General features: G+C 40.7%; 2 protein-coding genes, 1 long non-coding RNA gene and 1 pseudogene across 12 annotated transcripts; 2 read left to right on the forward strand and 2 right to left on the reverse strand.

Moving 5' to 3' along the window:
- The first annotated feature begins 1,474 nt into the window (after nucleotides 1–1,474).
- HAVCR2 (hepatitis A virus cellular receptor 2) lies at nucleotides 1,475–16,251 on the forward strand. Of its 2 annotated transcripts, XM_079145608.1 has the most exons (7): nucleotides 1,475–2,029; nucleotides 3,186–3,524; nucleotides 4,620–4,703; nucleotides 7,873–7,916; nucleotides 9,320–9,446; nucleotides 11,434–11,470; nucleotides 13,394–16,251. In XM_079145608.1, exons 1-7 carry the CDS (start codon nucleotides 1,972–1,974, stop codon nucleotides 13,551–13,553), a joined length of 849 nt encoding a protein of 282 aa, XP_079001734.1. In that variant the 5' UTR covers nucleotides 1,475–1,971; the 3' UTR covers nucleotides 13,554–16,251. The 2 variants fall into 2 exon arrangements, with proteins under 2 accessions (XP_079001734.1, XP_079001735.1); XM_079145609.1 differs by lacking the exon at nucleotides 4,620–4,703.
- On the reverse strand, nucleotides 3,207–6,295 carry LOC306664627. The gene is made up of 3 exons (XR_013764760.1): nucleotides 6,141–6,295; nucleotides 4,684–5,044; nucleotides 3,207–3,335 (listed from the first exon to the last, which is right to left on the reverse strand). It is a non-coding gene; the product is annotated as an uncharacterized lncRNA (long non-coding RNA).
- Nucleotides 16,252–30,242: 13,991 nt separating the features above from the next.
- HAVCR1 (hepatitis A virus cellular receptor 1) lies at nucleotides 30,243–53,811 on the forward strand. 8 transcript variants are annotated; one of them, XM_079143853.1, is made up of 9 exons: nucleotides 30,243–30,356; nucleotides 32,034–32,091; nucleotides 34,153–34,494; nucleotides 36,376–36,459; nucleotides 39,652–39,750; nucleotides 43,142–43,197; nucleotides 46,088–46,199; nucleotides 48,010–48,046; nucleotides 50,516–53,758. In XM_079143853.1, the coding sequence occupies exons 2-9, from the start codon at nucleotides 32,046–32,048 to the stop codon at nucleotides 50,628–50,630; spliced, it is 891 nt and encodes a 296-aa protein (XP_078999979.1). In that variant the 5' UTR covers nucleotides 30,243–30,356; nucleotides 32,034–32,045; the 3' UTR covers nucleotides 50,631–53,758. The 8 variants fall into 8 exon arrangements, with proteins under 8 accessions (XP_078999979.1, XP_078999976.1, XP_078999978.1 ...); XM_079143850.1 differs by lacking the exon at nucleotides 30,243–30,356 and adding an exon at nucleotides 30,620–30,668 and having other exon boundaries at nucleotides 50,516–53,759; XM_079143852.1 differs by lacking the exon at nucleotides 30,243–30,356 and adding an exon at nucleotides 31,195–31,384 and having other exon boundaries at nucleotides 50,516–53,757.
- Nucleotides 53,812–69,705: 15,894 nt separating this feature from the next.
- On the reverse strand, nucleotides 69,706–71,491 carry LOC306664173 (magnesium transporter NIPA2-like; annotated as a pseudogene). The gene has a single exon. The product of its transcript is annotated as a magnesium transporter NIPA2-like (transcript).
- Between the last annotated feature and the right edge of the window lie 20 nt (nucleotides 71,492–71,511).

Here is a 71,511-nt window from a genome sequence, read left to right on the forward strand (position 1 = left end):
ATTTTCATTTTTGTTCTGTGGAAAGTGTAAAGCATTGCAACAAAGGGTTTAAGGATGATTTTTCTTCCTTGCACCCATGCTGTTGATTACTAAATGTAATAGTCTGATCATGATCTAGAATAATTGTATCTGTAAAAAAAATCCAGCTGGGGATGTAGTTGAATGCTTGCCTATAATGTATGAAGCCCTGGGTTCCATCCCAGCCCGGCAAAAATAAGTAAACAAGCCAATAAAACAAACCTCAGGGAAAAAAAAAAAAAAAAAAAAAAACACACCAAGAAATAAAAACTGAACGAGTGTGAAAATTTTCAGGAACAGTCCTCTACACACAGAAAAAAAGAGAAGGGATTAGAGTAGTGTCTAGACTCCTTCATGTCTGGACTTTAATAAAATAATAAACTGTTCATGTTTTTTAGAGGTGGTCTCAGTGGCAATTCTAGAGGTAGATAGTAAATAGGGTCATAAGGAACAAAACTTATTCCTTGTAAGAAGGAATCGGAACTGAGGGCTGACCCTTGGAAGAGCCTTGGCAAGGTCATGCTGCTAGTGCATGTGCTGCCAGGCCCCAGGCATGATGTCCACTCTGCCCTGCGATTAAACGTGGCTGTTTGCTGGCTGTTCTGAGCCATGTGGGCAGGCATATTAAGAACACTCATTAAATTCATGCAACGTGATTTACAGTGGAAAGGTCTGGAGCTTAGGGGTCTTGTGTTCCTTTTCTAAATTACAAATGACATGTCTTTGGGCAAATCATTCTTCTTGAGTCTCAGTTTCGTTGTGTGTGAAATGAGGCAATTAACTATGATCTCTTGAACAGCTACATGCTGTGATGCTATTTAAGTACATACACAAAACAAGTTGAATGTCTATATTAAATGCATTTAATGCTATACAGGTGACAAGGAAATTCAGGAAAGTAAGACATAGAGGAAGGCCACGGTGTTTTCAGAAACCACTCAGTCTGTAAGCTCACTTCCCTTTTGCAAAGAAGTTTTGGGTTTTAAGGCATCCAGATAGAAGTCACTCTCCCAGGGCTGAGGGTATTTGGGGCTGGTGTGTTGCTCAGGAATGAATGGTGTGGCTGGAACGCCAGACTTCCTGGCAGTTCATGCCAGAAGCCCCCTGGGGTGAGGGTACCTTGTATTCATGAGGTAGACTAGAGTACGGAGGTCTCCTCAATTCCATCCAAAGTGGGAGGTAAAAAAGCATTACAGAAAAGAATATGACTTTCCTCAAAGGTACTGTTTGCAAGTTTGAAGGTCAAAGTCAGATTATTAGAGCAGGGAGCTGTGCATATGTCACCTAACACAATTTCCTCATTTTATAAATTTCCTAAGTGAGGAAACTCAGATTCAGTGAGGTATAGGACATGACCTAATTTGTGTTAGAACAAGAACAAGAATTTTGTTCATCATCTTAGTGGCAATTACCTATGAATGTGAGAATAAGGAATATGTCATCCATTGCTCTGTTCCCCGAGTCATAGTCCCAGTGCCTGCATACAGGACATGCTTTATGAGCGTTGGCCCCAGGCCAGACCAATGGACTGACTTGACTGAATGAATGCATGAGCCTTATGATTGTATTTTATGTTCCCTGTTAACCAGTCGGACTTGCACACAGTCCAATTCAAACCTACTTCATCTGAGTTATTAGAGGATTCTCTCTGCTTGCTGTGACTAACTCTTTTCTTCCTCTGAAATATTGCTTCCTCTTTGTTGAGGCATTAGGACAAATATCATCATGTGTACAGGATATGCGGGTGTGGTAGCACAAAGAACTGCGGTATCTTTTGACGTGACTGAAGATTTAGTTGCATTAATATAGAAATTATTGGTGGTCAGACACCTTTGTGTGCGGTCTGGCCTTCAGCAGGAGTGGCTGCCATTCATGTGAAAGAGACAGTTGGAGGAAGCACCCAGTTCATTTGGAGAGTTCGAACTCTCCCTAGAGTCGTCCTCTGACGAGCCAATGTTTTCACATCTTTCCTTGGATGGTGTCCTGCTGCTGCTGCTGCTGCTACTTCCAAGTAAGTGTGGCATGGACATTTATGGTTGGGGAATGATGCTGTATGGATGGCAAGAGAGAGAGGCAAGGGTGGTCATCACAACATCGTTTGTTATGGCACCAGTTTGGAGGCAACCTAAATGTCCACTAGTGAAGAAGTAGGTAAATAAATGTGATATTTCATGACACACAACAGTAAGGCTGACCGAGTATACTGGTATAGAATGTCTCTCAATCACCATGCTTTTTCAAATACCAAAGGGCCACGTCAGCGTAATGTATATCAGGCTTCTATTTGTGTGTGTGCATTGGGAAGGAGCAGGAATATGTAGATTTCTTAATGTGGGCTCTAGAGAGGAGAGTTGGAAAATGGGGAAAAGAGAGGAGAGGAAGTCAGACTTTTCACGTACTTTTTATACTGTTTGGATATCTTAACATGTGAGTGTGGGGGGTGGACTGGGGTTGTGGCTCAGAGGGAGAGCACTTGCCTAGCATGTGTGAGAAACTGGGTTCCACCCTCAGCACCATATAAAAATAAGTAAATAAAATAAAGGTATGGCGTTCATCTACAACTAAAAAAGAAAGTTTAAAAAACCATGAGTGTGTGTGTGTGTGTGTGTGTGTGTGTGTGTGTTGTAAAAGGAATTAATTTTAAATTGCAAAACAACCTGTGAGTGACTTCAAATACACAACCTTCTTATTTGGCCAAGAGTATTTATTTACTGTGTTCCTGGTCCTTTTGAAAAAAAGAGAGAGAGGAAGAGAGATTTATGTTCAGATAGTCATCCTCGGTTGATGAATAAGTGGTTCCTGACTGACAAGGAGATTTTCTCATTCCAACAGCTGTGTCCTCTCATGTTCACAGAACTGGTCCACAATTCCCTCCTAGTTCTCAGTGTGGTGGTTCTGAAAGGGAGGGTCCAGCACCATGACACCTGGAAACTCTTAGAAATACACGTTCTCAGACTCCGCCCCAAACCAACTGTGTCAGGAATTGCAGTGGTGGAGTCCCCTGATTCAAGTTTTTACCAGGCTTCCTGGTGATTCTGAGGCTGCTCAGTCTTGGCACAGTGACTCATCCTTCAAAGGGGACACCAGCAGTGTTCTCCTCTGTGCTTGCTGTCTTCTTGAACTATATCAATCTCACTCAGTCTTGCTCTCCTTCCCTCTGTTTTCAGGGTCTTCAGAAGGGGAATACGTAGTCGAGGTGGGTCAGGATGCCTCTCTGCCCTGCAGATACGTTCCCTCCACTTCAGGGAATCTCGTTCCTGTGTGCTGGGGCAGGGGATCCTGTCCTGTGTTTGGATGTGATGCTTTGGTCCTCCGCACTGAGGAAACAAATGTGAAAGATCAGAAATCCAGCAGATACCAGCTAAAGGGGGATTTCTACAAAGGAGATGTGTCCCTGACCATAGCGAATGTGACTCTAGCTGACAGTGGGATCTATTGCTGTCGGATACAGTTTGCAGGACTCATGAATGATCACAAACTAAATGTGGAGTTGATCATCAAACCAGGTGAGTGGAATCTTTGCATGCCTTCTCTATGCATAGGATTCACATATGAATCATAATAAATATACTGATTTTTACTAACTCTACCTCCCCCAATTACAGTCCTGGGGGTGGACCCTGAAGATCTAAACTTTAATTGACCCCACCTGTGATTTCTAGCAATGTTTAACACCCTCCCCTATGTTTTGAACATCCTGGCTGGGATCTACAGAATGGGAAGACAACCTAGACTAGGGATTTGGTATCTTAACTGCTCATTAGAATCACTTGGAAAAGCCAGGGTGTGGTGGCACATGTCAGTGGTAATCCCACTGACATGGGAGGCTGAGGTGGGAGGATTGCAAATTTGAGGTTAGCCTCAGCCTCTTAATGAGGCCCTAAGCAGTTTAGTGAGACCCTGTGTCAAAATAAAAAATGAAAATGAACAGCTGGGGATGTGGCTTAGTGGTTAAATATTCCTGGTACAACAACAAGAGTATCACCTAGAGAAATCTATCTAACCACTATAATGCTTGGGCCCCAACCACAAATAGAGAAATCAGCATCTCTGGAGATGGAAGTCTGAATATCAGCTGTTCATGGAGTCTACCCCAGGTACAACCAGGATTGTGAAACACTAGACTTTGCATGTGTGTTGGTGGAGGGGTACATGTTCCTGTATGTTTTAAGATTTATAGGGCACATACTTTGTGGCCAGTTGGGGCCGGGTTCCAATTCAACTCTGCCTCTTACTAATTGCTTAATCTGAGAAAAATTATTTGATCTCTGTGACCCCCTCCTCTGTAAAATATATAATACCTCCATATAGGCAACTTGATGGATCATATTTTATGCAAAGCTTTGAGTATGGCCACGTGTGTGACTCTTAGTCCTATTAATAATTAGGCTGTCACAATAATGACTGTCTCTTATCTCTGTCAAACATTTGAAGTGTGTGGTACCCTCTCAGTGAAGGACTTCTGGATCGGTTTGGAAGCTGAGGATGTGTTTCTCTTCATTTATTGTCTTTCACATTTTTTCTGCTGCCCCTTTGATTCTCTGAAACAAGTTCTCTGCACTCAGAGAAGTCTCATCCTTAATGTTGTTTTCTGACATTAGCCAAGGTCACCCCAGCTCCAGCTGCACAGAGTGATGTTACTACAGTCCTTCCAAGGATGCTTACCACCGAGGGACATGATTCAGGTAATATATGGGTCATAGGAGGAAATCTTTAGCCAGTCTCTGAGCTCAGAGGATGTTGACTCTGAACAACAAGTTGAGAAAACAATTTTAGAGTAAAGGCATGAATGTTTTTCTGCACCTGAAATAGTATTTGAGGTGAAATAGTGTTTGAGGTGAAAAAGGTAATGAACACACCCTGTATTTGGAAATAGGCACCCCAGCTTAGGATTCTAGATTAGTTACAAACTAGCCACGTGACCTGGACCAAGGTCTTTCACTTCTCAGGATATCAGCTTCCTCTCTGTTCAAGGAGTGGCTTCAGTGACTTTTGGATTCCATGACCCAGTGAAATTCCCCACCTCCTCTAAGAAAGAATTTTGGTTATGTATGTATTTTGCCAAATAAGGAAAGAAAAGTATCTATTGTCAGTATTCCATTTAAAAAGATTGCTACTTCATAAGATACTGTAAAGAGTAAACAGGAGGGCTAGGGTGTGGCTCAGAGGTGGAGCACTTGCCTAAGTGGGTGTGAGGCACTGGGTTCGATCCTTAGCACCACATAAAAATGAATACATAACATAAGGTATTGTATCTGTCGACAACTAAAAATTTAAAAAAGAGTAAACAGGGCAATGTATGTATAAGTGCAGCATAGTATCTGGCCTGTATAAATTGCTTAAATATTAGTTGTTATTATAATGATTGACTTCACCTCTTTAACGGTTCAATCTTTGGTTGTGCCCTAGTGACTGGGAGTCAACATCTCTTTTGTGATTAGTGAGGAAATTAAATATGGCAGGAACAGGTGGTCACCCACATTGTGGGCTAATCAATCACACACATGTTACTTATGTGTCATTGTTTTATTTTAAAGAATCTACAAATATAGACCGAGATGGGACTTCAGAAGGGATCATTTAGTTCCATTTTCCCATCCTGTGCTTCAGTGCATCTTCCAATGTCACCACTGAGTAGGCACCTGCTGTATACCACACATGAAGGCATACAGTGGGTGGGAAGTTAACTTCCTTGCAAGTGTGGTCCCTTGTACTTGCCTACACCATGCACAGAAGTCCCATTCCCCTTAGTTTTTGCTTCTTAGTTACTCCCCTCCAGGACAACAATGGGGCCACCTCTTACATCAGAGAATATAGGCAGTTTATCTAGATAAAATTTCTGAGCTTTTCAAGAGCCTGAATTGAGAAAATTTTGAATAAACAAACCAAAAAAAGAAAAAAAGCAATTGCTCCAAAACAGGAAAATAAAACTAATAGAGACGTTAATGAATATTTAACAGCTTGTCTGTAATGCAACATTATGTCAACTAGTCAACATGAGTCAACTCATGGTCTATGACTTTGTTTAATGTGATGTGGTTGCATTTAATGTGTTCAATATAAAATGGAGTGAAACCTTAAAAAGTCAGTGTTCCAAGGGCTACGGAATTTGATAAACTCACCTGAACACAGAACAAGGGTCCTCTCCCTTCTTCCTGAAGTAGGTGGGACTGGTTCACAGGTGAGTCCTCAGCTCTGGGAATACTGGTTTGAACTTCACCTTTCTCAATTAATAACTTTGTGATCAGAGGTAAAGTATTTCTCTAAGAATCAGTCTCTTCATCTGAAAAATGGGGAAAATAATCTTACCTACTGTTGTGAGGAGCACTAAATGGGATTGTGGGTTTATGGTGCTAAGTACCATGTCTGTCTGGCATGTAAGCAGTACTGAGCAGTTAAAAGACACAGCATTTATTCGCTTGATGTCCACTCAGCTCAACCACACTGCTGCCTGCAGCTCACCCACCTCCTGGGTTCTCCAGGAAAATCACTGCAATTTCTTCCAACTGTCCCACCCAACTTGGCTGATGGCCAAATTCGTGAAATTAGGCTCTGATAACTCAATGTGCTCCATCCATCTTATGGATCATTTTCATAGCAAATGAAGTTAAAAAAGAAGAAGCAGTCAGTCTTACCATTTAGAACAAGAGTCAAAGTTAGAGGGAAGCAGAAACTGGATTTCCATGTGAAAATCTAGCATGTGGTTAAGATTCATGTTTACTTAGCTGTTCCACCATTGTGGTTTTTATACTTTAAATTCCTGAATTCCTTTCAGGTAATAAGCAGAATATAATCTTGTTCAGATCCTTTTTTTAAATAATTTTAGGCTGAGAGTATGCCTTTATAATATTTATATTATAGTCTGCTGAACTATTATTTAGTTGAAGCTGTTATGCATCTTAAAGGGTTTAGACCTCAAGGTTTCTGGAGGCAACCATGATGTTTAAGGAGTTTCAGAGTCTCTGATTTAGTCAGAAAAATGAGGAAGCAGCTTGGTTTTTCCAAAGTTGACAATTTGTTTTTAGAATACAGTGTTGGTTCCATCTTGTTTGCTGCTCTGTCCCCTGTAGTTGGCATAGGGTAATACATATTCCTTGACTAGATAAGCAGATAAAATAATAAATCAACAAAAATGAAATGGTGAGTTGCCAGCGTAACAGCATGATCTTCAAGATTGTCTAGGGTATATGGTGGAGAATGTATGCTTAAAACCATGTGGTCCTAGATAGGAAGGTCATTTCTATCATTCACTAAACTCTGTGATCTTGGGAAAGTCACTTACCTTCCCTAATCCTCAGTTTCTTCATCTGTCTAAGGGGACTAACAATCCTTTCTTTAGGATCCTTATTTTGAATGATACATGAGATACTTCATTAAGAGTTTGGCACAATGCCTGGCTCCTGGTAAATTGTAGCTAGAGCTATTATTTCCTTTTGAAGATAACCCAAAATCTTCCTTCTAATGAGTAAATGTTAAACTCTTTCAAAAAAATGATTTTTTTTTGTTTTCTTTCAAAGTCCAGAACATAATGACTGTCATCATTGCTATTGAATTTTCTTAGAACCCTTTAAAGCCCTGTGGATAAAACAAACTACATATTCAATATAAGTCTTCCTGACAGAAATCTCTATCTCAGGAAATATAAGTAGTAGGGTTAATTATCTGAATGAATGCCCATGGTCATCCTGAAGTTGATTTGTAAGCAGTCAGTAAATTCTTTTGTCTCCAAATTAGTTATTGTGAAGATGATGGGGAAGAATTAGTTTTAAGTAGGATTATAGATATCATTAAGCTTTTTATGATTAAAAATAAAATTCTTCACTATTGACTATCTTCCCTCGTTTGTGTGTGCAGCGGAGACACAGACGTTGGGGACCTTCAATGATAAAAATCAAACAGTAAGTAATTTTTTTGTGTTTATGCTAACAATCTCAACTGAGTAAAGAAAATCTGGCTTTAGACATCTTCATACCCACTGTTCCTTTGGGGGTGGGGGAGGGGGTTTACCCCCCTTAGCTTCAGATTCCTTATGTGTAAGGTGTTGACAATGACAAACCAAAAGGAAGAAACATTAGAATTTTGTCTCTCTTCTCAAATTTCACAATTGTTACCACTGTGGAAGCTTCAAAGACTCTCCAGCTTCTTCTACTACATTTCTTCTTGCTTCCCTTATGTCCCATGAGAAAGATCACTTACTGAAATTTGTTCATTTATATATGACACTACACCAATCCAGAATATTCAAAGCCAAGAGTTTACATCACTGAAGCATAAAGTAATACTTGATTTTACCACAGTTTTAATGTTCCCCACCTTCCCAGAGTGAAAGAAAGATCACTAGAAAGCAAGCATGCAATGGTGACTTAAGAATTCTTTGAGGACACATCCAGGAGTCTGCGTTGCTTTGACTGAATCTCCTGCTCATGTGTTCACATCTGGTGCTCAGCATCTTGTGTTTGTCCCTCCCTTCTTTGCAATCAAGGACTGCCTCCTAAGTATCTCTGTGTGATCACAGTGCTTATTGCACAGTACTTTACATGCTCCCTCTAGCAGCTACAGAAATATGCATGTTGAATAAATGTACACGTTCACTGAATAAATAAAAGATCTAACTTTTCTGAATTGTTTTAAAAGTGCTACCTACTATTGATTTTAAAGGAAGAACATGGACTAAAATTTTAGAAATAGGTTTTTTTTTTATGTCTCTCAATTATCAGAAAAACAAATTAATTAGAGAGATAGCAATACTAGCTGCCTTTGATTGAGTATTTATCATGTGCCAGCCCCTGTGCTAAGCATTTTATATTATGTGTCACTTAATTTTCCCGATAATTCTTCAAGTTCACTTAGCTCTTGGTGATAGAGCTGAGATTTGAACACAGCATGGTTTGGTTGCCAAGTCCTGGCTGTGATGTCATTCTTTCTGTGCAAATAGGGTTTTGGCTGCAAGGCATCAAATGAGAACCACTCTGAAACTCTCTGGGGAGCACAGGGTATGCTGAAAGAACAGGACTCCGCTGTAAAGCCCATTTTTTGGAGTGTGGGTAGGGATCCATTTATTAAGAGCTCTTTGTACAACCACAGTGCAGTAGAGGATATTCCATTTCTTCGTTAACTCCAATAATTAAGCTAATCCATTTCTTTGGTGGTTTGAGGCTTGTCTAGAAGGCATTGGTTTCAAAGTTCCTGCAATACTGTGATGCTGTTAAATGGATGGTCTGGCTCACAAGTCATGAGACTGACTGAGTATACGGCTAATTTCTGGACATTTGCATCTTAAAAACTGTTTGTGTTTCCATAGCAATTATCCACACTGGCTAATGAATTCCAAGGCTTTGGAACAACCACCAGAAGAGGTGTCTACATTGGAGTAGGAATCTCTGCTGGATTGGCTCTTATGCTTATCTTTGGTTCTTTAATTCTCACATGTAAGTTGTTGAACATGGTTTGTCTTTCTCTCTAATAGAAACTGGAAATGTTGGAACCAGTACAAACATTGATAGAAATATAATTTTGTGCTGGGCATGGTGGCTCATGCCTCCAGAGGCTGAGGCAGGAGGATTAGAGGCCAGCCTCAGGAACTTAGTGAGACCCTAAGCAACTTAGTGAGGATTCTGTCTCAAAATTAAAAATAAAAAGGGCTAGGAGCGTGGCTCAGTGGTAAAGTGCCCCTGCTTTCAATCCCCAGTACAAAAACTAATATATATAATATATATATATAAGATATATATTATATATATTACATATATAATATATTATTAATAATATAATAATATTATAATATATAATATATATATATAAAATTTGTACCTAAAGGTGATTAGACTAAATGCTCACTTATACTTCTAAACCCTCAAAATAATAATAGCTAATAATTATTCAGTGCTTACTATACATCAGGCAGGTCCTGTGCCAAATGTTTCACATACATTTTATCATTATCACCATCATACAAGATAGGCAGTATTACTAGCCCCATTTGCTGATGGAGAGAAATAAAGTTGAGAGAGAGCAAGCCATTTTCCCAAGGTTTCAGAATTAGCAAGTTGCAAAGCTGGGATTTAAATTTAGGCAGACTGATTCTAGTATCTGTTCTGCACATCATTGATTAAGAAAAAATTTTTTTTTTTTTTTAGTACTGGGGATTATTGTACCCAGGGGTGCTCTACCACTAAGAGACATCCCAGCCCTATTTATTTCTTGAAATAGGGTCTCCCTAAGTGACCCACACTGACCTTGAACTTGTGATCCTCCTTCCTCAGCCTCCTGAGTAGCTGGGATTACAGGTGTGAGCTACCACACCTGACTCTTGGCAGCTCTTAAGTTGGTATTCCTTGTCTGACTGTCCAGTGGATAGCTCCAATTTGATGTTTCACACATTCACATGCCCAAAATGGAGCTTCTTATTCTATATTCCACCTTCCCAGAACCTAACCTTTCCTTGTCTGGTCTTCTCCATCCTATTTTACTATTGTCCATCTGGTTGTTTAAGCCAGAAATGCAGAAGTCCTTCTGGAATACTCCCATTCTTACCTCTTAAGATGCAGTCCAACTGCAGTTCCTGAAGTCTTTCTCCAAAATATACGTACAATCCCTCATTCTGCACCTCTCCACCACCACCTTCCTCCAAGGCACCATTATCCCTACTTGTCTTCCGGTTTCTTTGTTCTTCCTTCTCTCACACTCTCCACATTGCAGACAGTGATATTAACAGCCAAATCAGATCATATCTCTGTCCTTCGATGATTTCCTCCAGGTCTTAAAATAAAACCCAACTCCTTATCACAATGGAAAAGTGACACCTAGCCCCAGCTTACCCCTCAGCCTTCACCTGGGGCCACTCTCTTATTCTAGCCATGTTTTTGGTATCAGAGACTCACCAAGATCTTTCCTAAGGCTTCTCTCTTCCTGGAAGGCTCGCTCCTCCTGGCTCCTTGACACAGCCGACTCATTCTTTTCTTTCAGAGTTTAATGATAATCTCTGCCCCATTATCTGTTTCAGTGTGTTGTGGATTTCTTTGATATATCACAATTCGGAATTATTTCCTTTATCTACTTACTTACTCTTTTCCTTTCCTTCCTATCCTATCCACTTTCTTCTCTTTTTTTCTTGTCTCTCCCATGCAAGCTTCATGAAGTTAGGGCTCATACTTTACCTTTGTCTCAACCATGCCTAGCAAATTGCCAGACGCTAAGAAGATGCCTCATAATATTTGTTAAATTAAAAAAATGCATCTTCTTTATTTTCTAGTATAGTCCATAGAGTAAACTAAGACACACATGGGGAGTTTGATTTAGTCCCTTCTAAGGAGAGACCAGATTTCCCTAAACAACTATTACCTGCAGTGAGCCCATTTTATGTCTTATTTATTTTATCAAAGTACATTTATTCACTTTACCTCCCCCTTTACCTAGGGTATTCTCATAGGAAAAAGAAGTTACAGAATTCAAGGTAAGAATAATGGAATGGGAGAGGGGGAATCTCGGCAGCCCCTACTCTAATATAGTTTGGATCTTTGATCTGAGAAGTTCCAGCCTGGGGTCTGGGGGTCTAAGCTTGTATTTTTTTTTTTTGCCTTAGGCCTAATTATAAAATGTAAATTCAACATGTTGCTCTGTTTGCTCCCTGATTCATCTAGCTTCCTTAGTTCTAATGTTAAGGTATAGAATTTATTTCCCTATTTTAAAGAAATGTCTACTTATCTCTGTATTAATGTTTTTCTAAAGTGAACCGAAACCTGAACTAATTGAGCACTTACTGTGCCCAGAGTCAGGGCTGGACACTGAGGTAACCAAAGTGAACAGTGTTTTTATAACCCCACCCAGGCTGTTCAGCTGATTGTGTTTAGGATCACCTGGGCACTTAAGCAAACTGATGAAGGAGGAGTCCACAGCAACTGAATCAGAATTTCAGTGATGAGGACTGATGAATGTGATGAATACTTTCAGGTATTGCTCTGAAAGCTCTCCAGGTGGTTCTGCTGTGCAGTCAGAGCCGAGCGTTCCTTCAGGTCCCTGTCTCCATCACATTCCTGACTATTCACACCCATCCATTCCTGGTTGGCATGGCTTATGCACTAATTACCAGATTTTACACTTTTAGTACATTTAGTTCATGAGGAAAATGCAATATATTTCAAGAAACAAATGATTGTCCACTGAATATTATCTAAATCACTGATCATTTTAGACTAAGTAAGATGTGGTATATTATAAAGACAAAATAATATGTAGTAAGAAGTCAAATAAAGTCAAATAAAAATTCAATTATCAGTGCCAATGTTCTTCATTAGAGCAGAAACTGGGAAATATGATTATTATTCAGAGGTAACATTGACAGGCATTAATTCATTATTTGTAAGATTATGTGATTAATGTTTATCCCTATCTACAAATTGTAAACTCCATAGGAAATTAGGAACTTGTCTTTTATATTAATGACTGTATCCCCAGAACAGTGCCTGATTCTATCAATAATCAGTATTAAAATGGAATAAATTAATATTCTTCATGGTTGACCTGTGAGGCAGGACTCACATTATTTTCATATTACTGAAACACAAAATTTACTAATATTCATCCTCAATGGGATTTTTGTGTTTTATTTAGTTCTGTCCAGCTTCGTAAAACAGTGTGTAACATACTAATTATTTGAATGTAAACAAAACATAGTGCATGTCTATCATCCCAGCACCTCAGGAGGCTGAGCAAGGCTTGCAAGTTTGAGGCCAGCCTCAGCAATTTAGTGAGGCCCTAAGCGACTTGGCAGGACCCTGTCACAAAATAAAAAATATAAAAAGGGGTGAAGGTGTGGCTCAGTGGTTGAGAGTCCCTGGGTTCAATCCCTAGTAACACACACACACACACACACAAAAACCCAAAATACAAAAAAAAATTTACCCAAGTTATAAAGATGGCAAGTATCAGGGATTTCCAACTCTGATCTGATTGGATCTATAACACATTCATTTCAGTTTCCTTTGAAATTGTTCAAGTTCACAGAAGAATTGGAATGACAGCGCAAGGGACAATAAATAGAACCTTCACCTGAATTGCGCATTTGGCATTCTGGCACTTTTGCTTTGTCCATTGCTCTGTATGCACAATGACTTTTCTGAACCATCTTGATACTTCACTGAAACACTTCAACCTTTAACACTAAGAATGAGGATATGCAGTTTTTATATCTAAGAGAAATGAGGTTAATTCAGATTTTCTCAGTTATTCTCCAGATTACTTTATGGAGTTCCTCCCCCGCCCCCCAGTCAACATCCAATCTAGGATCATATATGTCTCCTTAGCAAAGCCTAATCTTTTAACCTGTTCCTGTTGCCTGGGGAATACTTAAGTCAACCGCGACACTTTCTTTTCACAGTCTCATCACACTGGCCAACCCCCCTCCCTCAGGGTTAGCCAACATTGCAGCAGAGAGGATGCGCTCGGAGGAGAACATCTACATCATTGAGGAGAACATATATGAGATGGAGGATCCGAACGAGGACTACTGCTATGTCAGCAGCGTGCAGCAATCCTGACCACCTCTGAGTTGCCACCTTTTTATGCCTTCATTTTTGACCTTGGTATTATTGTCTTTCTCAAAAATATAAGAAACGTCAGCTGACCAGTTTTACAGGTAATGTCCACGGGCACGAAGAAGAGCGTTGCTATTGTCTGGAGATAAGTAACTCATGTGGGGGGTTCAGCCGTGACCTTCACTGAACTTAGTACATCATTGGTTTGTATTCCAGCAAACAGGACTACCCAATCCAGAGACTGCAATCATGCGCATTAGACTTCAAATGTTCTTTTATACATATTCGAAATTCTTGATATGAGATCTCTGGAGCTCCAGGAAATTCAGGCTCATGATGTGACCAGAAGTTCCTAAAAATGCAGAGAATACTGTGTGCAGAGACACATGCTTTTCTTCTTTGGTACAGAAAGTCAAAAGGGGCACTGATTTTCATGGAGATCTGTAATCCTTAAAAGGTTAAGATAAATTGGATGTGGTGACTCATGCCTATAATCCCAATAACTCGGAAGACCCAGGCAAGGGGACTTCAAGTAGGAGGCTAGCTTTAGGGGCCCTAAGCGACTTAACGAGACACTGTCTCAAATGAAAAATAAAAAGAGCTGGGGTTGTGGCTCAGTGGGTAAGCACCCCTGGGTTGAATTCCTGGGACCAAAATAAATAAGTAAATAAAGAAAGAAAATAAAGACAAAGAAAAAAGGGTTACGATAAGAAAGGAATGGTCTTGAGGGTTTGAAAAGGAGTGATCAAGAAGGTTTGGTGGTTCCCTCTGAATCTCAGTTTATGCTTCTTTGAAAGTTGCCTGTCCAGCGTAAGTGCTCACCTCTGCCTCAGTTAAGAAGACGACTCAGCAGGCCTGTGGTGTGGCAGGAACCTGGGGAAAAGGAAGCACCGTGTGTGTGTGTGTGTGTGTGTGTGTGGCCAAATTTTGCTTGTTGTGCACTCAGAGGGAAATATCTCTGACCAACTTCTCCATTCATGGGAGAGCTAGAGCTGTATTCTTCACAGAAGAAGAACCAATGACTGGGACACAAATTCTGTTTCGTGGTGGAAAGGAGGCAAAGGCTTCCAGCAGTCTGTATTGTCAGCATCAGAACCTTTGATGGAAAGACAGTGGTCCTTAAACTTAAATTCCACGATGGTGGAGACTACCCTTGTCTTATTTATTGTTGCCTCCTCAGGGCCTGGCCTGGCTCTGAAACTTACTGCATAACTTCAGAAAGCAGAAAGGGGAGCTTTCTGTGGAGACGTTCCATTGCAGAGCTCAGACAGAGCATGAGTCTGTAAGTTCATTTTTTGGAGGATTCACAAATACTCCAAAGCTCCCATATCCCCTCTTATCTTTGCCAAAGTGAACTTTGTTTCTCAGTTATCATCTTTCTGTCCAGGATCTCATTACTCTTCATCTGTTTTCCTCTTTCTGTGGACCCCTCCTTAGCATATCTAGAATGTGGCCCATGTCTGACATCCCTGACTCTGGAGGCTGAGGCAAGAGGATCACAAGTTCAAAGCCAGGCTGGGCAACTTAGTGAAATCCTGTGCTAAAAAGTAAAAAAGGGCTGGGGGTGTAGCTCAGTGATAGAGTACCCCTGGGTTCAATTTCCAGTACTGGGAGTGTGGATGAGGTGAGGCAACAATATGGACCTGTTACTGACAGAAAATCCCTCCCCCACAGCTAGCTGATGAGGAAAGTGCTACTGGACTGTATATAGAGGATGCTGGTCATGGGCACGCAGCAGGCTGTTTGTCTCTACAAATCTTTCTGGCAGTCTGATTGTGTGAATTATATGGTATTTGAACTATATAGCTTTCTAAAGCAGATAGGTAAGAGGGATCATTTTGTACAATTAATTATAGGCAGCAGTTCTCATACAGGCTGACAAATTAAACTCAAGTGTTAAGATCATGAACTTTTAGTGGGAAAGAATATCACAACACATTTGGACCAGATGGATGGTTTCTCCCCAATGATATTCTTATTCTACAAAAATCTTTAAACAAGGGCATATGTACAAATATGATTACTGCAAGGGTATTCATAAGAGCTTTTTTACATCAATAGAAAAAATACTTGATTGCACGGTGCAGTTAGAAAGAACTAGGAAGTTTCATTGAGTCTTCTGTTGATTCAACAAATACTTAGTAAGTGGTTACTATGTGCTAGGTGCTGTGTTTTGTGCTGGGACCATGGACAGGGACCAAATAGGCATATTCCTGGCCACATGGATGTCACTTACTCTGACAGGAAGGAGGATTCGTGTCCATTCATTCAGTGAATGTTTATTAGTGCCACTTTTGGGCAGGCACAGTTCTGACCTCTAGAACAGCAGTGACTGAAGGGGCCAAAACTCCTGCTCTCTTGGCGCTCATGCTTCTTGTCAGAGGGCAATGCTCTACGGTTAAGCAAAAGGAAAAGTAGTTCTAGAGTAAGTGTACATAATTGGTTGTTTTTTATTTGTTTGTTTGGGCCTTGAAATTATGATAGACGAGTGTAGTGGCACCCGCCTGTGATTCCAGGGACCTGAGTCAGGGGAATTATGAGTTCAAGATTGCCACTTTAGCAAGACCCTGTCTCAAAATTTTAAAAAGGGCCAAGAATGTAACCCAGTGGTAGAGCACTTGCCTAGCATGTGTAAGGGCCTGTGTTCCATCCCTAGAATGGCAAAAAAAAAAAAAAAAAGAATATACCAAGTATATCAAAATTAATATGGTTATATCATTGGGACAAATGGTTGGGAAAGACTGATTTTTTTCCTTTTTTTTTTCTGTTTTAGTTTATTTTCTCCATTTTCTTTGGTAATAAAAAGTTAAATTTAAAGATTGTAGCAGTGTTTTCCTATCTGCTCTCCTTTTCATAGGAAAAAATGAAGGGTTAAGATCAAGGTTGGCAGTAGAATGTGACAGTAAGCCAGGTCTGGAATCTTGGATTTTTAAAAAAATTTTTATTATTTTTTTTTATTTTTACAGACTTCATTTTGATTCATTGTACACAAATGGGTACATCTTTTTGTTTCTATGGTTGTGCATGATGCAGATTCACACCATTCATGTAATCGTGCATGTACATAGGGTCATGATGCCTGTCTCATTCCATGAGAAAAGGATTCACTCTACAACAAGTATGATAATGGAGAAGGTAGCACAGGGGAAACAAACACAAACACAACATCAATAACAAGACAGAGACACGGAAAGGGCCCAGGGAATGGCAAGGGATAATTTAAAGAATTAGAAACAATGTCACCACCATCCCAAGGCTTTGAGGAGGGTTTTGACAGAACAGTGCACATCTCACATTGTTGCTGCTGCTCAGCATGGCACCCAGGTGATGTGTGAGGTCTTGGTTGGGGAGTGTATCCTCCGGTGTCCTTTAAAAAACTATCCAAGCCTGGCACCATGGTGCGCACCTGTAATCCCAGAACTCTGGAGGCTGAGGCAGGAGGATTCCAAGTTTGAGGCCAGCCTCAGCAACTTATGAGACCCTATCTAAAAAAAAAAAAAAAAAGAAAGAAAGAAAGAAAAAAAAAGAAAGAGCTGGCAATGTAACTCAGTGGACATAGTTTTGGTTCCAGGGCTGAAAAGGCACCACAATCTCTTAAATCCTTAAGGAAACATTTTGCAGTACACGCAATAGTGCCTTGTAGTGGCCTGAAAAGAACTGGTCACTTCTAGCAGCCTTGTAGTACACAGCTTCAGAACCCTGGTTCTCTCAATTGACATTAGTGACATCTGAAGGGTGTATATAAATCACACTGGCACCTGGGGCGGTTCTACTTTTTAAAGATGTCAGCTTATTTTCCTAAACTTTGGAGGGGAGAGACAGTAGTTTTTTGTTTGCATGGAATGCTCCATTTTTACTTAGCCTGAGTCGCTCAATCGACCTTTATTAAAATCACATGTTGAATGGCAGAATGGTGCAGTAGAGGTAGTTAAACCCAGCTTTCACTTCTGCCTCTGCTTCAGTCACATGGGTGGGTCCTACAACTCTTCCTCTTTTTTTTGAATTGTTTATTCATCTGCACATTGAGGGGTTTGTTCCACACTGAGGTGTTTAAAGTAACTTCATGCACCAACCATCTCAAAATCTGCATGAGTTTTCAGTTTTGAATTCTGATTTAAAATTTTGATCTTTGCTGAATCTTTAAAAAAATAACCCAGCAGAGGTGATACACACCTAAAATTCCAGGTACTCCGGAGGCTGAGGGAGGAGGATCGCAAGTTCCAGGTTAGGCTTAGCAATGCAGTGAGACCCCTGTCTCAAAATAAAAAATAAAAAGGACTGGGGATGTATTTCAGTAGTACGGCACTCCTGGGTTCAATCTCCAGTAGCACAAAACAAGATCGAAGACAAACCTTTGCTGGGTGTTGTGCGAATAATTCTAAGGAGGAAGCAGGGAGATCATTAAATCAGGAAAAAAAAAAAAAAGTAGAACAAAACAAAAAGCCCAGTAGAGAACAGATACTATTCTAGTCCACTAATATTTCCTTAGAATGTGTTTAAATTAGCAAGTGGGTGAAAGATGGGCTGATGGGAGAGATTCAGTTTTCAAACACACTTCGCAGTGTTCTTATGTAAAGGTGTGGCCAAGGGGTAAGGAGTGGAATCTGGGAGAAATCTCTGGAGAGAGCGCAGCCAGCAGCCAGCCAGAAGCAAGGGAAGGCTATGTGAGGACCTCTCTCCTGATGGCCCCGGTAAGTGGAGCGCTCTGCAAACTCGTGCTGAAGAGAAAGTCAGAACATTGCTGCTTCGACTTTCTCAGTGTTACAGGGAACTAGGACCTTCGGTCAGTGACAACCGAGTTGGTAGAATAGGGGAAGTGAACATAAAATGGAGCTCTTTGGATCTTGTAGGAGATAGTCTTACTTATTATTTTTTTGGTACCGGGGATGGAACCAGGGATGCTTAATCACTAAGCCACATCCCCAACCCTTTTTAATTTTTATTTGGGGACAGGGTTTTGTTAAATTGCTTAGGGCCTCGCTAAATTGTTGAGGCTGTCTTTGAACTCGCAATCCTCCTGCCTCAGCCTCCCGAGCTGCTGGGATTACAGGTGTATCCCACTACGCCCATCTGAGATAGTCTCATGTAAACAGAATAAGGGACTTATATCACTGAATTACTGGAGCTTTTTTTGAGCAAGTTTAGCATGAGAAACAGGGAGGAAAAATACCTGCCGTGTGGAACCTTTGGATTAAGCCGTATTACTTAGGCCAGTATCTGTAGGTATTCTGTAATATTACAGGAGATGGAAACAGGAATCTGTGTATAGAGGGCATAGTTATATTCACAGTTTTCTGCATTGACTTTTGTGATTTGTAAAATATTTGTAAAAAATAACTCATTTTCTAGTGTAATGTTGGGTAAAAAGGAACCTGATATTGGCTCCTGACTTGCAGGTTTGTGTTAGAAATCATTGAACTTATAAAGGCGGTCCACTTTGTTTTGAATACAACCCTTGCTGCTCTGTCACTGCAATTTATTTTTTTAAATGGACATGTTTCTTTCTCTTCCACTCTCCCTGCTTTTTTTCTAACCTCAGGGGAAACAGGATTACCTTTTTTCCCTATTTTAGACAGAGTTATCTGTCCGTGAGCACACACCCGCCGCAGGAATGAAGTAACCCATACTTTGGGGATGGTACCAGAAGATCTCAGAAATGGCTATCTCCCAACTTAACAAGGGACTTAAAACTCCCAACAGAGCACTCATGGAATGTAGCCTTTGAATCACCTCCTTAGAAGCCTTCTAATGAGCAGAATCACAGCCTTTGGGACAGGAGTCCCCTGTGTTTCTCCTTTGCTAGTAATTTTGCAATAAATTTCTTTTTCCTTTTTCTCAAAACTGTGTCCTCCTTATTGGATTGGCATTGGGGACAAGGACTGAGCTTTTGAGGACAAACTGGTCAAGTTCAATTGAAAGGCCTAAGTTTGATGTGAGTAGGCACAAGTATTTTGGTTTGTTGGGGTGGGGTGGAGAGGGAGGGTGTGGCCAGCCCGGGAAGGTCAGTATCTCGGTTTGGACTTTGCCTCCAAGGCACTAGGAAACCATCGAATGATCTTAGGGTAGGGGAGATATTTAGAGAAGACTGAAAATAGTTATCTTCAAGGAGAATTCCCCACCATCCCTCATGACCTGCAGTTGCAGATAGCTGGAGATTTTGGTCCTCTTGGACTGGGCTCCGCTCATGACCCCTTAATTCCCAGTGTCACCCAGGTGCTCCATGAGGGTTGCTCACTAGTTCCTAGTGCATCCACTCTCGTAAAGCTTTCCTCAGGTCTTTTTCCTGTTCCCGTTGTGAGCTTTTGATCAATTTCTAACTTCGCCAAGGAAGCCATCAACCCAGAGCTTCCATAAACAGATCCACTGAGAGTGTGTGCATGTGAGACTGTCCTGTGAGACTATGCTTCTCTGAAGAAGGGCCGAGGAGTCCCCAGAGAGCTGCGGGAACTTGGCTCAGGACAAGCAGGGATTCCTGGCATGTGAGACGGAAAAGAATTTCAGCACAGTCCAGGCAAAGGCCTCGACAGAGATTTACTTAGAAAGGTAGACACAAAGTCAAGGGAGATTGAGGGCCACCTTGAGAGAGAGAGATGCTTCTGGGGTAAAGCAAGGAATAATTCAAGGGAGAGTGCCACCATCTCCAGAGGGAGGGACAGCACCCCGTTGGTGGGGTGTTGATGTTTACAGGGGGAGGGTCGCAAGGACGTGGACTAGAAGAGGAGCCAGGGGGAGCTGCACAGTCCCACACCAGTTTCCCTGCACTTGGTGCATTGCTTTCATGTGACAAGGACATGGGCCAAGGGCATGTCCCTGAGGTACTGCAATTGTCCATGGGTGTATTCTGCATTTCAGTGTTTTATAGGCACTGCTGGGACTCAGTGTCTCTCCCTTTATTCCCAAATTCCTATCTCTGTTGAGATAGGCAGTGGAGTTGTTGCGAAAGCTCGGTCCTTGTCCCCAATGCCAATCCAATAATGAGGACATGGTTTTGAGAAAAAGGAGAAAGAAGGTTTATTTCTTTGCTAGCAAAGGAGAAACACAGGGGACTTCTGTCCCAAAGGCTGTGATTCTGCCCATCAAGGAGAACAGGGGATTTTTAAGAGGTGATTCAGAGTAAATGAGATTAGGGCGATCAGGAAGGAGAAGATCAGGGGAAAGAAGATGAAGGGGGAGGTCAGGGAAAAGCTTGGGAAAAAGAAAAAAATGTGTAAGTTTCAAAGAAACAAGGGATATAGTCAAAGCATCAAGTGTACCCCTGTTACATTTCCCCCTGTCAATTTCTAGCTTCCATGTCTATGGAAAGTGGGTGACGTGTCCAAGTTACTTACTGCTGAAAGGGACGAAGTTGGGGCAAGTAACCCAAAGCCCTTGCTCTCTGTCAGGTGGAGCTTGAACAGTTAAGGGCATTCAGCATCAGAGCAGTACAGAGGTCCACAGTGGCGGATGGCAGGTGACGAGTCAAGGCATACATTGGGCAGGAATCATGCTAAGACAACAATAAACAAGACAGCAAAGTATTACTCTTTTTGTGAATAAGCAACACAAAAACAAGTCTTCCAGCCAGTCTCTGAAAACCATGAGGACATCATATCAGTGAAAATCATATCAGTGAAAAACAGATCAACTTCATCAGCATAGGAGGGTAGGAAGATTTGTAGTTCTATGAAATCAGACTGAAATTAACTCAGGACAAATTTGTGACTCTTGTCATTATTATTAGGCACTCTCACAAAGAACCCTTCCCTTACAGCCTCCAGCTTTACTTACTTTTGGTAGGGCTGACACAAGTGCACATCTTAAGTTATATTAAAAACCTTTGTTTTTCCTTTTAAAAGTCCATGTAGGACTGTGCCCAGGCTAGACTTTCCTGCCAGGTGTTTAAAACCAAGTTGGTCAAAACTGACCTTGTTCCTATCTACTCTTAAGAGTCAGCTGAGGTTCCTCAGAGATCACTCTTGGGGACATGTGGGAAGCCTCCTGGTTCCTTTAGCTTTCCTCTACCAGTGGTGCCACTTGCCAGGATGGATCAGGGTCTGGCTGATCATATGTGGCTTTACTTGGAAGCATCAGGGACATTTCTATCTCCAAAGACCCTCCGCTTTGCAGAATGTGCACTGGTGGCTTCCTGTTCTCTAGGGCCCTCTCAATCTGGCTGATCAGCAGATTGGGTGACTCACCAGAGTTGCAGGGCCTAGAGAAGGGTACCGTCAGCATCCTGGCTGACTTTAGAGGGCAAGGGCCAAAATATTGGCTGCTTTTTCTTTGGCCCTTTTACTTCCTTGACTTTGGTCTCCAAGTTTTTGGTTTTAAACACCCAGCAAACCAGTTCCACCAGTTTTAAAGTGGGAGTAACAGATTATAATTTCAATATCTATAATTTTACAGATTCCCCTTTCATTTAATTGGGCAACAGTTAGAACAGGCAGCAATTGTGAAGTTTACAAGGAAAACACAAAATGACATTAACAGCAAAAACTTCAGTTTGTGTAATAGCTATGAACCAAGACAAGTGACTTTATAATCTTGAACCATTAGTTATATATTATATTCCCTGTGTGGGACCACAGTAATCTTTACAACAAAAATCAATCTTTTGAACACAACTTTAAATGAGCTGAAGTCCAGCCTATTTTGGAACCATTCTAACATGGAGTAACATGGGAGGCAGAGCTTATATCAGGTAAGGTTAGGGGGGCTCTTCACAACTAACAGGATACAGCATTACATCTGAAAACATGAATCAAAGACAGGCTATGAGAGCTTTTAACTTTCTTTTTGTGGAAAAAAGTGGCAGAATGCTTCCATGTTTTACAATACCATCTTTAAACAGATCAGGCTCTCCTTACTACCTTCCAAAAATACATTTAAATTCCAATTTCGGTGTGAAGAGTAACACAAAATTGTATATATAACTTATTGACATCAGATTACTTTCTTTATTCAGCTATAAAACATCAAAAACATGAATAAATACCAACCAAATTTATTATTTCCATCCAAACCCAAGACTTGCTACACCTAATTTTAGTTTAGAGAACATCAACTTGGCAAAGTGTTCTCCGAAGCTTTACATTTAACTAAGTTTAACTTTTAAAGTACAATTTAGAGTCCAGAGTGTATGCTAACAGCAATCACAAGTCTGCATGGGTTAACAAAAATCAAAGGATAACCTTAAATCTCTTATATGTTTAGAAAACAGTGTTAATGATCAGAACTTGACTTGGTCAAAGCAAACAGATATAAGACAAGTCTTCAAATGATAGTCAGATACCATGTATAAAAGAGGGTCCTTATTGGTTATCTGGCCAGTAAACTTATTTAAACTTTCACAGAACACTTAGACAAGGCTCAGGAAATGAGTTCTCAGAGGCATACATATACCTAGTCACATGTATTTAGGGTTTCAGCTATATTGTTAAAACTAACGGTTTGTTTCACCAGTTACAAAATAATCATAAAACAGGTACAAACTCTAATTCCTTGAAGACTTAGTTTCCTCAAGTATTAAAACCAAACAAATACAAGAAAATTATCTCAATGGATAAAAACAGATCAATGTTTCAGACTTTGCTTCATATCAGTACATTAAAGTTCAAAAATAAGTAACTGTGCTAATTATAGCCTATTTAATCACAAATGCAAACTTTTGAGATTTACCTTCCACAGACCTTCTGTGTCATACTTAACTTTTCACAGCTGCTTTCCATCCATAGTTTTATCCACTTTCATCTTGGACTTTAGCCCAAGAATATTACTTCACCGGACAAAATACTTTCTCATCCAGAAACATTTCTTTTACCTTCTAATTTTCCTTATGAAAATATATTTCCATACCTATAACCTTCTTTTATCTTTTCTAGTTTTGGACCCTTTCTTAAATTCATATGAATATGAATATGAATTCATATTCTAATCCTTATGAATGTTATTTGTGCATTTAATTTACACAACAAATTTTATCCCAGGAGAGAGTTGGACAATTCAGCTTCTACAAGAAAGTGCCTTAATCTTTTTTTCTCCCAGATTGCATTGAAGGGGTTGGTTCACAGGATATTTTTGAGCCTGACCTGTCTCCATAATCATTATCACAATGCCATCCACTTTAAGTGACTTCCCCACTGTCAATGGTATCTAGAGGCTCCTTTTGAACCTTTTTTTTAACACTAGGCGTATTGATAGGCAATGGAGAAGACCCTTTCCATTCTTTTCTTTAGGCTTCCTGAAAGATCCCTTTGCCGAGGCTGCCTCAAAACACATGTTGATCTTCATTTCTGTCTTTTTCTTTTCTGAGTGCAGTTATTTATTCTGCCAGTCTCCCCAGGCATTTAATTTGGTAGGATACTATTGGGATACTATTATAGAAAAAATTGCTTTACCCCAAGTGATGAATGTTCCCTGGCCAAATGGGGGTCTCCTGTCAGATCTTAAAGGGTAGACTATTCTTGTCCCCAGATCATGAACTGACAGTGCTGGAGCCTACTACCACATTTTTTGTGACCAGCAGCCTCCTACAGCACAGGTAGCTTTTCTGTTTTTTTTCCCCCCAGTTTGAGGTTAGTGTCCTTGACCACAGCGAGATGATCGAGATGATCAGTGGCTGCCTGGCACCAGGCTGAGAAATAGTGCTGGGAGTGCACTTTCTTCTGATGTCCTTCTATCCTTACACAACAGAGGCAGCATCTTTTGGCACCTTCAACTTAGTTCCTGATGATTCAGACCCCCTATCATGCAACTGCATAAATGTCTGCATATACAGAATACTTTTTTTTTTTTTATAATATCTTTTATTTTATTTATTTTCATGTGGTGCTGAGGATCGAACCCAGTGCCTTACAGGTACGAGGCAAGTGCTCTACCACTGAGCCACAACCCCAGCCTGACAGAATCTTGTTCATATACTTTAACCCTGACAGATCAACTTCAATGTCAAGATTGTGTAATAATCCAGAAAAACCATTTGAAGATCAGATTGTGTTACAGTAAACCCTCTTTCTCTTAGACAGGCTTATCCCTATAGGTGGCCCATTCAGCCAAGATCTCTCTGCTCAAGAGACTATCAGTAAGATCAATGCAGCATGGCCCATTTCTTAAAGGGCCAATAACAGACCTAAATAAATAAAGAAATAAAAATAAAAAACAACAACAGAAAAAAACAGACAAGAGTGGATCAACGAAATGGGGACTGACAGATGGAAACCTTTAAAACAGTCAGACCTGCAAGTTACAAATTCTTCCACTTACTCTATATTTGACAGACCAACTCCAATTGCAAAATTGTACAAAAATGAAACACACAGAGAGACAAACAGAGAGGAGGCCCAAAATCATGACCAACAGATGGGAGCCTTAAAATTGAACAGCCAAGATCATTCCCAAGAGACAACCTATAGAATCAATTGCAGTACTGCCCGTGTCTTAAAAGGGGCAGTAGCAGATACAAAGAAAACAACCAGAGTGAATTCCCAAGCCCAAGGCCAACAAACAGATGAGAACTTAGAACAGATCAGAGGGGAGTACATATCCCTAGGTTCTCGAGTCCCACTTAACTGTGACTCCTACACCACTGGTGCCAAAGATGTCACCAGAAAGAGGGACCAGATGGTCCCACAAAGAGGAACTAGGTGTATGGAATCAAGGGTCTTGGTGTGCACACTGGGGGCTTCCCAAATGGCCAAGGGCATTGCGACTTTTCCTGAGTTCAGTTTCCTTTTTCTCAAAGTAGAGTAACTGATAGGACAACTTGTGCAGTTCAGGGAGAGAAGGTGGGAGTTCCCCAAAGCAAAAAAAACCTCCGCAGCTGCTGGGACCGTCCCCGAGTCCCTTCCTTTACTCATAGGAACAGCTCATCTGATTTGGTTCAAGGCAAACTCCTGCCATCTCCCAATTTCTCCAGCGGTCAGCTCTCAACGAACTTGTATTCCCAGCATGGAAGTGGGGGTCACTTGGACAGCCAGACCTGTTCAAGAAAGCTGAAGCTGGGGCTGCTCTAAGGTCCCATTTGGGGTTCCAAATTTATTGCCGAAAGCTTGATCCTTATCCTTATCCAATAACAAGGACACAGTTTTGAGAAAAAGGAAAAAGACAGTTTATTGTTTTTCTAGCAAAGGAGAAACTCAGCCTGTCCCAAAGGCTGTGATTCTGCCCATCATGGAGAACAGGGGGCGTTTAAGAGCTGATTCAGAGTAAATGAGATTAGGGAGATCAGGAAGGAGAAAATCAGGGAAAAGAAGATGAGGGAGGAGGTCAGGGAAAAGGTTGGGAAAAAGAAAAAAACATGTAAGTTTCAAAGCAACAAGGGATACAGTCAAAGCATCAAGTGAACGCCTGTTACAAACCCTCTAACTAGGCACCAGATTCCTCCGTTCCTCAGTAAAATTTCCCTTTCTTCAATCATTTTTCTTCCTCTTCTTGATCATCTACAGATCACACAACTACACAGTTATTTTCTCATTAAAAAAAAGCCTCTCTCTTGATCATACTCTCTAACTTGTCCTCATTCATTTTTCATTGTTTGTAAAACTTGAAAGCATTCCCTGTTTCCAATTGTCTCCTAATGTTGTTTTCTTTTTAACTGAAGTAAAAACTTTTTTAAAAAACTTTTTTTTTTTTTTTTTTTTTTTTACTGAAATAAATACTCGGTAACATTCTCAGGTCACTCATGATCTCCAGGTTGCTTGGTGCTGTGGGGATATCTCAACTCCTGCTGCTACAGCTTGTCTTGTGATGATTGCCAGGTGCATTTGCTTCTCTTGGCTTCCAGGACCCCGTTTACTGTTACTTTGTCCTCTTCCCTTTACTGTCTTAGTCTGCTTCCAGTTGTGCGCTGGTGCTTCTTCCTTTTCATGGCAGAAGGCCCGGGACTTAGTCTTCAGTCACAGGCATCCCTTTGTGCATCTAATTCAGGCTCATGACTTTGAAATACTGTTTTTCCCCCTCCCCCACCATGCTCCGTGATACTGTGAATTGAACTCAGGCGTTCTACCACCGAACCACATCCTGAACCCTTTTTGTTTTTTATTGGAGACACGGTCTTGCTCAGTTGCTGAGGCTGACCTTGAACTTTTGATTCTCCTGCCTCAGCCTCCAAAATAGCTGGAATTACAGGTGTGCGCCACTGCACCTGACTACAAATACCACTTCGAAGCCAATGACTCCCAAATGTGTATCTTTAGCCCTGATCTCCCTCCTAAATGCCAGGCATCTCTACTTGGGTCCAGAAGATACCGTGAATGCAACCTGTCCAAAACCCAGATCTTTCCTGGAATACCTGTGATACAGTGTTTCCCTTCTTGTCTCTTAGCTTAGGTCAAAATCCCTTGAAGTCACCTCTAAGTTCTTCCTCTTCTCAAATCCCACAGGAAGGTGTTTGTTGCACCTTCTGAACATGCAGCATCTGAGTGCTGGATGATGTTCTGTCACCTCCAGTTATCCCTTCCTTTCTGAATTCCTACAACAGACTCCCCACAGGCCTCCTAGCTTCTCACCCTAGCAGCTGCAGCATTCTTCTCCAAGGAATTTAAGTCCTGTCACCCCATGCCCCTGCAGGGACACTCCTTTCTTTTCATGTGGAGTGAAAGGTACAGGAGAAAAGAGAGTCCTCAAACAGTGGCTCCTGAGGCCCCATGTCCGTCTTCCCCACTTACTCCTCAGCATGTACCTCACTCTGGTGGGGTCTCACCAGCCTCTCCCAACACACAGGCGCTCTCCTGCCACAGGGCCTTTGCTCTCCCTCTTCCCTCTTCACAGAAAGCTCTTTCTGGAGTGACTGACTGTTCTTTGGCCTTGCTCAATAGTACCTTCTCAGTGCCAGTAGAAACCCTGTTCACACCTGATCACGTTACCTAGAATCGTATACCTTCCGCTCTCCAGCTCTGCCTCCCTAGCTTCCTTACCTGAATCCCTTTCTCTCTTACTTGTTCACTCATGCATGAGAGCTGGCTGTCTGCACTGACACAACTTGTGTGACTGTGAGCAAGCTGTTAGCCTCCCTGAGCCTTGGCTTTCTTTTATAATAGCACTCGTCACCTTGCAAACATACTAATAAATTATGCTTTGGTATTTTTCTAACTCTATTCATTTATCTTCTAGTTAGATTTAAGATACATGATACCCGAAGTCTTTGGTTCATTGGTAGACCCCAAAAGAATAGAATAATGTCAATAAATTACAGATAGTTCATAGATATTTGTCGCTTGAGCATGTTCTTAGAATTACATATTACATTATTTATTATTATACCATATTATTGATACCACCGTATACCGGTGACGAGTTCTGCTTGAAGTTTGAACATTAGAGAAGCACGCCGAGGCAACCATATTAAACAGGTTTTATTTAAAAGTAGTAACATAGACTTCTCCTGGGAGGGAGAAGGGGGCCATGGCTGATGTTCTAGAATCCCAAGAAGTGAGTATGCCCTACATCTTTTATAGATTAGGGTCTTCTTTGCTCTGTTCTTTCCCCCCTTATCTCTCCTTCCTGCCTAGGTGACTAGGACCAGGAGTTGGTGGTGACATACCAAAGAAGGTGAACAGCAGATGGCAGGGGGAAGGGCCACAGGGAGGATTCAGGTGGGGGCCCAGGGGACATTAATTAGCAATTCCCTGCCTGCAGCATTTGGAGAGTGGTAGTTAGGCAGGTAATCTTGGTGATCAAAAGGACACCTGAGACACTGACATTCCAATCTCCCAGGGTCAGTTTCCAATTTCCCAGACTCTGGTGGCCTCCATTTCTTGATTAGACCTGATTTCCTATTCTACACTAACTGCCTGTCCTCAATTCTGGCTTCATTATTATATGTTATATTATATTATATATTATTATCCATGATAAACATGGATCATTTGTAATTTTTATACCTACCTGTATGATTGGAAAAATGAATATCATTATATTTTATTAAATCAGAGTATAAGTAAAGGAAAATCTCCAGCTCAGGGTGGTAGGGTTGGGAAGAGGGCTGTCGCAGGTAGAGAGGCCACTGTGAAGGGACGTGCAGGATATCAGGCTAGAGACAGAGGTTTGATGTAGATTGTGGGAATGAGGGGGAGACTGACAGATAGTGGGGTGGCTGCAGCAAGTCCCTAGTTGTGGAGCTGGGTTAAGGAGCAAGTCCATCAGGCACAGTGGGACAGGCCTGTAATCCCAGCAGCTTGGGAGACTGAGGCAATAGGATCACAAGTTCAAAGGCAGCCTTGGTAACTTAGTGAGCCTCTGAGCAACTTAGTGAGATCCTGTCTTAAAAAATTAAAATAAAAAGAGGGGGCTGGGATGTGGCTCGGTGGTTAAGCACCCCTGGGTTCAGTCCTGATACCAAAAACAAACAAACAAACAAACAACACACCTACTCAGGAGGCTGAGGCAGGAGGATTGCAATTTCAAGGCCAGACTGGTAATTTATAGAGACCCTGTCTCACAATAAAGTATGAAGTTCTGAGGATGCGGCTCAATGGTAGAACATTTTTGTCTAGCATGTGAGAAGTCCTAGGTTCAACCCCCAGTATTTCAAAAGAAAAACAAAACTGAATAGTATGGAATTGGATAGCCATTTAACATCTCAGAGCTGAGTTTCCACATCCTTGTCTTGGCTCTCATTATTTCCTCCTCTTCAAGCTCCTTCCGCCCTTCATTTGTTTTCCTTCAACTATTAACCTCACATGACAATTTTTAAGGAATTTTCTCTCACCTCCTTTTCCCCCTACCCTTGCCAAAATGAATCATCTCTTCCCCATGACTTGTACTTCTATTTATTTATATTTAGTCGATATTTAAATTACCTTATTGAAGTTTATGGTTTAGAATTGGGTACTGTCCAACAGAGTAGCCATATGTCACACCTTAAATTTTAATCAAAACCAAATTAAATGAAAAGGAAAAAAAAAAATTTATTTTTTTTTTTTTGGTACCGATGATTGATTCCAGGGGTGCTTTACCATGGAGCTACGTCTCCAGCCCTTTTTATTTTTTGATGTTGAGGCAGGGTCTCACGAAGTCACTCAGTCTTGCTAAATTGCTGAGAGTGGCCCCAAACTTGCAATCTTCCTGCCTCAGCCTCCCGAGTCCCTGGGATTATAGGTGCCAGCCGCTATGCCCAGCTGCTTCCCAGAGAATTGGAATAGGATGATAATAGACAGAGGGGCTGGTTGGCTGCTTTAGGATGAGAGGAAATGTCTAAAGAGGTGACTTTTAAGCAGGTTCAGAAGGCAAAGGGAAAATGTGAAACTGGTGAACTTGCAGAAAAAGGAGAGAGACAGAACCTTAGCAGAAAAGCCCTGAGGTAGAAATAAATGTAAAAGAAAGTCCACGTGGACACAGTCAGATGGCAGGGGACAGCGTGGTGGAAGAAGATACTTGAGCAATAGGGAAGGACCAGATTACTGGGACTTTATAAAAAAAAATCTGAGTAAGGAGTTAGGACTTCTTCTTTTTTTTTTTTTTTTTTTTTTTTTTTTTTTATTTCCCTGAGAGAATTATGGGAGGAAGGAGCCATAAATGGGAGATGACATGGTCTGATTAGGTATTTACCATGTCTCACTCTGCCTGACTTCATTTGTCGGTTGCTTACTTACTTGTGTTTCTGACTGATTACACAATCCTGGATTTTGGCCTCCTTCGTATCAAGTCATGCTCTGTGAGCTGTGCTATAATAGTAACAACTCATAGAACTGGATTAAACTCTTCAGAAATTCTGATCATTTATTATCTTTGAATATAATAGAACTAGTCAAGGGATATTTTGCCTCCAAATAAACAAGGCAGGAGTTCATTCTGTGTGAGCCAGTTTCAGCATCGCCTCTCCTCTCTCTGGTAAGTGAGATGGGGTTAGCGGTGCTCCTTGCAAAAGACTGAGAAGGAAAGGATAGCAAGTCACTAGAAAGGCCACCATGCCTTGGTACGACTCATCTTGTCACTCAGTGACAAGAGTGTGGAGATTTCCTTTGGAAATCTGGAAGGGCTACTAAAGATCATGATTCAATCCCTTCGTTTTCTAGAAGAGAATTTCAAACAATATCCACAAAGGCCCCATGTGACCAGTGAGCTTGTCAAGGTGGAAGAAGGAATGAGGCAAGGGCTTCCTTCTAACCAAGCCTCCAACCAGCCTCCCTGATGTCCCACGAGGTGGGGCTGGGTCAAGCCAGAGGACTCTAAGGGCAGAGGGTGGTAGGGCTCTTATGTTGCCATCTGATTTATTTCAAAAAAGTCAAAAAGCTGAGTCTGATGTGGATTCATATGTGAAATCTTGGTTTTGAATGAAGAAATGAATTTTTAAACATGGCCATACAAAACACCTCTGCAGGACAGATAGAGTCTTTGGGCCACTGGTTTGTAGCACTAGGCTTCACTGTCTCCTCCAAGGACAGAGCCTGCAGAGTCAGGGCTTCCCACTCTTGGGCTGCGAGGGACCCAGAGCCTCAGTATACCAAGTCCACCCATGTCTCCATGCAGCCTGTTGTGGGCTGCAAGGAGGCCGGAAGTCCAGTACCCTTGACTCCCTGGGAAGAAGTTACTGAAGCTTTAGCTCAAAAGAGGAGTTAATAAACTATGAGGCAGCCTTGCTGTGTTTCTATGGTTTAATGATTAATAGTCAAAGTCAGAAGCCAGAAACCTGAAATCCACACACATCAATCTCCCCAAGCCTCAGCTTCCTCCTCCACAGATGGGGTTAAAAGCAGCTGTCTTAGGGGAGGTTTGAATGAATGCGTGTACATGGGTGCTTGGCACAGGGTCTGCTCCGCAGCAGATTCTCAAAAGCTTTAGCTAATATTATTAGTACATACTTAGGCTAGTTTTCAAAGTTCTTTTGCTCATCTACCCATTCCTTTCTGAGAGACAGAGTAAGTAATTTTAGTGTTATTTTACAAGCGAGAAAAATCAAGGGTTTCGGTTAGCTTCTGTTACCCAGCTTTGTGAATGGCAGAACTCACATCTGAACCCAGCACTTCTTGAAGTTTTCTCTGGACAGTCCTCAATAAGATGTAGACTGAGTCATAATGTCCAGTTCCAGGAATGGTTAGGCCCAGTGCTTCACATTCTTGTTCATTTGATCTTGCTAATGGACCAACCCTCCATGGCCACTGAGCAGGGACAGCCCTGTGTCCACCAGAGGGCAAGGCCCCTCTGCCATTGGACGGCTGGCTTTGCTCAGGTTCTGCCACTGAGTCACACTTGATCTCTGCTCTCAGTCTTGCTTTTGTTTGCTGCCTCATGTCCCATGTGAGGCAGATAAGAGGCTAGATGTGGAGAAGGAAGGAGGAGGTAAGAGATTGTTTTGGAGGACGACTTTCCCTATCCATTGGAAGGAGCAGAGCCCTCTATGGGAGCTAAGGGAGCCTGAAGTCATTGCCTATGGTCTTCTCTCCTCCCCAGCTCACGTGGTTCACAGTCAAGGCGAAAGGAGAAGTTGCAATCTGAAAACAAGACCAGTTCTGGTACGGTCTGGTGGGGGACCACAGCCAACCAGTTTGTCTTCTTGTTTTCCTTCAGATCAACATCGTAATGTACCCGGAAGTTGTTGTTTTAAGCCTCATACTACTTCTGACAGGTAAGCGATTAGGCAGGCTGGGAGACTGGGTGGGTGCTGGGGGTGGTGGAGGAAGATAGTGTTTCCTGCTCTTTGTTGGATGGTTATGGGTTATCTGGGGAGCAGAACCAGGATGCAATCTTACTCTAAAGAAATTGCTTACCTGCTATCAATTACAAAATTGATAGCTAAGTGAATATGGCAAGGTGCAGAACAATATTTCACATGCTACCATTTGTGCCTGAACAAAAAAGGGGTGGGTAGATGTATATGCATGGCCAAATGTACATAAGAAATAGTAATGGTAACCCTGGGGTGGGGGTGGGGCTGGGCAGAGGAGGTGGGGATGGGATAGAAGGGAGAGCTAACCTTCATTGATTCCTTTTTTTGTCTTTTGGAATTTTTAACAATGTTCAACTATTTCATTTAAAAATAAATATTTTGCCTGTGGCTCATGCCTATAATCCCATTGTCTTGGGAAACTGAGGCAGGAGGATCATACATTCAAGGACAGCTTCAGCAATTTAGGGAGATCCTCAGCAGCTTCGCTAGATCCCATCTTAAAATACAAACATAAAGAAGATTGAGGATATAACTCAGTGGTTAAGCACCCTGAGTTCTATCCCCAGTACCCTAAACAAACAAACATACAAACAAACAAACAAACAAAAACAATAAAGAAAATATTTTAATTCAAAGCATTCTGTATATAGGGGGAAAGTTTTGAATAAATATTTCCTAAATTTTAAAGACTAATCTCTGGAGGATGGAATTATGGGAGAAAGTTTTTTTTTGTTTTCATTATATACTTTTATAACCTAATTGTAATATTAAGTGCTGTATTTGTAACAAAAAAAATCATATTAGGCAAAGTCAAAAGAATTCCAGGGCTGGGATTGTAGTGGTAGACCACTGCCTAGCATGTGTGAGGGACTGGGTTTGGTTCTCAGCACCTCATATAAATAAATTTAAAAAATAAAGGTCCATTGACAACCGAAAAAAAAAAAAAATTCTAGTGAGAAATATACCCTTATTTTGTATAACAATGATCATTTTTTCCCTCAGAACATTTTCCAAACTCACAGCCTGGCCCTGCATATTAATGAATCTCAGATTAGTTCTCATTTGAATATTCTCCAATTTTGTGGTTTCCTTGTGTTAGTGAGCCCTGCTTGGTTACTGGGCTGTCATCCACTGATGACAAGATCTCTGCTTCTGGACTGATCCTAATGCCCACATAAACCTCAGTAGCTCCTGGGAGTATTGTAAACCCATTTTCCAAAAATCGATTTCTGAAGAGTCTATTAGACTTCTGCCCTCAAGTTTTAAACAGACATTAGTTCTGCTTTTGTATAGAAGTGGGATAGTGAGGACGTGATTTTCTTTGCAATAGCAGTTTTCAAAGACCATGAAAATTAAAACATTGAAATTTAAGTGCAATAGAATTGAGTTTTTTTTAAATGTATTTCAACAGATTACAAGTGAATCTGGAAGAAAAAACTGGATCTTTGGAGTGGGAGGGAGAATTTTCTCTAGGCTTCTAGGCCTTGGTGCTGTTTTCGTTTTTGAAAGCCATACCCATGTATTGCCTAGTTAAAAATAAGAAACAAGCAGATGCCTGGCAAACCACAGGGTAAAATACACACTCATGCATTACTTGAGTGTCATTTGGTTCAAAGTTTTTGAAAGCAATTTAGCCAAGTTTATCAAAAGATGAAAATATTCCTTCCCTTCATCTTGGTCATTTCTCTCTTAGAAATTTATTCCCTGAGGAAACCTAAAGATAGTAGAGTTTTAATAAAAAGATTTTGTCATATTATTTATAATGGTAACAATGAGAAAGAATGTGAAAATCATACAGTGCAAATTGTCCTATTGACAAATATAGTCATTAAACAAAATATTTATTTTGATGAAAAACATGCTAAAAATGTTTATGGTATTAAAATTTAAAAATCAAGCTATAAAGCTATGCTCACAAAACGAACTATAAAAAAGTGAGAATAAATAAATCAAAAAGTGATAAAAAAAGGTTTTAGGAAAATATCAAGACTCATTCTCTGCTTCCACTTCCTGTTTCAGGTGCTGTGGTTTCTTATACAGAAGTGAGTGGGGTGGTGGGTCAGCCGGTCACTCTTCCCTGCAGCTACTCAGTGGATAATGGTGCGGTCACATCCATGTGCTGGGGCCGAGGGGCATGTCCTATATCTAAATGCTCAGATGAAATCATCTGGACTGATGGGACCCAAGTCACCTTCCGGAAGCACATGCGTTATAAGCTGGAGGGGAACCTTCTAGAAGGGGATGTATCTTTGACCATAGAGGATGCAGCTAAGACTGACAGTGGCCTGTATTGTTGTCGAATTGAACACAGGGGATGGTTCAATGATATGAAAGTCACCTTATCCTTGGAGATTAAACCAGGTAAGCTTGTTTGGTTTCCTTCGATCTTTTCCTGTAGGTTAACTGAGTTTTCTGTTTGGTAATAATTTTCTATTTTCCTTTAATAGGGAAATAGAAGGTTCATGTAATCCTGTTTGCTGATAAATACTTGCTCTTGAGAAACACAATAACTTTTATTTGCATAGATGAAGTCCTCAGACCAACTTTGATTCAAGGCCATGGGCTAGCACCCACAAACATCCCCCGGCAGCGTCCTTCAGACAGGCTTGTCAGCATTACTCTTCCAAAGTGAAACATAAGGAACAGCTTTATCAAGATGAATCTATTCAACTCTAAGAACTGTCCTTTCTTTCTGAAATTATGTCTTAGAAGAATGTTAAAATGTCCATCCTTCATATTTTAAAACCACAATGGATGTCAAAGCTAAAAAATAGGTAATTTAAGGTACTGCTTAACAACTGTCAACTCAATCTGGCTTTATCAACTGTCAACTCAATCTTGTTGAGCATTTATATGTATATAAGCTTATATATAAATTGTTATACCACTTTAAATATAAATTATATAATTTATAAATAACATTTATATATATATAAAACATATACATACACACACACACACACACACACACACACACACACACATATATATATATATATATATATATATATATATATATATATATATATACTTTTTAGACACACAGTTCTAGCACTTTCCCTGTTCTACCTTGGAAATCATATATTACAAAAACCCCATTTTAAAAATTAAAATGACCTTATATGAAAGCTTTTGCTTCCCAATAATTATTGACCAATTGCTCATAAGAAGTTCATGAAATCCAAAAATCTGGGAACATTACATTTTTCTTCTTTTCCTTGCTATTTGATGAAAGAAGTAGGTCCTTGAAGATTTCCTGGGTTCTGGTGTTGTTTCCTAATGAATCTCCTTCTACCAATGTCTTACTTTGACACTAGAATCCAATACATGTGGCCTCAATAACTTGTCTCTCTTGCTTTCATTTTATTTTATTTATTGAGGCACTTGAGATTGAATCCAGGTCCCTGTCATGCTAGGCAAGAGCTGTGCCACTGAACTACAGTCTCAACTCTTTTTTTTTTTTTAATTAAGGGGAACTTTATTTTGCCATCCCTCAGCTTTGGGACTTGGTTTGTTTCCCTTTAGGTGATATGTATAAAATGTATATGAAACTTAAATTATTTTATATGTAGATTTGTGTTCCATTCCCAACATATCTCATTATGTATTTGCAAATATTTCAAAATTTAAAAAATTCCAAATTCCAAAATACTTCTCAAGCATTTTGGATAAGGGATACTCAACCCATATCTCTTAGATGGGGGAAAAAAACCTTAGAAGGTCTTGTTCACCTTGTAACCAAATATATAATTCCTTTCTACCTGTCCTTGAATGTGTTTTAGCCCAGGCTGATGGTGTGATTTAGCCCCGAGTTACGATGCAGATCCTGGGGCATGTACCCTCAGGACTGAAAGAATGAACCACTATTTGATAAATATACTGGGTCTTGGAACTACTGTTTAAGTCAGTCACTTATCACCAAGGAGACAAATAATGGTACAGGCTCTGGACATCTTCCCTGTCTCACAGAGTTGTTTATGATGATGCATAATAAATGATACACATGACTGGTCTTTAAAAAAGGGCTTAATTATAAATATGAAATATCTATTCTTACCTCCAAAATATTGTTGATGCTACTGCTTCCTTTCTAATTGGCTTATGGCAAAGAATAAGAGCTCGGGAAAGAGAATCCTGCCCAGAGACCATTTCCCATTCGTGTGCAAGGGTACAGTTTTGAATGGGGCGCTTGTTTCCTACTGTTTGATTAATCCTTGCTTTCTTGTTGCTTTCTAACTTCAGCCAGAGACACAAGTGTTCCCATGACACCTAGGGCCTATACCTCTGCTCCTCCAACACCAGCACGCACACAGAACCACAAAACAGGTAAAACAGATGGGTTTTGGAGCCCGAGACCTACTAATGAGAGTCCACAAGCCATACCCTGCATTGTGTAAAGACAGAAGTACAATCTAGGGTGAGGGTCCTTAATTGGGCTCCCAACACGGGCGTCCCAAGATCTGCAATCCTACACTCTTCTCAAGTTACCTGCAGATTTGGTATGTATAAGCTTTTGAAGAGTAAGGGCAGGCATTGCTTTTCATCAGATTTCAAAAGTATTCATTATCAGCCCCAAATTATTTGGAGCACTGATCCAGCACAGCCAGTGGGGATGGTGCGGATCTGGCCCAACAGGATATCAATTTATGATGAAAACATGGGGAATCCAGAGAACAAGAGTTAGAATATTGAGATTTGGAGCGCATTTAGTGCATTCTGAAGTTGGGCTCTGCAGTTCAGGATAGTATTTCAACCAAGTTGTCGTTTTCTGTTTCCTATTTACCAGGCACTGTGTTGCATGCTTTGCAAGGTTCTGTCATTCAATTCTTGGGATGATTACATCATTATAGGTGTGATTCAACCCTATCTTATAGTTATGGGAACTGAGACACAGAATCAAAAAGTCTATGGTTGAAAATCATAAATAGAAAGTAGTTGAGTTAGGACTCAATCTCTGTTCATTTAAATTTGGGGTCGGTGCTTTTAACAGCTGGTTGGTGCCTTCTATCCTGAACACTGAGCTTTATGTTTGATTGAATTTTCCTGTTTTGATATTCTAAATGATAATGGCCTTATAAAGCTACCCTGTCTTTTTGGGGCAGTCAGTACTTTACACTGTTTAGCTTCAAGGATCATTTAATTTATTTATACAGAATGGAAATCACAAAAGTGCTACTTATTTAATAAGTGAGCATTGAATTTAAGGACTTCAAGGATGTACAAAGTACCTGCTCATGATTTCAATCCATGTCATGTTGTCCATACTTCAAATTCTACACAGAGAAGTTCAGATTTAATATAAATAGAAAATAATTTACAGGGAAGGGAATAGCTTGTCATCCCACAGACAAGTTTAAGTTCAAGTCTTCTATTTCTAGGATTAAAAAAGGTAACTTTTAGGGAAGATTCTCAAAGCCTTCTGAAGCACTTTGACCCCTTAAAGTGACTCTGGATTCTGAAGAGAAACCCAAGTGTCACAGCCTCTTAGTGAGAGCAATCTGTTGGAACATCTTGATTTCCCTTGACTCCCATTAAACTGTGTAGTTAACCAGGAGGGATCTGAAGGATTGGGCTATGGGTGGAGTTTAGAAGAGAAGACTTTAGGTTATAACTGGAATTTTGAGCCATAAAAATTTGTAAGAAAAGCAGCTTTGTTACAGGCAATTGAACACACTAGAGACTCTGTTGGACTTTCTCAATATTGATTTAACTTTGTAATACATAGTTTGTGCCCATAGTTTGTGGGTGGATTCATGGACTTGATTTGGAAAACTTGGATAAGTTATTAGCTTCATTTAAAGCTATGGTTTAGAAGAGAAATGGTGGCTTATGTGTTCATGGAACCTCCTGTAGTGTGGTATTCATAAAATCTTATTCTTATCCTGATAGTTTCCTAGAGAGTTTGAGTTTAAAGTTGATCTTCACAGTCAAGGAGGGGATGAGCACCCTAGCTTATCTAATGCAGGGACACTACATTTTACATCTGTGTCTCCTGGTGCACATGCTAGTTGCCTAAAATATTCATGGAAGAACTGAATGTAAGGTTGTAAGAGTAGGGAAGAAATGAAAACTGCCACAAAGACCTAAACTTAGGGGAAAAAATTAGACTCAAGACTTCTCTTGCACAGAATTAAACTAAGACTGGTCATCTGATTTTCTTGTGCTGTCCTTGTTTTAGTCCCTAAAGAGTCAAATGCTTTTAAAGGCTTGGGCATTAGAGAAAAACAGGAAAACAGCTCAGAACATGAGAAAGGGAAGGTTGAAATGTAAAATTATCAAGACTGCATTGGGAAGGGGAAGCAGAAAGGCCATTGAGAGGCAATTAGGGAAGCCCAGGTTTAGGAACTCCTGGTCAGCCACCACCACTCATTTGCTCCAAGATTCTGTGGTGTTCTAAGAGAAGGGAATTGTGTAAACATCTTAAAAAGAGGCAGGTGACCAAGTCTGCATATCAGGTGAGCTATTTGATAGGGAAGAAAGGAAAGATTTCAGAAAAGGAAAAGGAAATAGCTGTGTATTAGAGAGTTCCCGGAGACAGCTTTCTGGTGAGAAATGAACAGTAGTGTGCTTGCCTAGCATTCACAACGCCCTGGGTTCAAGAAAGTTCTGGTGAGAAAAGGAAGATGAGTCAGATAACACAGGAAATCACTCTTAACAGAGGAATGGTTAGAATGCAAGTACAGAAGGAGAGGGGATCAGGGTCTACCAGGAAGCCTGCTTGGAAGGTTGCAAATCATTACCCAGGCCAAGATGTTGTGCAATACTGTCATCTTGAAGGGACCTTGGGAAATTAAATACTGTGTCTGTTCTGTGTTGGTGAATAGACACATCTGTCTAGAATAATGTGTGGACAATCTAGTACTTGAATAGGGTCAGGAGATGCAGAATGACATCATTGCGAAGGGACTAGTGCAGGTTAGTGGAAACTCCCAGCCAGGCCTTGTTCCCTGAAAGTGAAATGTCACTGGTAACTGGTAGTAATCAAACGAAACTTAACTGGGTGTCCTACGTAAGATGTGCTGTTGTAATGTGCTATCTAATTTAAAGGAAGTACAGGAGTCTAGAAGAATGGAAAGTGAAATAATTCTGTATATTGTTAAAACTATCTATAACTTTATTTAGATCCCTTTTTTAAAACGTGTTTTTTTAGCTGTAGATGGACCTTTATTTTATTTAATTTTATGTGATGCTGAGAATTGAACCCAGTGCCTCACTTGTGCCAGGCAAGTGCGATACCACTGAGCCACTACCCCGGTTCTAGATCACATTTTTGTCATGATAATAAAATGACTAGATAGCCCTGCACTGCCTGAAGGCTATCTATGAGTAAATCTCTAAGAGGAGTTAGAATGGCCAGAGGTGGGTAGGCAGCGGCCATTTTTTGCTGAGGAAGGCTAAGTGAAGTCTCTGTGGGAAGTGGGTGGTAATTTCTAATTTTAGTTTAGTTTTTTATTTTTGTTGGGGTTGCAAATTTCCCTCCACAAATGGAACATGGTTCTTCCATTGTTTTCGCTCTAGTAAGTACTTCACCTTCTACAACTCAGGCCTCAGAAACCCAGACTATGACTCGGCAGGAAACAGAGTCTTCCTGCTCACCACTCTACCCTTGCCCAACAGGTAAGTGCGTTCTGTTCCTGGAACCCCTGGGTGTATTTGAATCTTGATAACCATTGATAGTAAGAGCACTCACTCTGGAGTAAGACAGATCTGATGAGGGCTGACGCTGGCCACTCTCTCTGAATCTGTTTCATTACTTGTGAATGGATGTAATGCCACTGATCTTATAGAATCCTTACAAAGATTAAATGAGATGAAGGACCTGGGACATGGTTGCAAGGGGGTAAGTGATAGATACTATGTCAGTTACTACTATTACTTGGGATATCCTGAATCCATAAGATGGTCATGGGCAACTTGTATGATTTGGAAATAGCTACCTACATATGACTCAATTTTTATAAATTAAATCAACCAGTCTTGATGCCAAGCTCATTACTGGGCTCTATCTCTTGGGTCAGGGCCTTAAAACAATTAAATTCAGCTCCCTGGTGTCTATACCAAACTGGTCATCTATGTATCCTCCAAGTCCCAGACCCTAAGTACAAACTGCTGTCTTGGCAATCTTGTATTTGCATGTCATCCTAAGGTGGTGCTGTGGTCTGCATGTTTATGTTCCCCCACAAATTTAAATGTTGATACCTAATCCTCAGTGCAATAGCATTAAGAGGTGGGGCATCTGGGGGGTGATTAGGGCCCTGCCCTCATGAATGAGATTGATTCCTTTATATAGGAAGCCTGAGGGTGCTAGTCTGCCCTTTTTTCACATGGGGACTCAGAGAACGCACCATCTCTGGGGAAGTGAGCCCTCACCAGGCGATCTATCAGCCTGTATCTTCATCCTGAACTTCCTGGCCTTTAGAACTGTGACCTGTAAATTTCTTTTGTCAACTACCCTGTCTAGGGCATTTTGTTATGGCAGCCTGAATGGACCAAACCAGACAGCCTCGAGGATGCATGCCATGCTGAGACCCTGCTTCTCCCTCTGAACATTCTGCCTTACTGCTCAGACCCTGGGAAGGCCCCATAAACGCTCCACTCTTTAGAAATACAGAATCAATCTGTCTTTCCTTGATGGAGAAAGATGACACCCAGAAGCCTGTTGTTTTTCCCAGTTAACGCTCTTTGTTACCTAAGTTTTGAGAGCACTGCATACAGAACCGCTTTGTGATTCAGAGCTGGCTTAGGTGTCCTTGTGCCTGTGCTGCATCCAAACAAGGTCAAGCCTTGCAAGACTCCGTGTATGTGACTCACTGTACTCAGCGGTTGCAATCTGTGGGGCCCCCACCCGCTTATGGCCTCCCTTTGGCCAAGTATTCCTGGAAACTGGTTAATTTTAAATGGACCTGCAGTGAGATTCACCCAGGGACACATTCAGAAGGGATTAGGTAATGGTGACATTTGGTTTGGAAAGTGGAGTCCCTAGTGTAAGCTATTTCCAGGCACAAAAACAAAATGAAAATAGATAGGAATGAACACAAGGTAACAGCCGTGGGAGCGGCTGCACCCCCATCTTTGAGTGGGGAATCATTCTCTAAAATATCATGCCACCAAAACCTGGTCAAGGTAAAGTTTTCCAGAACAAAACAGACACCAGAACAGCTGTGTCCCCAGGATTTGTGTGACTGCTAACATCCTGGCTGTGTATCTGAGGCTCCCAGGCCAAATCCTCACTGCATGCATGTCAACCCTCAGGTGATTAAACCTCCACAGAAGCAAAGAATGTTAGGTCTGGAAGGGATTTAGGTTGTCATATGGCCAGCCACCCACCTTTGAAAGATGTGCCAGGACACTTACGCATCTCAATGAATTCTTTCAAGGCAGGTTGAACTTTTTTCACTGCCAGAATAGGGAGACCTGCTCTGCTTTGGAGACACACAGCGCCCAGTTCAGCCACCACTTACTAGCTGCATGCCAATGGCTGTTCCTCACTGGATGGCTACAGAGAACCATGTGTGGGGCATCACGCAGTCTCCCTCCCGCCTCACAGCTCCACCATCCTACAGCAATGGTGACGATGATGATGATAAAGCCAATATTTTCCAACACAGTGTGATGTACTTCCATGCATCATCTAATTTAATTATAACAAATTAAATATGTATTGTTAATAGCTTGTAGCTTAAAGGATGCCGGCTAAAAACATATATGTATTTGTGTACATATATACACACACATAGGCATTTATATGTAGACTTACACACACATGCATATACATACATATGTGCTGATGTGTGTATGCAAAGGGCCCTGATTATCAAGGTCACATTGCTAACGGACATTGTCAGAACTGAATCCACATTTTATCTGACTCAAGTTCATGCTATTTTTACTATATCACCCCATCCTCCTCCTGAAGGTCATAAATAAGTTGCAGAGCCTAGACTCTAGATCTGTCTAAACTTGATATCGTCTTTGGTTCTGTGTAAGCACAGTAAAGTAAATATTTAGGGGAGGAGTAAAATCATCCAATTTTATTCCTGCTGGGGCTGTGTAGTCATTAGGGAATTTCATGGACCTTAGTATTTTCCTTCGGAGGGAGTGCAACGTGTGTGGTGCTCACCAGCAAAGGCTCCTGTCATTTGCTAAAGGTGTGAGCATGTGTCACCAGTCCATGCTGTTTTGGCACCCATAGAATAGGACTGAGGCACTGGTTAGGACGTGAAGTGCTTAGTATATGGCAGATACTCGGGAAAAATAATTCTTTATTTGACCTATAGATGCTGACGAAGGACACAGTAATTTATTCTCTTGTAAACTAGATATTCCCAAAAAACTTAGAAAATTCAAATGTTCAAAACTTCAAGGTCAATGTATCTTATTATACAAAATCCAATTCCTTAAATAGTATGTGGTACACTGATCTTGCGGCTGATACAGCAGATATTTTCTAAAGTACTTCTGGACCAACATCTAAATACATTGGCATATAACTTGAGAATTAAATGCATCTTATTTTAGGTATCTTGATATATTTCACTCACATTCTGAGTGCAAACCCAGTGTAAAGTGCATTTTGAATAGGGCGGTTCTGGTCTCAGATCTGCAGGTGTCTCTGGCACTCATCCGCAGTTTCTTAACTAGTATGAAAATATTGTCTTCAAGTGTCATCCACTCTGGTTCCATGAATGAACTTTTCTGATTCCTCTAAAGTTGTAACACTATGTGTCCATTACATACATTTCTCTCCATTAAAAAAAAAAGAGGAAAGGAGTCCACTTTCAAAGAGCCCATGACAGAAAGGTGAAAGAACATGACTTCATAGGATAACGCTTTAGAATGTTAATAACTTGGTACGACTCTTGGCGACTCTTGGGAGGCCGGCGGCATTTGGTCATGTTATTATTCAACTTTCCATTCATCTCCAGAAGGCAGTGTGAATATATCTAGTCTCTTCAGTGGAAATCCAATATCTTTGTAATTCTAAATAATTTTCCTTCTTGTTGAGCAGATGGGAACGGCACTATGACACAGTCTTCAGATGGTCTTTGGCACAACAATCAGACTGTAAGTACATTCCTCCTTGTTTTATTAGCCAGGCTCACTTGTCTATCTTCCTGGAAGCAAACTTGCAACTTACAGTCTATTTCTGTAAGAGTAGCCATAGATTGATTTTCTTTAAAAAGTTGGAGAAAAGGAAGAAAAGAATTGAACTCTAAATAGGATGCTTTAAGTTGAAAAGTTTTTAGAGGTGCATCAGTTCGTTAAGTGATATTTTACTAAATAACATACACGTGCATGATGCACACACACATACACACACCACTCAAACTTGGCTGTGGTCAAAAATTGGGAAAAAACAATGAGCTAACTCAAGGACAGCAAGTTAACATACCACGAAGATTTTAATTGTTAGAGAGATAACATGCTTTCAGTCAGTGGGATGGAGCATAGGCCCTCCCACACGGCCCTCCTACACAAAAACACAAGGTAAGCCAAAGTCTTGCACAAGGACAGGCCCACTAATGTCCTTTTCCCACACAGTGACCGTTCTGTGGGGTTTTTCTTAGGTCCCTGTGGATGTTTTTCTGTACACATCCCTCCCCAAAAGGTCTTAAGGTCTTAATTTGATTCTGTAGGGTGTTCTCATATTTTTTCTGCAGCGAGCTTGAGAAAAATCAGAGGGACCCCGGTCTCACAATACTCATCGGGGATTTCTCTTTCCAAAGACGTTAGATGAACTTCTCGGTCAGGGTCTCTCCTTTTGCCTCCTGAAACAGTCTTTGTTCTAGTATGTGCAAGTAGCTCAGGAGCAACAAATAAAGAATCTGAGGGCAGAGAACAGTCCTTCTGATAGTGAATTGTGAGAAAGGACACAACATAGTAATTGAAAGAGAACATCAAAAAGCTCTGCAAGGTAGGGCTGTTTATTATAGGACCAAATGACCTCACGCTATATACCTTAGTGACAATAAGACTGCAGAGGAGTGATATCTTAGAAATTATCTTATACAGCACAGGCACTGAGTGGTCTGATGAATGCAGACAATCTGTATGTATTGGTGAGATATCAGAACTATCATTATGTGAATTTTTATTATGTGGCTAAATGATCAGACTTACAGCTGGGTTGAAAAACAAAATATCGAATGGTGAGGTGACCTTAGTTATCTGCAGAACAGGTATGTTTAGCAGCAAGTAGAAGCAATTTAAGAGCAGCAAGTTCAAGATCAGCAGTAGCAAAAATGTGAACTTTTTGTGCTTCGTCTGAAGTTGTCAAGTTATCTCCCATGTATATTGTGAAAACAATTTATAACAGCATGTAATTTTGACTCATTGGGTCAACTTCCTGGGCTCTGTCTGAAGAAGAGAATTGAACAAAGACTTGAGGATTGCTGCTATTCATAATTATGAAAACATCATAAATAAGTAAATGTTTAATAGTAAGGGATTAATTATTTAGTCAGTTAAGCATGTCCACATATCACCAGTAAGGATACACTCACTGCAGTATACTTACATGGGACATGGGAAGATGTGAGTTACTATAGATTGTTAAGTGAAAAAAAAGGAACTTTTAATACGGTATATATACAATAGCATATATAGATATAGATATACTGATATCTAGCCAAAACATACAGATTCTGCCTACATTCATCAGATCAATCAGTGCCTGTGCTGTATAAGATAATTTTATATATAATGTAGTAATTGTTCCTCTTAAGAAAAGACTCTGGAGGAACAAAACTCTAAAAGACTACATAAAGCAAACTGGTAATAGTACTTGTGTCTGGATATTAGGTAATGGATGACTTTAGTTTTCTTTTTTATGCTTAACTGCATATTCTAAAATAAACATGCAATATTTGTGTCATATATTTAAAAAATGAAAGCAAAGTCTGTTTCCTGGATCCCCATTCTCCATCTGCCTACCCACTTTCTTCCTCATAGGTGAGGGTAAGGACACAACAGCATGGTCTTTCCCTCCCACATATTGTCTAGGTCCCTTCTAAGCCATGATGACTCCGTTACTTTCCTCTATATACTTTATAGGGTTTACCAAGAAATACCTAATAGTACCTTTCCCAAGAACCCTATTAAATATGCTGTTTATAGATAGAAAAGCAGAGGTTCAGAGAGGATAAATAACTTGTCCATGGTAATACAGCAACTAAGTAGAAGAGTGGGGATTTTATTTCAGAGATTAACCTCTTATATGGGAAAACATTTGATCCATTTCTCTGATCCTCCACTTTCTTCTTAAGACCTATTCAATGGGATCTCCTTAGTATTAGAGCTAAGCTATGAAAAGGGGCCTAACATGATACCTGGCATGTTTCAGGGTTCTTTCAGGACATAGCATCCCTTTACTATCTTCAGGAGGAGATTTAAACACAATTCTACATTTCCACCTGGTTTCACCTGATTACTAAAGTGTTAATCAGGGTCATGTTTGTGAGCAGTTACTTACAAGTCTTTATCATAACACAGAATCTTGAATTATATTAAAAAATACAAACTACAGAAGATCAAATTCAATAATCAAGCACATCATATAACATCAGATCAAGTCAATTTATATACGAACAAAAATATTTCTTTTCTTTCTTCATATTATATGATCATACATTTATGGAAACAAGCCTAATGACTTTTGAAACATATGATTTGCATACATTATAAACAAGCCAACAGTTTGAACGTTGACATATGTATACACCTCTGTAAATACCATCCCAAGCAAAATAGAAAATGTTTCCATGGTTCTGAAGCACATTTCAAATTTCAGCTTGTCCCAGAATTCCACGGTGGAGTGCACCTCAGGCCCTTTGTTCTTGCCCTCAGTGTCTCGAAGTAGCCCAGGCCAATCAACACCTGGGGCGAGGTATGCCAGATCGGTGTTCTAGGCATCGTCCTCAGGAGGGGCTCTTTCAGTCTGCTGCTGTTTCCTTAGCAGGTGTTCCCAGCAAGAAGCCCGGGGATGACCAATGCCGGACTCTACATCGGAATTGCCATTTCCACCTTGGTGCTGCTGCTTGCAGTTTCGATTGTCATAATTATCAAAAGTAAGTCATTTCCAGATTGTTCCCAATGACTAGAGCAGGGATTCTACAGACACTGTCTGCACTTAAGTGACTCCATGGGGCATGTGATTGGAGTTCACATGACTTCCCTGCGTCCCCAAGTGCTCCTCTGTAAAATGCACATGGCCTCTTCCTCGTGGATTGTGCTGGCCCCTAAAGAACACGGAGAATGGCTTCTGTCATATAATATGTACACAACTCAACTGCTAACTGCTATCTCCTTAGAAAAGATCTTTTTTTTTTTTTTTGCCATAACTCTCTGTAAATCTCATGGAGCTTACCTTTTAGTGGAATTTTTGCTTCGTATCATTGTTTCTTAATTTTGTTCTTTGTTTTTCAATTATTGGTGCTCTGAAGAGAAAATTCAACATCAGTTCTCCATAAAAGAAATTAAATACTAAGAAATAAGAGTCGCCAGGTGTGGTGGCACACATCTATAATCCCAGCAGCTCAAGAGGCTGAGACAGGAGGATTGAAAATTTGAGACCAGCCTCAGCAATCTAGCAAGGTCCTAAGCAACCTAGTGAAACCCTGTCTCAAAATAAAAATAAATAAATAAAAAGGGCTGGGGATGTTGCTCAGTGGTTAAATGTCCCTGGATTTAATCCCTAGTACTAAAAAAGAAAAAAAGAAATAAGAATTTGTTGGGCAGGGTTGAGATTTGGAGGTGACAAACCATTGTAAAGACACAGTGTCTTTTCTCCTCCCCTCGAGATCCGATGTTTGTCCCCTTGGGGTGATATTGTTGATGGTACCAGAACACTTATTTAGCACATGAAGCATTGGAGGGGGAACTGTTTGCAGGATAGGACTAGAACAAAGGTCTTCAAGAGGCAGCCACCAGGGCCTCATGCCCCTTCTGTCAGTTGTGTGTGTGTGTGTGTTTGTGCTGTTTCTCTGTAACCTGCCCCTCATGAAAGAACCTCAGTCATCTGTTTTGTGCAACACCGTATATAAACCCATTATCAATCTACTTCATGGGTCTGGGCAGAAAACTGAAAACTGAGTATACTTGTGAAATTTAAGGAAATTTCTATCTGATAATTTAGAACTTTGTTAGTCAAAATGATTGGGAATAGGGTAAAATACCTTAAATAAGCTTCTTTCCTTAAAAAAAAAAAGTTACTTATTTCTCTCTAAAGGGGATGGATTTTACTGCAACTATAAAATCTGATAAAAGTTCACTGATAGAGGTGGCCCCTAGTATGGGATCTTATGTCCCAGATAGCCTAGGGTAAGCCTGGTTTATGTCTGTTTTCCAGTATCTCATTTAAAAAAAAAAAAAATCACAGACTTTTTGAGGGTTTTTTTTTTTTTTTTTTTTTTTTTTTTTTTTGGTACTGGGAATAGAACCTAGTACAAAAAAAAAAAAAAAAAAAAAAAAAAAAGAAGAAGCCACTGAGCCACATCCTCAGACATTTTCATTTTCCATAGAGGTCTTGCTAAGTTGCTGAGGGCCTCATTAAATTTCTGAGGCTGGCCTGTAACTTGCAGTCCTCCTGACTCAGCCTCCAAAGCTGCAGGTGTATACCTCAGTTTTTAAAACAAAAGGTGATTTAATAATTTCATTATAGCAGGATATGTGGGTGAATATCCTGGACATTACTGAAAATGTGACAGTGAACAATAAGGAGTGTGCCTGTAGACTCAAGTGGGGACACAGGAAGGGATTGCTGAAGTCATGGGGGAAGGGTTCAAGTCACAATGAAATAATAGACTCAACTGGAAGAAGATGTTGTGGATTATTTTGCTAACATGTTCATTCTGCCCCATCTTCTTCCCCCCGATTTAGAGTATTTCTTCTTCAGAAAGAAGATGCAGCCACTAAGGTAAGCTTGTAAGGGTTTGTGTGTGTATCTTTTGATGTTCCTTCTCTAGTAAAAATAAAGAGAAATTCCTCTCTGATTCCCCCCTAAATGGCCCATTCAACCCCTTGGATTCTGAAAATCTAGTTTCATGAGCAGCTCTCGTTACCCATATCTTGCAGTGACATTTTTAGCTTTCTGTATTTCCATACAGTTCTGGCAGTGCCAGTATAGAAGGGGCACCTGGATCCTACTCTCTTAGATGAAAAGAACTGAATTGTAGATTCTCTTGAAGGAGCTGTTTATGAAAGGAGTTGCTTTGATTTGCCCTTTAATGTTATTCAACGTTTTCTCTTATTGAGTGTTTATTGAGCACCTATTCTATTACAAGTTGATGAACAAAACAGAAGAAATATAAAACAAATAAACAGGGTCCTTTTAAGTGCTTACATACACCAGGGAAGAGCAGGGGGATGGACTTTCAATCGAGCCCAAGGGAGCAGAAGATTTGGAGGAACAGACTTCCTGACTGAAGGAGCTAAGTGCTCCAGTTGCTGGCTGCTCCCACCACGTGCAGTCTGCTCCAGTCCTTTACCCTTGAGGGAGCGGAATTCACTCTACGTGTGAAGACCTTCCTGTCTATCCTGCAGCCCAGTTAAAGCTTAAATCCCCTTTACTGCACCTGTGGCAGGCAGTCACCTGCCCCCACTAAAGTCAACTAGCCTGCTTCATTTGCTTCAGCACAGCTCTGAGCAAGGACATTTTGTGCCTCAGTATCCGTGCCTCTTAGGCTGCCATCCATTATTCTGAGTTCTCCTTCGTTGGCTGCTTATACGCAGACTCACCTGTGCATGAGTTAATTACAAGGCGATCCCTAGACCATGCCTTGGACAGGGTCCAGCCTGTTGCAAGTGCCAGTGCATGTTGGCTTTTATTATTTCGATCATGCCCTTCATAGCTGTAAACCTATGAGGTAGGCAGTATTATTAGCCTCATTTTACAGATTGGAAAAATAGGCTCAGAAATATGAAGGGACATTCAAGGTCACACTACACAGTACACAAAGGACTCGATCCCAGGGGATCCAGGCTCATAAATATTTTTCACCAACTTCTTCTGAAAAGGAAAAGGAAATGCTCCTTATTGGTGAAAAGTCATGGAACATAGTATCCTTTTAGCTATTTGGTTTCTATTTTTTGCACTGCTAACTTATCTTTTTTCAAAAGGTTCACTTTTTGTCACTTAGTTATAAAGAAAAAAATTATATAAAATGTAAAATATTTCGAAAGCAGAAAAGAATTGCACCGCTTAATATGGGATTTCCTCATGACATTTTCTTTGTGGCAGTTATATCACACTGACTCATTTGAGCTAATTGACACCTTGACTGTTTTCACATATCTGTAACTGAGCCACTTTAAGGACCACAGAGAGGCTTTGTCTCATGTTTTTGTAAAAATTAATTTTAATTGTTTTGAAGTGTTGGCGATCAAACCCAGGATCTTGCACCTACTAGGCAAGCCCTCTACCACTGAGCATACCCCATGCCCTCTCATGAACTTTTAAATATATTCAGTGGGGGCCTGTTCCTCATCTGGGGATGAATGAAGACTCAGGTTCTACATTTTCAGAAGTAGAAACTGTCCGTATATACAAATTACAAAACGCCAGTCACATCGCATACCACGCAGGTGTAAGTCTGTGTCTTCCCTGCTTTTACCTCCCTGATTTCCATGAGACTCAAACCCAGCCCATTGTGACCGCCCAAAGAGCAGGGGGTACAGAGTAAGCTCTCCACATAGTCCCACTAAAGCAATTCCTGTCCCTCATGTGAAAGGGAGACACCAGCAGTTCTCTCCAAAAAATTAGAGCCGTCACCTCCAGGGTCTGCTCTTTTGTGCACTTGGTGTGTGAAAGCATGTTATGAAAGTAATCCAATCCCTGACTTTGAAATTTGATCATAAGTCACAGTAACATTTTTGACACCGAGATCTGGCGCACACTTGTGAAACAGCAGAATTCCACTGCACCCAAGACTTTCCTATATCTCATAGGATATAGGTCACCAAGCAGTTGAAGAGCCTTTTCTAAAAAGTCACAATCCACAGTTGTGAAGACACCAGTCAACCAGTTTTTAGCCGCATTCGAAAATTATCCATCTTTATTTAGTAACTCAGTTCAACGTCAGATATCTGTCTTTTTACATTTCCCATTTTTCTATTCTATTATGTGATACCCTGCTGACACCAGTCTGAGTTTTTAAAATAGTTCTTAGGTTGTCTGCATAGTTATTAAAGAGAATCTCCTGCAACTTAATACTCAGGGGCAACACCTTCGCATCTCCAGAAGGGACTATTCATTTTATAGTTTGTGTGAACAGGGCTCTTAGATTCTCAAATAGCCAATCTTGCCAGATCACAAAAGTGCTGCTCAGACCTTAGAAGTGATCTGCTTTTTCCTTTACTCATGTTATTCTTCAACACTTTTTTGCAGCATGGTTTCCTTGACTGGCCCTCAAATTGGAACTCTGCAAAGTGAAGCAGATGTGCGTGCCCGAGCAGAAGACAATGTCTACGTCATTGAGGATAATCTTTACGTCATGGAATAAGACCCAAGGGTGCTCTTGGGGGTGTTATGTCCATGACTGCAGAAGACAGTGACCGGATATCACTATGTCAGACTCCTTTTGAACTCCAGGACCACTTCTCTGTCATTTCACCTGGCCTTCCAACATGTCTGCCACATTGGATAGGGTGACTCTCTAGCTCAGAACTGTACACAAACTCATTAACAGCATCCTAATTTCCATACTAAAACTAGATCATTTTTTTCCCACTCATGGTAGAGCATTCTCCCGCACATGAACATTTTAGAATTCTGTATTTTCTTTAGACCCCTTTATTCTTACATCCATTTAAAAAAAAGTGATTAGTGACACAGGAAGGAAAATTGTGTTTAAAACTGCCAAGAAATGAGGGACAAGATTTAAGAACCAAAAAATTCAAAGACTTCATTGGGCAGCATTTCATGATTACCTCTTGTTTTTATACTGTAACTACAAATATTTTATTTCTTATGTTTCCTAGGTTCAAATCGTGAGGGCCTGCAGGTTTTTATTTCCCCTGTGGAGAAATAGAAGTGGGTCTAATTTCACCATTATAGGAATATATGTTTTCCATGTGATGCATGGAGTGGCTGATTTGTGGATCAAGGTGGTTATTTTAGCCATGAGGAGTTGTAGTAGGGAGTGTGGACCAAGTCGAAGCAGGGGAAGAGAACCACTTATCCTGGGATTCGGTACATTTATGCTATTTCTACCCTTGCACTTGGGCCATGGTGCTAGGCATATTTTCCCTCCCTCCCTTCCTTACTTCCTTTCTTCTTTTATATCCGGTACTGGGATTGAGCCCAAGGGTGCTCTGTCAGTTAGCTGCATCCCCAACCCTTTCTAAGTTTGTACTTTGAGATGCAGTCTTGCTAAGTTGCTGAGACTGGTTTTGAACTTGATCTTCCTGACTCAGCCTCCTCAGTCACTGTGATTACAGGCCTTTGCTACTGCTCCTGGCCAGTGCTAGGCATTTTTGTAGACAACCATCAGGTTCTCTGAACCAATTTTCAGAATGAGGAGAGACAGAAATGAAAGGGAAAAAACCGAGAGAATAGGGAAAAGACTGTCTGCCTTAGGTAAGTTCTATTGCAAATCTAATAGTATTTGAAATTATCACTAGTGTTTTCTAAAATTTTATATTTCTAAATGATCTCCAGACCACTTTTATATTTAAAGTGATTTCAGAAAGTTGAAGGGTCTTTTTCCAATCTAATTAATTCCAAGCCCCACCCCCCTTTTTTAGTAATTCCATGACACTTTGGTTTTGCCAGGAGTTAAAGAGAAGTGTATCAAAAGGAATCTTCAGTCACTCACGTGACTGTTTAAAAATGTAGATATGCAAGGGCTGATATTGTCAGAAAAAGAAATGTTTTCACATGAAGAGTTAACGGGGTTGGATATTAATTTCAATTTCAATTTGAGTGAACCCTGAAATCATGGTTGGGGTTCAAAGATACACCACAGTGGTCTGGGAGGGCAGGATGCTTCATGTCAAAGGTCACATTTCTTACACTGTTCTGCAGAGTTCTAGGAAATTACCAGATCCTCTGAGTGAGGGTTCTATGAGTAAATAAGATCTGTGTACACTGTATTCTGGGTTTGCCAGCTGGGGCGAGCCTGTTTGGGTCTAAAAGTGTGTTATATTCCAACTACAGTGTTTTCTTTTTCTTAAATTTGAGGCAACATGCATAAATTTGGAGCTTTGAATTTAAAGCCCAGATTTGTAGTGTGTTGGGAAAGTTTGTCAAGCTTAGACTGCACTCTTTTGGTTTTGTTTATTTTGTTCTGTTTTGTTTGCAAATCCTGGGGATTGAGCCCAAGGGCCTCCAGCTGGGTGCACGCCTGTGGTCAGGGGCCCCCTGACTGGGACTGCACCCTGCTTTCCTGGCCCACTCACTTTCAATTCTTGCCTGATTCGTGTGGGACATTGAGTTTATGATGCCTGCTCTAGTCTCCATATTCTTCCTGGAGATTTATTATCCATGCTGAAGGGCCTGGGGATCTGGTTAACTGTTTAATCTCACATTTCTAAACTTGTTTGAACACACAAGCACAGTGCCTATTAGCATTCTGTGAAACAAATTACACGGGAAACCCCTCAGTACTCAGGATTAAGAATAGGACTTGAAGTTGGGTGTGGTGGCACACGCCTGTAATCCCAGTGGCTTGGGAGGCTGAGGCAGAAGGATCATGAGTTCAAAGCCAACCTCAGCAAAAGTGAGGCACTAAGCAACTCAGTGAGACCCTGTCTTTAAATAAAATAACAAAATAGGACAGTGGCTCAGTGGTTGAGTGCCCCTGAGTTCAATCCCTGGTAACAAAAAAAAAAAAAAAAAAAAAAAGAAATTGATTTCTAATCCTGACTCTTCTCAGTGACACTAGATGACAACAAGATAATTAGGATAACTTGTTTTTATGCTCAATTTTTTTTCATTTTTACCTATTAGGTATAATCTTCTCCATACCTAATTTGGCATTTAGTGATAATTCTAATGAAGTGTTACTTGTAAGAAGTCTTTGCAAGAGGAAAAACACTACAGAAATTTCCCCCCAGCAGATTTTCTAGGAATAGCAGGGCTAGCATGCATGCTTGGTAATTAATATATTGTTGTTACATTCATAAATCTCTTGCTGTAGGAGATCTCTTCTTAAAAATGATATTTCTTTTTGAAACTGTTTATGTTGAATTATTTCAATGTTATCCTACAGAAAAATTTGTTAATAACTGAGATGGAGGATGGTTAAGAAAGGAGAAAGGGGAGGAATTTCATTATTTTGACCTTTTTCTATAAATCTATCGATCTTAGAGATCGTCTTGAATTTTGTTTGGCGCCTTTGAGACACAGTTGAGTTTCCGTTACCTACCATCTGTCCTGGAGAAAGAGCACATGGCGATGATTAAGACTGTATATTCAAATTTATGAGATTTTGCACATCATTAAGTAGCATGATCAATCATTCACTGATAGCTATAAAGATGGGGTGATTCTGTGGGTACATGAAAGCAGGGGACTCCTCGTGGTCGTGTGTACATTCATTAATAAATAAGATCTGTTCCATCCTTTTGAAAACTGGCTTGTCATTTTCTCAGACTCATCACTTAGGTCTGGCCAGGTATGTTCGCCTTGCTGGGGACATGGCCAAAGTGTCAAAATGTGCTAAGTCACGTAGGGACCAGGTGCTCTGCTGGGTGCTGGAGAGAGAGCAGAGTCCCTTCTTGAACTCTGGTTCCTATGACGTTCTGATTTAATAGAAACCACCTTTCCCAGTGCTCATTAATGCTAAGGAAAAAAAAACTGATAGAGGCTGGTTTCCAAATGGCATTCGGGGTCAGAAAACTCTGTTGCAGGGGTGTTTCTGTGTGTTGTGGGATGTTTGGTGTCATCCCTTGCCTACCCATTAGATGCCAGTCACACCTTCTGGTTGTGATGACTGGAAATGTTCCCTGAGGGGCAGCACCAGCCCAAATGAAAACCACCAGGACAGAAGGCACCTGTGGGGGGAGGGAGGGGCCAGTGTGTGCTGTTAGCTTGTTGTCAAGGGCTGCCTTGGGGAAAGAGGTGGCATTTGAGACGAAACCGAAAGAATGTGTCGGCAGCACAGCCACATGAACATCTGCTGGAAGGAAGCTACCAAGTGCAAAGGCCCTGGGGCAGGAAGAAGCCTGAGTCGTACAAGAGAGGAAGTTGTGTTCCAAGAACCAAGAGAGGCAAGTACAGCTGCAGCAAAGAGAAGAGAGAAAGTGAGGCTGGAAAGATGGGCAGGGTGTTTCACCAGGGGCTGGATGGAAGGGGGTCTATGGACACATTTGTTCGAGCAGAGTCCCAGTCTGGGAAAACGAAGCACTTCGGCATATTGAAGGTCAAACCTGCTGTCCCTTGCCACACACTTTAAGATGAGTCAGTGATTCTGTTCTAAGATCAGGTTTAGCCCTCTGAGAAAAAGACAGCGTGGTTGGGATGTCAGAGGGGGCAGGTAGGACAAGGGTGGAGGGGAAGGGTACATCCTCCCAGCCATGGGCTTTCTGTAGGGCTGAGCCATGAACCCCAGGCCTAAGAAGAGGAGTCCTGGAAGAAGAGGAACGGGGTAGCAAAGTGTGTCCCTGATTGCACGGGGCCTGGCAGCAGCTGAGTAAACTTCTCCCAAACTTGCAACTTAAAAAATATGCTATTTCTAGGTATACATGACAGTATAGTACATTTAGACATATTATACATACATAGCATAACTTGTTCCAGTTAGGATCCCGTTATTGTGGTTGTACATGATGTGGAGTTACGTGGGTCGTGTATTCAAATATAAGGATAGGAAAGTTATGTCCGGTTCATTCTACTGTCTTCCCTATTCCCATCCTCCCTCACTTCCCTTCCTTCCCCTTTGTCAAATCCGATGGACTTCTTCTATTCTTCTCCTCCCTTGTTGTGGGTTAGCATTCTCATATCAGAGAGAACATTCTGCCTTTGATTGTTTTGGGATTGGCTTATTGCACTTAGCATGATAGTTCCTTCCATTTACTGGCATATGCCATAAATTCATTCTTCTTTATGTTTGAGTAATATTCCATTGCGTATATGTACCATACTTTCTTTATCCAAATTCATCTGTGGTAGGGCATTTAGGTTGGTTCCATAGCTTGACAATTGTGAATTGAGCTGCTATACATTTTGATGTGGCTGCCTCACTGTAGTATGCTGATTTTAAGTCCTTTCGGTATAAACTGAGGAATGGGATAACTGGGTGAAATTGTGGTCCCATTCCAAGTTTTCTAAGGAATCTCCATACTGCTTTGCAGAGTGGTTGCACCAATTTGCAGTCCCACCAGCAATGTATGAGTGTACCTTTTTCCCCACATCCTTACCAACATTTGTTGTTGCTTATATTCTTGATGATTGCCATTTTGACTGGGATGAGATGAATCTTAGTTTTGATTTACATTTCTTCAATTGCTGGAAAGGTTGAACATTTTTTCATACATTTTTCAACCATTTGCATTTTTTCTTTTGTGAAGTGTCTGTTCAATTTCTTAGCCCTTTTATTAATTGGGTTATTCAGTTTTTGGCATTAAGTTTTTTGAGTTCTTTATTTATCCATGAGTTTAAAGCTCTATCTGAAGTGCTGGTGGTAAAGATTTTCTCCCATTCTGTATGCTCTCTGTTCCTGATTGCCAAACTTGACACTTTGAGAGGCAGTAGTTAGTTTGGGGGATGGGGGCGGAGTGTTGCAAGAACTTTAGTTGCTCCACAAGTGGATTAAAAAATAGTTACATAGTTAATGTATATTATAAAAAATGCATCAAACCCATGGTTTAATGGTTGTTGTTTAGAATGACTAAAATGTTAAAGTTAAGTGATCTAAAGGAATTTGAGTGAATAACAGTGAAGGATAAAGTGAATATGGCAAAGGTTATGTGGACGCCTGAGGTTCAGGGCAACAGATGAGGCCACCCGAGAGCTTGTTAAATACAGATTCTCATTTAGTAAGACAGGTGGGACCTAAAAAGTTTTGTTTGTTTAAATGACAGAAGACAAGCTATAGGTGATTATTTTTCATTTCAACAAAAATATTCAGCTTGGGAAGAGAATATGTTGAAATAAGAGCATATAATAATCCTTCATGGCTACATATTTCAGAAGTAAGTCTCAGAAAAGAATGCACAAATTACATTTTGTACTATGTGGGTCTTGTAATGACACTTTCGAGGCCAAAGAAAAGACTTCACTCAGAGTCCCCTGAATATAGGAGAACACTAAGAAGTCTAGGGGAAGCACTTATATCCTGATTAGCATAGTTTTCGTGCTTCTTCTAGGTTCGTAGGGCCTCCTGGAAGGAAAGAAATGACACTTGTCATTCAGTCTCCCTGATGGATGTCTTCTTTTGTCACTCGATTGTGAGCAGTTAGGGAGGTCCTAGGATATCTGTCCTCCCAAGACGATATACCTTTTTTTTGACTTTTGATCACATCATATTTTTTGAAGGAAATACACATGCAGAGGCTTTGGTCTGCAAAGGTAACGTTAGCCAAACAACAAAATAGGGCGGCTCTGGCAGCCTGGAAGTAGCAACACCAGCAAGGTGTGTGTGAAGCTGCAGGGAAAAGACTCGGGGAAGTTTGGCCCTTCCGCTCCCCTGGGCTCTGCCTCTTCAGATTCAGCCAGCTGCGGCTCAAAAAAGTCTGAAAAAAAAAATTCCATCTGCACTGAACACATACAGATTTTTATTGTCATTATTCCTTGAGCAATACAGTAGTTTAACAACTGCCTGTGTAGCATTTTCATTGTATTAGGCATTACAAGTAATCTAGAACTGATTCGAATGATGCGAGAGGATTTGCAAATTTGAGGGCATTTGATATAAGGTATTTGAGCTTCTGGGGATTTCGATGTCTGCAGGAGGTCCTGGGCTAGTCTCTCCTGGGTAACCAAGAGACCAGTATTCTTACAACTCTTGAGCTCCCAGGAATCTTTTTTTTTTTGGAAACAAGTCAAAAGAACTTTTATTCCTCTTTTTTGCTTGCTGGGATTTGAACCCAGGGCCTTGTGCTTGGGAGGCAAGCACTCCACCAACTGAGCCACATCCCCAGCCCTTTATTCCTCTTTTAACAGCATATGCTTTGTTGCCAGATGCCTTTGGAGCAGGTGCTTTCTGGGCTGGAGTTCTCTGACCCTCCTGAACGAGCTGCCTTCTGGCCCTGGGCTTTCTGGGCAGGAAGCTTCTTGCCTGTTGCAGTCATTTTATTTTATTTATTTATTTATTGGCTGGAATTTTAGCTTCAGCAGCCGCTGCTGCAGCTGCAAGTGCAGCCTTAGCAACAGGGGCTTTTGGGAGAAGCTTTCAGGACAGCTGCCCTCTGAAGCTGCGTAACTTCATTCTCGATTATTCTGTTCCTCGTTTTCTTTTGCCTTCATGACTGTAGAATGATCAAAATCGGTCACCTTGGCTTTCCTTTCTCTGCCTTCCATCTTCTTGGCCCACCTTATGGCTGCCCAATTTGTACTGATATCTGCCTTCTGCCAGGCTTGTCGAACGTACCCCTGGCACACAGATTCCCTCAGCGACTCTCAAGTATGCTGAGGGCCTTTCCAACACTTACTTGGAGTCTTGGGGCCCACTTGTGCCTTTCCCCAATCTTGCAAGTCCTTCCTCCACAAAGCCACCAGTGTAATCAGTATAAAAGCCACGATCTGACTATCCTTGCCACTGCTCCCCATTGGGTAAAACTCCCAGCTCCATAGCAAGCCCCTCACCACTTACCCCAAGCTCACCTTTCCTGCCTCTTGGGGTCACTCCCTGCTATACTCCTGTGGATACAAATGCCTCAGATACCAGGGCTCACCCCGCCTGCCCGGAGTGCTTGCCTCCTGCTTCTCCACTGGGCATGTCATTCTTCAAGCTCTGCTTCAGTGTCACACTTCAGCCCACTGAACCCCCAACCCCCCCACCCCGGACAGAATTAGTCTTCTGAGCACTTGCGTGCATGCTTGTTTCAGATGCTCACTAACTATGGAAAAATGGAAGTGACCCCTCAGGCCAGGTGTGGTACTAGTGCCTCGATGGATCCCTCAACACAAGGACAGGGTCATCCAGCCTGTGTGGCTTCCTTGAGTGAATGATAAAGAGACTCCTGCCTTTTCTGGCTGACACAGCCCTAAGCCAGGACAGAGGTTGTATGTGGAGTCTGATCTGTGACCGCTGTGTTGTACAAAGGAAAATCATAAATGGTGACCCTACAACTTAGTCCCTCATATTCCCTCATATTAAACATATAAAGATGTTTAAATTCATGATACTTTTTGTTTGTTTGTTTTTTGGGTACTGGGGATTGAACTCGGGGACACTCAACCACTGAGCCACATACCCAGCCCTATTTTGTATTTTATTTAGAGACAGGATCACACTGAATTGCTTAGCGTCTCACTGTTGCTAAGGCGGCTTTGAATTTGCGATCCTCCTGCCTCAGTCTCCCAAGTTGCTGGGATTTCAGGCATATGCCAATGTGCCTGGCTATTTTAATGATACTTTCTTTTAAATTATTTTTTTTATTTTTATAGACTGCATTTTAATTCATTATACACAAGTGGTGTACATCTTTTCATTTCTATGGTTGTGCACAATGTAGATACACACCATTCGTGTGATCACATACATGTACATAGGGTCATGATGTCTGTCTACTCCGAGGAAGGTGTCCATATTTTCTGAGTACCTAGCTTATACTTAGTGTTATGTACACTTCCATGAACACTCGTGAATAAATTGACTGGAAGAAGGTGTCCAAGAACCTTCCAGCGCATGTTGAGGATGGGAAGAACCAGGGAAGAGGATCTTTAAAAATGTCTGATAAGTTTTTTTGTTTGATTTGCGTGCAGAAGTCTTAGTGAACGTTAAGGACTCTTTGAGGTCCATAATTAGCAGCCTTGACTGAACATTAGTTACCTGTGTAGGTTGAAAAACTACCCATGCCCATCTCAACCGAATCAAAATCTCAGAGTCAAGAGTTGTGACCCATGCCTGCAATCCATGTTACTCAGGAGGCTGAGGCAGGGGGATCACAAGTTTGAGGCCTGTCTTGACAACTTAGCAAGACCCTTTCTCAAAATAATAAAAAAGGCTGGGTATGTATGGTAGAGTGCCTCTGGGTTCAATGCCCAAAACTGAAAAAAAATTAGAATCTCAGGATGAAGGGTGCAGGCGTCATGATTTTTAAAATTTCCCTGGTTGATTTGTGTGTGTGGCTCAGGCTGAGAACCACTGACCTAGAGAACTTGGAGAGGGAGGATGACAGCATGTTTTCATATTCTACAGGTCAAGTGCTCTGGAAGAACATAAAAAACACGAGAGAAAACAGAAAACTTCAGACCAATATCCCTATTGAACATAGACACAAAAATTCTTAATAAAATGCTGGCAAATGGCATATAAAAATATGTTAAAAAGATAGTGAACTGTGATCAGGTGGGGTTCATCCCAGGGATGCAAGGTTGGTTCACCATATGGAAATCAATAAACATAATTCATCACATCCATAGACTTAAATACAAGAATCATGATTATCTCAATAGATGCAGAAAAAGTATTTGACAAAATACAGCACCCCTTCATGTTCAAAATACTAGAGAAACTAAGGATACTAGTAACATAATCCCAACATTGTAAAGGCTATCTGTGCTAAGCCCACGGCCAACATCATTCTATATGGAGAAAAACTGAAAGCATTCCCTCTAAAAACTGAAACAAGACAGGGATGCCCTCTTTCACCACTTCTATTCAACATTGTCCTTGAAACTCTAACCAAAGCAATCAGACAGATGAAAGAAATCAAAGGGATACGTTTAGAAAAAGAACTCAAACTATCACTATTTGCAGATGACATGATTCTATATTTAGAATATCAAAAAAATTCCACCAGAAATTTTCTAGAACTCATAAACAAATTCAGCAAAGTAGCAGGATATAAAATCAATAACCATAAATGAAATGCATTTCTATACATCAGTGATGAATCCACTGCAGGAGAAATTAGGAAAACTATCCCATTCACAATAGCCTTGAAAAAAAAAACTTGGGAATGAATCTAACAAAAAAGGTGAAAGACCTCTACCATGAAAATTACAGAACACTAAAGAAGGAAATTGAAGAAGACCTTGAAAGATGGATCCAAAATAGACATGTAGACCAATGGTACAAAATAGAAGGCACAGAGGCAAACCCACATAAATAGTTACCTCAAACTAGACAAAGGAGCTAAAAACAAACATTGGAGAAAAGATAGGCCATTCAACAAATGGTGCTGGGAAAACTGGAAATCCATATGTAGCATAATGAAATTAAACCTCTGTTTCTCACTATGCACAAAAACCAACTCAAGGTGGATCAAATATTTAGGCACTAGAACAGAGACCCTGTGCCAAATAGAAGAAAAAGTAGGCCCAAATCTTCATCATGTTGGCTTAGGACATAACTTCCTTAACAAGACTCCTGAAGTGAAAGAAGTAAGATGAAGAATCAATAAATGGGATGAAGTCAAACTAAAAAGCTTCTTCTCAGCAAGGAAAACAGTTAATAACGTGAAGAGAGAGCCTACAGAATGGGAGAAAATCTTTACCACATGCACCCGAAGGTAGAGCGCTAATCTCCAGGATATACAAAGAACTTAGAAAATGCAGCACCAAAAAAAAAAAAAAAAAAAAAAAAAAAAAGACCCAATCAATAAATGGGTTAGGGAACTGAACAGACACTTCACAGAAGAAGATATACAATTGATCAACAAATATATGAAAACATGTTTATCATATTTTGCAATTACAGAAATGTAAACCAAAACGACTCTAAGATTTCAGTCAGAATGGCAACTATCAAGAATACAAACAATAATAAGTGTTGGCAAGGATGTGGGGGGAAAAGTACACTCATACATTGCTGATGGGACTGCAGATTGGTGCGAATACTATGGAAAGCAGTGTGGAGACTTCTCAGAAAACTTGTAATGGAACCACATTTGACCCAGCTATCCCACTCCTTGGTTTATACCCAAAGGACTTAAAATCAGCATACTATAGTGACGCAGCCACATCAATGTTCATAACTGCTCAATTCACCATAGCTAAAATATGGGACCAACCTAGATGCCCTTCAACAGATGAATGAATAAAAAAATTTGGTACATATATACAATAAAATATTATTCAGCCATAAAGAAGAATGAAATTCTGGCATTTGCTGGTAAATGTTTGGAACTGGAGATTGTCATGCTACGTGAAATAAGCCAGTCCCAAAAAACCAAAGGCCAAATGTTTTCTCTGATAAGCAGATGCTGATCCATTTCGGGGGTTGGTAGGGAAGAGTGAAGGAATTTTGGATTATGCAGAGGCATGGGGCAGTGGGGATGGGAAAGACAGTAGAATGAGACAGATATTATTACCCTATATACTTGTACGATTACACTACTGGTGTGACTGAGAACTGTGTATAGCCAGAGGAAGGAGAAGTTATGCTCCATTTGTATACCATGTGTCAAAATACATCCTACTGTTACGTATCACCAATTAAAACAAACAAACAACAACAAAAAAAAAACAGGAAAATACCAATAGTGGGCTTGGACAGGTGAACGCCAGAGTAGGGAAAAGGGCCCGGAGCCAGGTGACAGCAGGTGCATCCTACCTCTAGCTTCCATGGCAGCTGCATTATATTGATGGTGGCCTGGGACCAAGAGTCTGAATGCTGCCAGGCTTTTGCAAAGCTTCCCACGAAGCTGATTCACAGCTGTTCTGCTGACTTGCCCCTGGACCTTCTAAGAACTCGAAAACCAGAATAAGCAAAGAAGAAAGTCCCTGTCGGCCTGGGAGGAAATGCTCGAAGATAACCCCTGTTTTGAACTATGGATTGCTGACATGAAGCTTCCTCTGTCTGGTGGTCCTTGCACCTGTGTGGGCCGAAAAATATTTTCATGATGATTGATTCACACATTTCTTAATAGACTTTGGTGTTTTTGTAAAGATCAATTTTAGGCTTACGGCAAAATTGAGTGGAAAGTACAGAGTTCTCACATGACTACCCTCCCCATCTCACACACACACACACACACACACACACACACACACACACACACACACACACAGCCTCTGCATCATCTATCAGCATGGCGCATTGGATAGGATTGATGAACCAACATTGACACAGCATTGCCAACGGAAGTCCACAGTCACATTAGAGTTCACTCTTACTGTCGTACGTTCTATGGGTCTCAACAAATGTGCAATGACCTGTAAACACCACCAGTTTCATACAGAGTAGTTTCACTTCCCTGAAAACCCCCTGTGCTCCAACTGAGTGATCTCTGCCTCTCCCCAAATCCTAGGCACCACTGATCTGCCACTACAGTCTTACCTTCTCCAGGAAGTCAGTTAGTTGGCATCGTCTACTATGTAGACTTTGGAAATCTGTTTCTTTCACTTAACAATATGCATTTAAGTTTCCTCAGTTTCTGTTTGTCACTTCACTGCTCATATTTTTATTGCTGAATAATTTTCCATTGTCCTCCGAGTGGAACATTGCTTATTCATTCTCCTATGGAGGAACATCTTGGCGGCTTCCAAGGTTTGGCAATTATGAATTAAGCTACTGTAAATATTCATGTACAGGCTTTTGTGAGATGCAAGTTTTAAATTGACCGGGTAAGTATCAAGGAGTGTGATTGCTGTCGACGCAAAAGGAAATGTTTGGTTTCATATAAAACTGCCAAACTCTCTTCCAAGTGCCTGAATCATTTTTCATTTCCTGTGGCTCCACAGCCTAATCAGCGGTTACTGTTGGATTTTAGCTACTCTGATAGGTATGCAATGGTAACTATTGCTGATTTCCCCAGAACATGATGATGCTCAACTTGTTTTCCTTTGCTTTTTTGCCATCTGTATACCTTCTAGGAGAGGAGTTTATTCAGATGTTTTGGTCGCTTATTATTATTTTTTTTAAATTTTACTCATTCTAATTAGTTGTACATGACAGCAGAATGCATTTATACATCTTGATAGATCACACATAGAGTACAATCTTCCGTCTCTCTGATTATACATATTTCAGGATCACATTGGTCATGCAGTCATATATGTACGTGGGGTAATAATGTCTGTTTCGCTCTACTATTCTTCCTTCCCCCATACCTCTTCTCCTCCCTTCACTCCTCTCTACCTAATATAAAGTAACTGCATTCTTAGCACATCACCCCCCTTATTGTGAATTAGCTTCTGCATAGCAGAGAAAACATTTGGCCTTTGGATTTTTTAGTTTGGCTTATTTCGCTTAGCATGATATTCTCTAACTCCATCCATTTACCAGCAAATGCCGGAATTTCATTCTTCTTTAAAGCTGAGTAATATTCCACTGTATACCACATTTTATTTATCCATTTATCTGTTGAAGGGCATCTAGTTGGTTCCACAGTCTAGTTATTGTGAATTGAGCTGCTATAAACAGTGATGTGACTGTATCGCTGTAGTATGCTGATTTTAAGTCCTTTGGGTATAAACTGGGGAGTGGGATAACTGGGTCAAATGGTGGTTCCATTCCAAATTTTCTGAGGACTGTCCTTTAAATCAACCATTAATTTATTATTGAGTTTTAGTAGTTCTTTGTATATTTTATCAGGTATGTTTATTGAAGATATTTTTTCCCAGTCTTTTAACTTGCCTTCTATTTTCTTTTTTTTTTAAGTTTCTTGTTCTCTCTCTCTTTTTAGTTTCTTGTTCTCTCGTTCTCTCTCTCTCTCTCTCTCTCTCTTTCTGTTTTTAGTACCACGAATTGAACCTAGGGGCATTCAACCACTGAACCACATCCCCGGCCCTTTTATGCTATTTCTATGCTTGCGCTTGTGCCATGGGGTATCCTTTGGTCTATGATTGTACCAGTAACGTGCTATCTTGGTTACTGGAGCTTTATGGCAAGTCTTTAAGTTTGGTAGTGTCAGAACTCTTTGCTGTTTTCTCTTAATATTATTTTTGCTACTCTAAATCTTTTGCTTCTCCATATACATTTTAGAATCAGTTTGCCAATTCTCACAAAATAAATTACTGGAGTTTTGACTAGAATTGCATTGAATCTATAGATTAATTTGGGAAGAACTGACATCTTAATAATGTTGAGTCTTCCTATCCATGAACATGAAATATCTTTTAATTTATTTAGTTCTTTCATTTTTACATCATTTTAATATTTTCCTCATGTAGATCATTTACATTTTTTGTTAGATTTGTATCAGAATGTTTCATTCTTTTGGTACTAATGGACATAGTATTGTTTTTAATATCTAATTTCAATGTTTCATTGTTCATACATGGAAAGGTAACAGAATTTAGGTACTAATCTTGTATCTGACAAATTTGCTCTATTTATTTATTAATTTTAATAGGAGAGTTTTTTGTTTGCTTTTCTTCAGTTCTTTGGGATTTTTCTTTTTCTTTTTTCCTTTTCTTTTTTGTCCCAGTGCTGGGGATCAAACTCAGGGCTTTGTGCACACCAGGCAAGCACCCTACTGCTGAGCTATACCTTTCCAGCCCTTCTTTGGAATTTCTGCAATCATGTTACATGTGAACAAAGACCATTTTATTTTTAATTTTCTACTCTGTATACCTTTTATTTGTTTCTCTTGCCTTATTGTATTAGCTAGGACTTTCAGTATGATGTTGAAAAAGAGTGGTGAGAGAAGATATTTATTTCTTGTTCCTTAGTGAAAAAAAGCACTGAGTTTCACATCATTAAGCATGGTATTAGGTGTAGGGTTTTTGTTTGTTTGTTTTTAGATTTAAAAAATCAAGTTCAGGATGTTCCCTTTTATAGATTCATATTATTTAAACACTCGATTCAAACTTTTTTTTTTTTTTTTTTGTATTGGGGATTGAACCCAGGGCCACTTTACCACTGAACTACATCCCAAGTGATGTTTATTTTTGATTTTAAGGTAGAATCTCAATAAATTGCTAAGGGTGTCACAAAGTTGCTGAGGCTGCATTTGAACTTGTAATGCTCCTGATTCCTGAATCACTGAGATTACAAACCTGGGCCATATGCCAGGCACAAAGGATATGTTATAAAAACTCTAATGGATGCTTAAAATGAAAGATAGTACTGAATTTTTATATAGGCTCTGCAATGCTCAAACAGTCAATTCAATAGCCCAGATAGCTACAAAGTGACTGAGTATACAGTATGGGTATGCTAGACAAAATGATGATTCACATTCCAGGCTGAATACACTGGACAGTGAGAGATTTCCTCATGCTACCCAGAAAAGCATGCAAGTCAAAACTTATGAATTATTTATTCCTAGAGAATTTCATTTAATATTCCCAGACTGTGGTTGACCTCACGGAACTGAAACCATGGAAGGTGAACCTGTGGATAAGGGGGAACTTCTGTAGCTAATAAGAGGCCAAGATCCTATAATGTCATTAGGCAAAGGTTCAGTGTAAGTGCAGTGGCTATTTCTCAATCCTTGTTATACTTGACCTCTTTTAGCACTTGACCCCACCAACAAAGAGAGCTTTCTTACAGCTCGCTCTTCCCCTTTATTTTAAGAAATGGCCCTACTTTTCTTGGTTGTCTTTCTGCTTCTGCATTTGTTTTTAGAGTCTGCAGCTGAATCTCCTTAAGTGTCCAGGTGACTTAGGATTCAGTCTTCTTCCCGTTCTTTCTTGATATTTTATCCCCATTTTCTGGAGATCCCCAAACCTCTTTTGCAGTTAAGTCTCTCTCTTGAGCTTCAAGTACAGTCCTGAAGTGCTGGTTGGGAAATTTCACCTGCATGTTTCACAGGGAGCTGGAGCTTTGTGCTTCTTGATTTGAATTTAGAATCTTGGAGCCAGCCCTACCTGTCCAGATAGTTACTGATCCAAAAACCAGATGCGTCTAGGATTCTTATCTTTTGCTTCATTCTCATGCAAATCTCTGTCTTCATCCCCTATAAGTAATGTGTACAGCCTGTTGATCATGCTCCCTGATAGCTTTAACCTATCCACAGCCTTCCCTTCCCACATACCTGCTCTCAGTCCAGGCCTTGGTTAAAGGGTAGATTGCTGCAGTGGCCTTCCTCCCTTGCTTCCCTCCTGTTCATTATCCACACGGCCACTGCAAAGACTCACTAAAAGTACAGAATATGCCATATTTCTCTCTTGCTTACACTCCTGTCCCCCTATTACCTAAAGAAGCAAGGCATCTTAATGTGGCCCTGTTATACCTCCTTGCAGATCACTGTCCACCCCGGTCCTCCCTGTTTCCTCCACCTTATCTTCCAAACAAGCGGATGGCACATCATCCTCTAAATGCCTGGTGTTGTCTCTCACTCTTGCTCCATTTCACTTGCTGGTTCCACTGACGAACATAACCTTTCTTAACTCCTTTTCCATTCACCTCTCCATATCTTGCTCAAGCTTCAACTTTTTCTAAGTCTTCTCTACATTGTTCTCGCATACCTTTCTGTGTATCGTATGTGTCTTTATTCTTGCATTTATCAAACTGATTTCTCTAAAGGTCTTTCTTTCCTGTTGGCCTGCAATTGCTTTGGGGGCAGACACTGGGTTTTCTTTATCCCCATTTGTCTTGAACCCACTCTATCTAATGCCTATGTGGCACAGTGTCGGCCACTCAGTAAATATTGTCTAATATGCAAACACTTGTCATTTCTCTTTTAGTCTGTACCTAACCCTGTGGTAGATTAAAGATGGACCCACTTCTTTTGGACTTGGAGTGGGAAGACTTTCAGTGGCCCCCCGTGATCCACTCTCCTGGCATTCATAACCTCCCTTCTCGAGAGTATGGGTCTAATGATTGGTTTCCAACCAACAGAACACAGCACGTGAGAATGCACCATCTGCCTTGCTAGAAGCTTCTCTGTTGACTCTCCCTTCCATGGTTTTGATGAAGTAAGCCACCACAGGAGGAAACGACACAGCAAGGAACTGATGACAGCCAGCTGGGGGAGAGGCCCTCATCTGACAGCTCACAGGGAGCTGAATAGCCTTTCCAGGTGAGCTGCCAGTGAAACTCCAGTCCTCAGCATCGACCCCCCCCTTCCTCTGGCTCTCGTCTGGTAGTCCTTCCATTCAGACACACCCCACTTCTCACCCACTCACTATTCTCTTCACATCGACCTTTCTATTTCTAGGAGATTCCAAGTTTCTTCCCACCTTAGTGTCTTTGAATTTTATACTGTATCTTCTCCATTCAGAGACCTTGAGTTTAGTTCACTTCATGGCCAACACTTCCCTTTCTCACAGTAAATGTTATGTTTAGTTTGGGTTTCCAGAGAAACAGAACCAGTAGAAAACTACCTATCTCTAGATCCTGATGCTTGTTTTTAATCTATTTACCTACCTGTGTATCCACCTATCCAGGAGCCTGGAGAGGCTAAGAATCACTCAATAGGCTGTCTTGCAAACTGGAGACCAAGGCAAACCAGTGGGGTGGTTTGCAGGCCTGAGAGTTGGAAGGCTGATAGTAGAGATTGCAGCCTGCGTCTGACGGCTTGAGAACAAGGAGGGCCGAAGATTGATGTCCCAGTACGTGCAGTCAGGCCAAATTAATTCAACCTGCCCTTTTTCTGTTCAGTCCTTCACAGATTGTCTGAGGCCCACCCACGCTGGGGAGCGAGTTATGTCATTAACATAGACCAAATGCATTTGTGTCTTTCCTTGATATTAGAATTTATTGAGTAACAATAAATTCTACTGCTTTCGTCAATGGTAGTTTGCCGAATAATTATGGGTCACCTGATAGTCATAAACTGGGTAATCACAGGTGCTTTTATTCTAATCTTAATTTCTGATATCTAGAGCTCAAGTCACACACATCAAGTCTGATAGGTATATATATCAGAAAGGCAAAGTGTTAAGGTCCTCATAGGGGTTCAGAAGGCTCAACTGTAAGCAAAGGCAGGGAGCAGATGTGAATGCAAATAGCCGCTGTAGGTGGTCAGATAGGATTTGAAATCAGTTGTAGAACTTTTCAGAGCCAAAGTCTGGATGGTCAGCAGTTTCATAGTGTCAGCTTGGGGTGGGACTTGCGTGGTTGTTGTGGATAGGAGAAACTACCTTCTGCTAAAGACTGAGGACAGAGACTCAAAGTTTCATCTCTGTGGCAATTTTCCTGGGTAAGGATCATGATGAGTGACCAGGTGACATGGTCAGAGTGCCACTGTGTCTGGTCTTGGGGTGCCTGTCTTTTTATGGGTCTCCAGTCCGGGGGCTGCATCATTTGGTGGTCTGGTGTGGCCTATAAGCTTGTGGTCCTGGTTTTTTGGTTATGAGTTTGAAAATCTCAGGCATCCATGTGCTTCTGATTAATTTGATACGTTCACTGGTGGTCATTCTTGTTAGCGCAATTGATTTATTTATCTGTTTATGCCTTGTGGTTGGGCCAGACAGATGGTGGTTGCTTACTTGTACAAACAAACTGTAGAGCCATTCCACCTCAGCCCTTAAACTCAGAATGGAGTAGCTTGTGGCAAACTGCTGTGTAATGGACTAACACAGATTTAGTTACAGCCTGTGACTGTAACTAAATCACAGAGCGACTCAGAGCAGAGCACAACTGCTCTCCACAGTACAGTCATCTGCTTTCCTGGGCCCACGAATTCAGTGCCAGACTCATCTGGAAACACCCTCACAGATACACCTGGAGATGATGTTTAACCAGCTCTGTGGGTACCTTGTCACCCAGTTAAGTTGATACATAAAATTAACCATCCCAGTCACTTTCTCAGAGATACCTTCTCCGATCAATTTTTTCCACCCACTTAAAGAAATGTGCATCTCTGTTTCATTTATTCATCACAAAAATTAATTTGACAGTTTATTTTTTCCACCACTCTAAGCTCCATAAAGGCAGTGAGCTGTAGAAGTTCTAAACGGTGGAACAGAGGGAGAAAGGAGAAGGAAAAAAGCCCAGGGAAATGAAAAGTGACCTGGGGTGTGGGCAGGGAATCTTCCAGCAGTGCCTGAGGACTTGCTTTCAGTGGGAGTCATGAAGTGTACTGGGAAAATGTGGTCTGAAGCCTTAACTTCTCCAACTTCCTAGGAATATTCAACTCAGCCGAGTCAGACTTTATACCACCTATTTAATAATGTCAGCCTTAACTGGTAAGTGGGTAAAGTGGGTAGAGAGGAAAAGGGGGGTTTAAGTTAGTATTTTTTTTTTTTTTTCTATCTATGGAAGGAAGTCTCTACAAAGTTAGGGAAGGTTAGTTTTCAAAAAATACACTATATAAAAATCATGAAATACATGTTTATTGTGAAAAATTCAAATAATATACAAAGCCTTAAAGAAAAGGAGAAATAACTATCAATATTGAGGTATGGTTCTGAACAACTTACACAAAAATCTTGCCAGTAGAAAACAGACACCATCCCAATTGGAGAGCTGAAGAAATTGAGGAGTTCAGAAATGTACCATTTTTTTTTTTTATAGGTAAGGTAAATCAGAGGATAATGTATTGGGATAGTTTTGTTCTTGTTTACAATCAAAAAGCCTTATATGATCAGGGATTGACGGGAGTGGGAATGACAAATGTACATTTCAGACCTTCATCACCAATGAAAAAATAAAGCATTTTTATAGACTTAAAACTTGTCATTAGTGCATTTAGATTTTGAAGAAAGAATCAAAATGTAAAATACCTCTACAATAATACAATGTTAATAGAAATTGGCCACATACTGAGGCCATTTTAGTGAGCTACCATTGTTTAAATATAAGAAAAGTAACTTCTTGGTTCAAATTAGTGAAAACTTAAAAAAGATTGTCTTTAGAGAACATTATTTGAGGACAATGCTTTTTCAGACAGATTCTGATATTCAAAATCACTTTATAACATAATTATGAATTAACCTTTAAATCGCATCTTTCTTTTTAAAAAGTCATCAGATTTCCATTTCTCTGGGAGATATTCTCACCAGTGTGTTGTTCAATTCCACAGGATAAGCTTTCTTCGTTATTATTAAGAACTTCATACATAGTAGAGAGATTGCCATTCATTGCTTTATCATCTTTTCGAAAAGACACAGGCAGACTTGCTAAAGCTGACGTCTTTAAAGGCATGCAACAAGAATATCCCCACAACCATTGTGAAGAAGCCACTCAGAGTCCCAATGATATCATCAGCAGGCATATCTTGCCACTCCTTAAAAAGAATAGCTGAACAAGTTAAAACTGAGGTTGTAAAGAAAACATAATATATTGGTGTCACGATGGAAGTGTTGAATATGTCCAGGGCTCGGTTTAGGTAATTGATCTGTGTGCTCACACAGACTATGAGGCTCAGCAGCAGAATCCAGGCCAGGGGATGCTGCAGCACAGGCTTTCCAGCTAATAGTTCTTTGATGGTGATGCCCAAGCCCTTCACACAGGAGACTGAAAATGCTCCAATCACAGAGCAGATTGTTATGTATACAAGAATATTTGTCTGTCCATGGCGAGGTCCCACCACAAAGATTAATATCAAGGACACAATGACCACAAGTGTTGCAAATACCACAAAACCTGGATCACCTAACTTGTGTGACATTTCATTTAAGGTCTCAATCTCCTCTTCCTTTGGAGCATGGATGACCATAACTGTAGACCCTAGAATGCTTAGCAAACATCCAATTTTCCCATGAAGATTAAGTCTTTCATTTAGAAAGTATGAAGACAGAATGACACTTACGAGGACGCTGAGAGCTCCCAGTGGCGTCACTAGTGTGGCTGGTGCAAAGGCATATGCAGCAAAGTTGGCCACCTCGCCTGCCCCCACCACTAACACTTCAAATTTGGTGAGGAAAGACACACAAAATACATGTTTCAAAGAGTTAAAGGTAAGAGGCTGGTCCTGTGGCTCATGCCTGTAATCCCGGCTACTAAGGCTGAGGGAGAAGGATCGGGAGTTCAAAGCCAGACTTGGCAGCACAGCAAGACCTTGACAGTAGTCCAGCCCACAACAACCATCCTTTAAGATATGCATGGCCACCTTGACCTGCTCTCATGGAGCCTTTTCTGGCAAGTCGCAGAAGGCCTTTTTTTTTTCAAAATGAAACTCCCTCCTATGAAAATGCTGGAGGTCATAGCCAATCCCAAACCAATATAGAAATCATATTTTCCATGTCCTGGGCTCATTTCGTTTGTCACTAAGAAGCTCCTGTGAATCACATTGATCACAGAACAGAGAAACTGCTGGTACTGAGGCAGGGATGCAGTCTTCACATATGTAAGTTTAATATGGTCTCTCTTTGGAAAACCAGGGATGATTTATTCATTCTCATTTCCTCGTAAATACAACCCTTTATTCCCATTTAAAGTTTTAAACTTTACTGGCAGAGTACTTCAGCCCAGGACGACCTCCAGCCCCGCCGCGGCCGGG

Source organism: Sciurus vulgaris (genome assembly GCF_902686455.1).
Source record: "Sciurus vulgaris genome assembly, chromosome: 6".
Classification (NCBI taxonomy): Eukaryota; Metazoa; Chordata; class Mammalia; order Rodentia; family Sciuridae; genus Sciurus; species Sciurus vulgaris.

What these genes read in the sequence shown, in the direction of transcription:
- HAVCR2 (XM_079145608.1), top strand. Translation starts at nt 1,972, where the DNA reads ATGTTTTCACATCTTTCCTTGGATGGTGTCCTGCTGCTGCTGCTGCTG. An exon ending in CACCGAGGGACATGATTCAG is followed by an intron (nt 4,704 to 7,872) that starts GTAATATATGGG and finishes TTGTGTGTGCAG; the next exon opens with CGGAGACACAGACGTTGGGG. An exon ending in TGGTTCTTTAATTCTCACAT is followed by an intron (nt 9,447 to 11,433) that starts GTAAGTTGTTGA and finishes CCCTTTACCTAG; the next exon opens with GGTATTCTCATAGGAAAAAG.
- HAVCR1 (XM_079143848.1), top strand. Translation starts at nt 31,603, where the DNA reads ATGGACCAACCCTCCATGGCCACTGAGCAGGGACAGCCCTGTGTCCAC. An exon ending in TTTGGCACAACAATCAGACT is followed by an intron (nt 43,198 to 46,087) that starts GTAAGTACATTC and finishes CTGTTTCCTTAG; the next exon opens with CAGGTGTTCCCAGCAAGAAG. An exon ending in GATTGTCATAATTATCAAAA is followed by an intron (nt 46,200 to 48,009) that starts GTAAGTCATTTC and finishes CCCCCGATTTAG; the next exon opens with AGTATTTCTTCTTCAGAAAG.